Source organism: Pleurodeles waltl, chromosome 7 (genome assembly GCF_031143425.1).
Source record: "Pleurodeles waltl isolate 20211129_DDA chromosome 7, aPleWal1.hap1.20221129, whole genome shotgun sequence".
In the NCBI taxonomy this organism is placed as follows: domain Eukaryota; kingdom Metazoa; phylum Chordata; class Amphibia; order Caudata; family Salamandridae; genus Pleurodeles; species Pleurodeles waltl.
The window spans coordinates 1,297,694,509-1,297,766,597 of record NC_090446.1 but is presented as its reverse complement, the minus strand read 5'-3'; the positions used below and the strand labels follow the sequence as shown (position 1 = coordinate 1,297,766,597).

General features: G+C 45.8%; 1 protein-coding gene across 7 annotated transcripts; it reads right to left on the bottom strand.

The window, feature by feature from the left end:
• Positions 1–15,326: 15,326 nt before the first annotated feature.
• On the bottom strand, positions 15,327–51,274 carry LOC138246206 (transmembrane protein 11, mitochondrial-like). Of its 7 annotated transcripts, none has more exons than XR_011194244.1 (4): positions 51,143–51,274; positions 39,503–44,460; positions 36,819–36,934; positions 16,975–17,110 (listed from the first exon to the last, which is right to left on the bottom strand). XR_011194244.1 is itself a non-coding variant. In XM_069200562.1 (2 exons), exons 1-2 carry the CDS (start codon positions 51,172–51,174, stop codon positions 16,594–16,596), a joined length of 549 nt encoding a protein of 182 aa, XP_069056663.1. In that variant the 5' UTR covers positions 51,175–51,253; the 3' UTR covers positions 15,327–16,593. The 7 variants fall into 7 exon arrangements, 1 of the variants encoding a protein (XP_069056663.1); XR_011194247.1 differs by lacking the exon at positions 39,503–44,460 and adding an exon at positions 19,835–20,018; XR_011194248.1 differs by lacking the exon at positions 39,503–44,460 and adding an exon at positions 19,835–19,962.
• Positions 51,275–72,089: the final 20,815 nt, after the last annotated feature.

The window sequence follows — 72,089 nt, the reverse complement described above, 5'->3', positions numbered from 1 at the left end:
GCTCAAATGAGAGCCGGCTGCATATTGCTCGGCGATGGCGTGGAGGGGGGAAAAGAAGGAAAGGAAAAAACAAGGGGGGTGAGGAGGGACGAGAAAGCGAAGGGTGATGGAGGCGGGGGGGAAGAGGAGAGGGGGGGAGGGGAAAATTAGAAAGAGGAGGAGAGAGTGAATGAAAGAAGATGAAGGAAGATAGAGGAGGGGGGGGGAGAAAGGGATGCAGGGGATATATGAACAGGGGCCAGGGATAACAAGGAGGCGCTAGAGGGGTGGGAAAACAAGAAGAAAGACCAAAAGGGGGAGAGGGAAGAAAAAAGTGCAGAAAGGAGGAGACGGGGAGAGGAAAAAGACAAGAAAGAGGCAAAGGGGTGAAAAAGGGGAAGAGGGGAAACAGCAACGAAAAAATGAGAATAGAAAGAGAAAAAGACAAAGAAAAAAAGAAAAGAACAAATGGTAGAAGAGGCGAGGATGCCACCAAAGCCCAATTGTGAAAGTAAAAGACAGAAAGACAAAAACACAACAAAACACCAACAGACCACGGAGTCAAATTAAAAGGCAACAACCCACACATGGCAGAAGAGTAACGGAAAGGAAAAATAAATAAGAAGAAAGGGAAAATAGAACGAAAGAGAAGGTTACAGAGGGGAACTGAGGGGGAGTGGCGGTGGGGGGGGGGAAGCGAGGGGATTATGGAGAACAAGGGGGGACAAAAGGGAAAGAAGGGAAAAGGAGGGAAGGGGGAGGGACACAACAGGAGAGTGAGAAAGCATAGAGGCGAGAGTTAGGGGGAGGAAAAGGGGGAGAGGGGGCTAGGGAGGCCCAACTAAAGCGGAGAAAAGTGGAAGAACAATACTAGACAGGCAGAGGGAGAAGAGGGGGGAGGTAGAAAGGGTATGTAGAGGAGGAAAGTGCGAAAGGAGACAGGGATTATGGGGGGGTTAAGATTGAAGAGAAAACCAAGGTATCTCGTCATTTAGTCCAGCCGTGTCGGTGTGTAACCTCCATATCCAGCGTTGCTCAGCCCTAAACAGTTTTTCTGACATGTTAGGGGTCGAAGGAAGAAAATGTTCCAGGACCGTCCACGACATGTCATCCAGGGAGTGATTTTTTAGCAGGAAGTGGCTAGTGAGTTTTGTTGCCTCACGTTTGCACCTAATCGTGCTTCTATGCTCACAGATTCTGGTGTTAACTTTTCTTGTAGTCATCCCCACATATTTGAGTAGGCAGGGGCATTTGATTAGATAGACTACGTTCTTGCTGTTACAATTCGTAAGTGATTTCTGCACCCATGGTGTTTTCAGGTCAAGATTGATGGTGGTAGATCTGTGGGTGAAGCGGCAAACGCTGCAGTTGCCGCATGGATAGTGACCAGCGGGGGGAACCATCTGCCAAAGTGTAGTCAGTGTGGGACGAAGCTTCTCTTTAGGTCTTGTGTGGACCACCATGTCGCGTATATTGCTTGCTCTCTTATACGTGTGTAATGGTGGTTCAAAGGGTAAACCGCCTGATGTTAGAATTTTCCAATTGTCTCTTATAACCTTCTGGATTTCATTGGATAGGGGATTGAACGTGGTAACACATACGATCTTCTCCAAACTTGGTTTCAGTGCTCGGGTTGTAACAACTGGTCCCTATTATTATTGCGTGCTCTTTTTCGTGCCCTGCTGACCAGATAAGGAGGATAATCCTTGGTGTGTAACTTGGTAGTTACCTTGTCTGCATGCTTGCGGTAATTGGTCATGGAAGAGCAGTTTCGTCTTAACCGTAGGAACTGCCCGACCGGGAGGTTATCTCTTAGAGCTCGTGGGTGGAAGCTCTGGTATTGTAACAGGTTTTTGCAGTCTGTCGGTTTATAATACACTTCCGTGGCCAGACCGCCGTCATGTTCATAGATGAGTAAATCGAGAAAAGGTAGCTTGTTGTCACCTATGTTCATCGGGAAAGTTAAGAAAGGGTTGGCTCCGTTAAGCCAAACAGCGAACGCCAGGGCCTCTTCCTTATTGCCAGTCCATATCAGTAGTACATCATCGATGTATCGCTTCCAGAGTTTAATCTGGTCTCGGTAGGGACTGTCCTCATGCAGGACCACATGTCTTTCGAAGTGGTCGACGTATAGACATGCTAAACTTGGGGCGAATGTACTACCCATTGATGTGCCTTGTGTCTGCAAAAAGAAGCTATCTTCAAATTTGAAGTAGTTTCTGGTGAGAGCGAGATGTGCTAGGTCCAGTATGAAGCCAGGGGGGGGTTTGGGATTCATCCATATGTAGTTCCAGCAGATTGCTTATAACTTCCAGGGTAGCCTCTTGGGGGATGTTTGTGTAGAGTGATTCCACATCGAGGGTGATCAGGAGCTCCTTAGATTTGTCAAAGGCTATAGATTCCAGTAAAAGGAGGACATTGGTGGTGTCCTTGAGATAGGTCGGGATTCTTTTGACTAACGGTTGTAGGAAGAAATCCACGAACTTTGATAAAGGCTCTAGTACTGAGCCTATCCCGGAAACTATGGGTCTTCCGGGGGGAGGAATCTTTTCTTTATGTACTTTTGGTAAAATATAAAAATACGGGATTTTTGGATTGGTCTGTATCAGGAAAGTTGCCTCGTGATCTGTGATCCAATTGTTCTCCTTCCCTTTTGATACTAGGAAAGCGATTCCTTCTTGGATTTCAGTTGTCGGATCACGTGCCAGACGCTTGTAGTGTCTGGTATTGCCCAGAAGTCGCTCACACTCGTCTCTATACATTTTTTGTGAAAGGATCACCGTGGCCCCGCCTCTATCTGCTGGTTTTATGATGATATTTGGGTCGGCTGTAAGGCTCTTCAGTGACTATTTCGATTTTGCTCATGTTGTGGAATATTTTGTTGGGTGCCTCGTTAAGCCCATTGACCTTAAGGGATACTGATTTTTCAAAAGCCAGCACCTCAGGGGGCATTTGCCCTGCTGATAGACAGAAGGTAGACTTAGGGCGTAGTCCTGTATTCTGTGCGGGAGTCTCATATTTCTTCCCAAGGAAGAAGGTTTTTAGGCGGATCTTACGTAACAGACCCGCTAGTTCTGTTCTGGTTCTAAACAAATCAACTTTTGGGGTAGGCACGAAATTCAACCCTTTATTCAATGCTTGAGTTTCGGTTTGGCTTAGTGTCCGGTTGCTTAGGTTAATGATGCTGGCTGTATTCTCCGAGCCAAGTATCACTATGTCTTGCTTGTCCCTGGGATGGCCTCCCTGTGTGTAGGGTTTTCCGGGGCATCCTCTCTTGGGCGCCACTGCACCTCTTTTCTCCTCCCTCTGCCCCTCCCGTGACCTCTGTCTAAAAAAGGGGGTGGGGGATCGGAGAAGGACCATTGGGCGGGGTGCTGCAAGTAGGGTGCTTGGTACTGTGTAGGGGGGCAATACTGGTTAGGCCGGCCCCATTGTTGTTTAAAGTATGGGGGGCATGGAGGCGGTAAGGGTGGGTAGTTCCATCCACCCCGACGTTGCCCACGTCGTCCGCGGCGTTGTCGTGTATTCCCTGACGAGTTACTATCACTATCTGAGCTGATGTTACTGCCCGAGGACGTGTCAGATGTGTTAGTGGGTTTTTTTGCTACATAGTCAGGTTTAGTGTAGGGGTATATCCTATCTAGGGAAAACCGATTCAGGTCTTTTTGAAATTTTGCTATTTTTTGCTGAGTTAGGTATTCTTTATATTCATTCATATTCCTATTTACCTCCTCCAGTTTCTTTTTGAAGGAGAGAATACTCACACCTGACTTCAGGTTATTTTCACTGGTTTTTATCTGGATCAGTAGGGTTTCGGATAATCTAGTGGCAGTTTTTATAATTAGTATCAGCCAATCGCGTGTGCATTTCCATGCTATAAGCGACCAATCTTTACGAAACTCAAGATCGTCTAGGAATATGCGTTGCTCGTTAGTGACAAGTAATCCGTTCGGTGCAGAATTACTGCAGAGGTATTCAGTGAGGACAGCTCCGTGCAGTATAGTCTTAACCTGGGAGCGTTTCAATTCCACTAGGGTGTCCCAGTCCCCAAGTTGGGACAAACTTTTTGACAAAGCCGTGTCCCAGAGGAGCGAGGGGGCTGCGAGGATAGCAGATACTTCCTCGTCGTTGAAGGAGAGGCCTTCTGCCATGGTGTGACAGAAGAGGGGGAAAAAGGGGTTTTGTTTATAGTAAAACAACGAAGAGAAGGGGGGGGGGTTTGGGGAGAAGAGAGAACCTAAAGCACTGAGGGGCGCAGGCAAGACTAAAGGGCTTGCTAGGGGGAGGTAATAACTCTCACAGCTGAAAGGCTGCTCTACAATCACATTACACCAAGAGAGAGTATATGGGAGAAAAGGGGTTAGAGGAAGAACACAACCGTACTCGACTCTCAAAACAATACTAAATCACAAATTAGAGTACGGGGTTCTTGTAACGAAGGTAGGTCAATAGTGTACCAATTGTGACACTAGACCACCCGTAACCCTCAACTGGAGGTGAAATGTGGGTGCGCTATGGTGTGGTCTGGGAGGGGGATTTCCTTTACGGACTAGGTGGTCTCACACACTATATAGTGTCATGCTTCATCATATGACCACCTAGCCCCACCCAGGTAGGACAATGCCACCTGGGCGGACTCAACCTCACTGTTAAAGGAACAGGAGGGAGTGCGTAAATTAATTTTATTTCTGGAAAGGGGATCCAGCTATGCTAGGGAAATAAAAACACCTACTCAGATACCCGGGTGAATTTTTAATAGAGGGTTCCGTGTGGTGTGATTAAAAAGAACTGGGGAACCGGTGTGAGAGCAATGACTCACAAGGTCACCTATCTAAAAGAAGTAGCCGACATGTTTCTGCCCTTGAAATTGAGCTATGGAGGGTCTCTGGGCATTCATCAGGGCATTGGATCCCTGTTGCATATGCTTATTGGGCGCTGCATAAAGAAATCACTTTAAAAAAAGGGGTGAAAGAAGGGCCTACCTTTACCAAGGGAATACCTGGGGAGGACCTACAATAAATGGGATAAAAACAGACACTGCTCCAGCGTCGCTTTCCCCAGGACCAGCGACCTCTGAATCCTCAGAGGACTGCCCTGCTCTAGAAGGACCAAGAAACTCCCGAGGACAGCGGCTCTGTTCACCCAAGACTGCAACTTTGTTTCCAAAGAAGCAACTTCAAGACAACTGCGTATCCCGCCGGAAGCATGAGACTTGCAACTCTGCACCCGACGCCCCCGGCTCGACTTGTGGAGAAACAACACTTCAGGGAGGCTTCCCCGGCGACTACGAGACCGTGAGTAGCTAGAGTTGCCCCCCCCTAAGCCCTCACAGCGACGCCTGCAGAGGGAATCCCGAGGCTCCCCCTGACCGCGACTGCCTGACTCTCAGATCCCGACGCCTGGAAAAGACCCTGCACCCGCAGCCCCCAGGACATGAAGGATCGGAACTCCAGTGCAGGAGTGACCCCCAGGAGGCCCTCTCCCTTGCCCAGGTGGTGGCTACCCCGAGGAGCCCCCCCCTTGCCTGCATCGCTGAAGAGACCCCTTGGTCTCCCATTGATTTACATTGAAAACCCGACGTGTGTTTGCACACTGCACCCGGCCGCCCCCTTGCTGCTGAGGGTGTACTTTCTGTGCTAACTTGTGTCCCCCCGGTGCCCTACAAAACCCCCCTGGTCTGCCTTCCGAAGACGCGGGTACTTACCTGCTGGCAGACCGGAACCGGGGCACCCCCTTCTCCATTGAAGCCTATGCGTTTTGGGCACCACTTTGAACTCTGCACCTGACCGGCCCTGAGCTGCTGGTGTGGTAACTTTGGGGTTGCTCTGAACCCCCAACGGTGGGCTACCTTGGACCCAAACTTGAACCCCGTAGGTGGTTTACTTACCTGCAAGAACTAACAATTACTTACCTCCCCTAGGAACTGTGAAAATTGCACTGTCTAGTTTTAAAATAGCTATGTGTTTTATTTGAAAAGTATATATGCTATTGTGATTATTCAAAGTTCCTAAAGTACTTACCTGCAATACCTTTCATGCAAAGTATTACATGTAGAATTTGAACCTGTGGTTCTTAAAATAAACTAAGAAAATATATTTTTCTATACAAAAACCTATTGGCCTGGAATTGTCTCTGAGTGTGTGTTCCTCATTTATTGCCTGTGTGTATGTACAACAAATGCTTAACACTACTCCTTTGATAAGCCTACTGCTCGACCACACTACCACAAAATAGAGCATTAGTATTATCTCTTTTTGCCACTATCTTACCTCTAAGGGGAACCCTTGGACTCTGTGCATACTATTCCTTCCTTTGAAATAGTGCATACATAGCCAACTTCCTACAGTATCTGATTGTTCGAGATACTCTGTCCTTCCTCCACCACTTGTTGTGCCCTTTTTTGGAACTCTTTGGGCAAGTGTTCAATGAAATGTTGCATTTCGTCCCAATGAGCCCTATCATATCTCGCCAGCAATGCCTGTGAGTTGGCAATGCGCCATTGGTTGGCCGCTTGTGCTGCAACCCTTTTCCCCGCAGCGTCGAACTTGCGACTCTCCTTGTCTGGAGGTGGTGCGTCTCCTGAGGTGTGTGAGTTCACTCTCTTGCGAGCTGCCCCTACTACCACAGAGTCTGGTGTTAATTGCTGCGTGATGTATACAGGGTCTGTTGGTGGCGGCTTGTATTTCTTCTCCACCCTTGGAATCATGGCCCTGCCCTTCACAGACTCCTGAAACACCTGTTTGGAGTGTTTTAGCATTCCAGGTAGCATAGGGAGACTCTGGTACTGGCTACGTGTGGACAATAGTTTGTTAAATAAAAATTCATCCTCGATAGGCTCTGCATGCAGGGTGACATTATGAAACGCCGCTGCTCTTGACACCACCTGTGTGTAGGCTGTACTATCCTCAGGTGGTGACGGTCTCACTGGATAACAGTCTGGGCTGTTATCTGATACTGGCGCATCATAAAGATCCCATGCGTCGGGATCATCCTGACTCATTCCAGTATGGGTTGGAGACTTCATCAGTGGTGGAGTGGCTACCGGTGATGGTTGTGTTGAGCGTGGTGGAGATGGTGGCGGGGTTACTTGTCTTGCCACCTTTGCCTGTGGCTGCTTGTCTTTCTCTTGAAAGGCAAGTCTTCTTTTCATCCGAATTGGGGGAAGAGTACTTATCTTCCCTGTGTCTTTTTGGATGTGGAGCCTTCTTTGAGTGTAATCTGGCTCCATTGACTCTAGTTCTTGTCAGAACCTATGTCCTTGCATTTGTGAGGACAGTCCATGTTCCTCTGTGTAGGAACTTGATTTCAGTTCCGAGGCCGGATGTTTCGGTATGGAAACTTTTTCGGCAGTCTTTTTCGGCTCCGACGACACTTTTTTAATTTTCGGCGTTCCGGTCTCTCGATGCCGACTCGCTTTGGTGCCGCCCTCTCGGTGCCGAAATTGCTCTGACCCGCTGTCTCGGGGTCGAGTCTGCTCTGTGCCGGTATCTCGACCGGAGTCAGATGCCTTCGACACATGCGTGCCCTTTTTCGGTGCCGATGGTCGGTCACCTATTTTCTGGGTTAAGCCATGGCCTGCTGGCGGTGGCGTCCCCTGGGCTTTAGTGGTCTTTCCGTGAGTTTTGTGTGTCGACGTCTTACTCACGGTTTTTGGCGTCTGTTCAGGATCGACCTCATCTGAGTCCCAATCCTCGATGGAGAAGGTTTCTTCTTCCTCCTCCAAGTGTTTTTGTCCTGTCGGCGCCAACGCCATTTGTAGTCTTCTCGCTCTTCGGTCTCTTAATATCTTCCTCGACCGAAACGCTCGACAGGCTTCACAAGTATCTTCTTTGTGTTCTGGAGACAAACACAAGTTAGAGACCAGATGCTGATCTGTATAAGGATACTTGTTGTGACATTTGGGGCAGAAGCGGAATGGGGTCCGTTCCATTAGCCTTGAAGATGCACGTGGTCGGGCCGATCAGGCCCCACTGGGGGATCGAAAACCCCGAAGGGCCACCGGAGCTCTTCAAAATTTGGTGTCGATCTGTTGTAACTAACCTGATACCGAACGCAAACAATACCATCTAATTTTCCGAGATTCTAACTATCTTTCCAACCGAAACGCAGAGCGAAAAGGAACACATCCGAACCCGATGGCGGAAAGAAAACAATCTAAGATGGAGTCGACGCCCATGCACAATGGAGCCGAAAGGGGAGGAGTCCCTCGATCTCGTGACTCGAAAAGACTTCTTCGAAGAAAAACAACTTGTAACACTCCGAGCCCAACACTAGATGGCGGGATGTGCAAAGCATGTGTATCTGCAGCTTCACGTGCCATCGAACATATATATATATAGTTTACTCTTTTTATTTATAATTTTTTTTTAAACAGTTGGCGCTTGGACAATATGTAGACATGCAAATAGGTCTTTCCTGAGACATTTTGCCAACATAACTTCTCATGGGGTAAACCAAGCCCTTTTGAGTTTTTTTTTGTTTTTTAAATTGGGTTGATTGGAAAATTGAAGAATAAAGGATATCCTGAGGTGTTCAGCTTGGTAGATGTGATATTCTTTCTTAGAACAGTTATACCTTGTATATAAAAAAACGTCTATAGGGAAGATTATCAAATAAACTCTGTGGATGATAGCTTCTGTAATATAAGGCACTATTCCTGTCTGTTGATTTTCTAAAGAGTTATGCGCACAATGTTTTTTCTAGTGCTCTGACTTCAACATCAAGAAATGTGATTGATGTAGTGAATTTGTTCATGCTGAACTTGATGCCTTGTGTGCGATTGTTGAGCCATTGCAAAAACAGTCCAGGTCAAGTTCTTCTTCTGACCACATGCAGAATATATCATTGATGTAGCTGACCCACATGATTATGTGTGCACTGAAGGGGTTATTGTTATTTATGATATTCTACTCAAATTGTGCCATAAAGATGTTTGCCATCTGAGGTGCAAATGAATATCGTATTGTAGTCCCCTCGACTTGAAGTAGTCATTGAACTTAAAGAAATTCTTCTTTAGGGCCAGTCTAGCAATGTCAAAATGAAATCAGCATGAACCCTGTATATATTTGTGTAAATTGAGACCACATCTATTGTGTCCAACCACTGTATTTCAGAATCAAATGGCAAATGTTATATTTTTATTATGAAATCTGTTGCATCTCTGATATGTGAATGGACCTCAGGAACAAATCAATGTAAGAAAGTTTCAACATATTTCGAGATTGGCTCAAGCAAGGAATTTCATCTGGAAACTATTGGTCTGCTAGCTGGACAGTCTGAATCCTTATGAATATTTGACAGCAGAAAAAGAATGGGGATGCACACGTTCTTGTTACTTAGAAATTCAAATGTTTTAGGCCAATGATGCCCTCATCCACTACATCCTCAAGAAATCTTTAAAGAGGTTATTGAGTACTACTGGTAGAGTCTGATGGAATCTTCTGGTAAAATTGTTCATTAACGGCTTGCCAGAGCCTTCTGATATATATTTGTATTTGTCCCAGATGATGATGGCTTAACCGTTGTCTGTGGGCTTGATGACCTTAGTATTGTCATTCGTCAGGTCAGCAACAGCTCTCCGTTTTTTTCCAGATACATTATTTTTGCAAAACTCCTGTGTAGTCTCAAATTGGATAATGGTAGAAAGAAAGACACTTAGACTTCTCTTGGCATCACACTGGTCCCTGGACAAAACGTAGATTTGTTGTTACCCGGAGCAGTCAGTAATGGTAGCAAATTCTTTGTTGTGGGATGAAAAACCTCCAGGCAAATCTTTCAGTAAAAATCTAAAGCCTCACTTTTAAGTGATGAAATAAGTTTGAGTAGATGGGACAAATCAACGGCCTTTATTGAAGAGTAATAGTTGGTCACTGCTTAGAGATTTAGAAGAAAAGTTAACAATGGAAGTTGTCACTGTTTTTTTTTCAAAATGTTTATATTTAGTAGATAATGCAGACATTGCATAACAATAAAGATGGTAAAGAAAGTTCCAGCAACCATACCACATACTCTGTGACAAACCATACAGTGTAGGCAGTGTCAGGGCATCAATTGCCCCCCTCCGATGCAAAAGGTAAGGCTCCCCTCCCAACTTTTCTTGTGGGTCCTTCAACCCATCGCCAGTTCTCCATGCCTGGGTCTGTGGAAAGCACCATCAGGGTTCATAGCTTCAGTGCATATCGCAAAATGCCCTCCAGGGCATTCCCAGACTTTTTCAGTTGTGTATCGGAATGCGCAGTCTGCGTAGATGGTTTCTTCTGCCCTCATGCACAAGTCCATGTTCTGTAACCTGTCTTCCTGACCGCAGGGCTGTTCCACAGCCTCATTGTCCTTTTTGGCCATTATCAGGGTCACCTTGCAGAATAACAATGTGTAACTTGACAGGGTCTGCTCACCCTACAATCAATGGGGTCATGGCAATGCTTTCTTGTCTATCTCTGCTGCGCCATTTAATGCGCCCCTTCCTCCCCCCACGGTTTCTAACTCTCTGAACCAACTTTGTCCCTCTTAGCATTTTGCCACATAAACAGCAGCCTTCCCCTCCCCCTCACCTGTGTCCAACTTTGCACAGCCTGTGGTGATGTGCTCTTTATTGTGCCTTTGTTACATCCTCATATAGTCACTGGAACTCATAACTGGATAGATGTATCTGGTGCACAAGTAGTGTGGGGGTGGGGGGGGGGATTTCTGCGCATTGTGTTTTTCATGCATTAAGTTTGTCCTGTCCCTCTTTTTCCCTGTGGTGTTTGCGATCAGCTGCCCTCTCAATACCATTTTGTATGCTTCCCAAACCACTATCTTTGATGAGACTGACTAGGTATGGTCTTTAAAATACTGCTCTGTGGCCACAGAGATTAACCTCTTGGTATTCCAGTGAGTTAGCTCCCACAGGTCTAGTTTCCACTCCAAACATGGTTTAGGAGTTGGTGAGACAAAGTGTGTGATCTGATATCCCCCGGCACCAAGCACATGGTGTCTCTGAACCTGTACAGCCAGTATTAGACAGCCTGGACATCACACCCGAGTCTCCTGACATTTAAAAGTATTGCAGGACCCCAGGATGCTTCTCCCTCCATTAATCCACGAGGCCCCTGGCTGTGGGGGAAGGACAGCAGTCTTATCACCTACCCCCACGAGCCCCTATAAATTTGGTTGAGTTCTGCTCTCATAGTAAGGTTAAAGGAGAATTGTCGAGTCTTGTGGTCTGGTTAGCCATTCTCCTCGTTGTCCCAACACCTTAGTTTGCAGTCCAGAGGACAAGTAACATGAGGCCATTGCGAGTCGCTCTCCATCCCACCCACGAGTCAGCGCTGCTAAGCAGCTACCCAGGTCTGTCCATGTGTCTGTGACCATTAGGGTGAGTGATTTGCAAGCCAGGATGCAGCCCCCCCCCTCCCATGCCCTTACCCCTGCCCCCACTACTCCCTGGGAGCTGGTGGTAAAATCAGATTGCACCAGGGTCATCTATCATCCCCATTCGAGGAATCTGCAGCAGTTTCCCCATCAGGTGTTTCTCTTGCAAACAGAATAAGTTCTGGGTTATGCCTGTATGGAAACAGGAACACTACTTCTCTTTTCAACGTGTTTCCCAGCTTATTCACATTCCACAAAACAACTAAGAGATTTGTACCCTTCAGTACTGGTCTATTCAGCATCCTATGCGTGCTGGTTTGTAATATGGTGCATTACACCTCCCTCTCCCCTTTGACTTCTGTGTTTACTGGCTGCAGAGTCAGAAACTTCCCCCCTTCCACAGCCCCTTAAATAACTCCTCCCTGAGCTGCAAGTTTGAACATACCCACCACCCCAAGGCCTATGATGCCTGTTATCCACCCCTTCATAACAGCAAACCTGTTTGTATGCCTACCTCGGCTCCTTAACAACTCAAGCTCTAACAGGAACTCAACACTGTCTGACTTTTACGTAACATAAGGATGGCTCCTGTCTCTGATCGCTCCGAGTGAAGTGCTCCTTATGGTCTTGGTCACTCTTTAATCCAACTGAATATCCTGTGGGGCCCATGGTTTGAGAGATCCTATGTTCATTTCCTCTGCACGCTCCAGCCATTTTTGCCTCCCTGTGATCCAGACCGCTACTGTTCTCAAGCCTCCTCCCAATCCGGCCGCCACCATCCTCTAGTCACTTCCATGACTCATCCGGTATTTTGAAGAACCATCAGCCAGGACCTAGTGCTTGGCTCGGAATAAAATTATATTGCAAATTGTGTTTCCGGAGCTCCTGTTTTGACTTGCTGAAGGAGCTACTTTAGGCTTGCACTTTCTGGGTACAGTCTAGGAAGATCAAGATGGTATGCTTTTCAAATTGAAGGGAGCTGTGCAGGTACACCCCTGTAGGACAGCATCTCTGAAGTTCAAGATGAAGATGGGGCGAGGTCCCATTCCTGGTCACGTGGCACCATTTGCACCTGTTTTATTTCAAAGACTGGAGATAGGTTAATCGGCTTCACTGTGAAGCCTATGCTCTGCCCCATCTTGCTTTAGCTTCGCAGCAACGTGCCAAGTTTTCATTGGCTCTTGTATGTTGTAATGTGTATATATCTTTAATGTGGAATGTCAAGGAATTGTTCTAAGATGCTGGGGGAATTCTCTCTACGGTCAGTTGGCAGTTGACAATTGGCTGGAGAGTGAGCACTGATGGCATCAATACAACTACAATAAAGTCTATATTCAAATTATTACCAAGGGAAGGCCTCTTCATTTCCAACACAAGTCTGTCGACAGGTGCGCATCTCTGATGGTTGGTTAGTCTGTGTGTATCTTTATATATATATATATTTTTTTTACCTCTTCCTAAAAAGGCTAATTATTATTATTTTGGAGGAAAATTCTGGTTGAAGGTCCCTTCTCCTTGCTCGAAATCAGAAGAGGTCTCTCAGAAGGTAATAAACCTGTAGTTTGATTTAGCTTGGTAATGAGGTAGTGCAGGTTGTGCTTCGGACCTTGAATAGAAACCCTCTTCAAGGTAGCGATGCACAGTTTCAATGTTGAAGTTTACTTATCTTTTTCCACTTTCATGAATGTTTGGTAGTTGGTAAAATCTCTGCAGTCACTATTTTCCTTCTTAATCGTTTCTAATAATGCTTGGCTTTTAGTAAAAGATGTGTTGTCTTAGAAGAGGTTTTCCAAATAGAACCTGAAATCAATCTTACAATATCTCTCTCTCTATACACACATATATATATATATATATATATATATATACACACACACACACACAAACACATATATATATATATATATATATATATATATATATATATATATACACACACACATATATATTTGTTTCTTTTCTTTTTTTTTTTTTTACAGAAACCTTGGCCTGTTTCAATAGACAAGACGATTCAGTCACAGAAGAAAATAGTTTGTCTTGCAGATCACGCAATTGTCTTGATCAACATAAGTAGATACAAAATATCAAGCAAGGTATGTGTACCTATTTGGTTTTGTTAGAGTGTATTAACAATTTCATCCTCATCTGATTTTAAGGACCCTATTCCCTGATGAGGCTCCTTTCAACAGCGCCAGTTATTTAACATGGAGTCTTGGTACCTCTTTGATTTTGTTTACAAGAATTAGTAGTCATCAATGCGTTGCGAAAAAGTGTTTGCATTGGTCGTTCTATAGAAGTTGTCAATTTTGTCTGATACCACCTGTCCCTTGAGTGATACACAAAATCAGTTTGTTTTCAAGTCGTAGTACAATTTTGAAGATTAAGTAACCGACTGTAGCTCAGACACCCCCCCCCCCCCCCCCCACCCCACTGGTGAAAAAACAAAGTCTAGGTGCAGATCCACTGTGGTTTCTGGGTGTGTGAGTCCTTCTCCAAACAGAAACTTTTATCTTGAGAAGTATATGATAGTTAATGCTTCAAACTCAACACTAGATGGCAGGATAGTGTATACACCGGATGTTACTTTGAGAGCCAATCGATAGTCCACAGGTCAGGGTTGGACATCACCATCCTGGCAATTCACAGTTTGACAGCATTTTGAAAAAGAAGTGAGACTAGCAATACTATCTAAGAAGAGAGGATCTACCAGTAGGAATGTGTACCAAGGAACCAGGAAGAATACCACTCAGTATAGCAAACAAACCTATCAGTATGTGATATGGTAATAATAAGATTGCCTTGTACAACGTACTGCATTGTGACAGACTATCATACACCTGCTGCATGCAAATTATCCAGGAGTGATATCATTTTACAAAAAGTTACCTGAATAAATATAGACAGCACCTGGGGGATCGTGCATGCAGTAGTCATCGCTCAAAATGAACACTCATTGGTGGCAAAGCAAGTTCGAGGATATTGGAGATGTGATACTAGCTTGTAATAAGGTTACAGAAAAAATAAATTGAATGGAATTATTTCTTGCATTTTCCTCCTACACCTCCTGCCTAGTGAATCACTGCTTTAAAAAGTACTAAACTGAGCAGTAAGCTGTGTAAACCCAACAATGGCTGCTTTTACCTTGGTTTATTTGACAGCTTGATGAGGCCGTAAACTGAAATACTTTGAAAGCAGAGTGCAGATACCTGGAAAAGTGTGGAATATGGAGAAATAGTTGGCAATGTTAGGATGCTGCCATAGAATTATGAAGGCTGTGGCCTTGAAAAGACACATTCACCAGGGGAACAGTGCTAGAGCTCTCTTGGATAAGCTTGGGAACGAAATGCTGAGAAAACTATAGTTTGTGCGCAAAGGATCTGTCAAGACACAAAGCCATTATTAGGTTGGTAAGGGTGACAGGGGATACGGACTTGGAAAAATTAGAGCCAGGTTGTTCCCCTTCTATATTTGCTCCTGCATCAGCACATAGGCCCTCCAGCATCTAAGTTGTCCAATGTCCCTGAGGCCCATGATTATCAGGTACTCAAACCGGACCATATAATTCCAGGTTTTGAAACATCAGACCCAGAAACTGAGTTTTGATGGCGATGTATGTCTAGGTACTGTCTAATTTGGTGCAATATGCTTGTTCTACCAATCAGTATGTTCTTAATTTTTCAAAAATGGTTTGATCACAACTGAGAATAGCCTTCGAATTTCTTGTATGAACTTCTTCCATAAACAGCAGTCTAGAAACTCAAAAATTAATGTTGTATTCATCAATGTCCTTTTTATGAATAAACGCAAAATCTGAGGGTTGAAACTGGAAAAATTCTATAATGCAATACCAGCTAAGATAAAGAGATTTTCCCAAAGACTAATATCTTGCCATAAAAACCTTCCAAGAGTGCAGGGGCATTTATCATTATCACAGTAAATGTTGGTTTGGTCAACAAACTATGGGGAACGAGGGGGAGCAGTACTTTGTCACAGAATCAGAGAACTGAAATGTATTTATTTTATAGTCATCCAGCAAACCGTTTACATACCACGAAGGGGAAAAAGATTTTACATTTTTTAGCAAAGTCTGTTTTGCCGGAGATGAATGGAAAGCAAATTAATAGAAAATGTGTATTATCAGGCTAAGGACACAAAACATCTTGACAAAACCACCTGGGCTTGTAGATTAAGCTGCTATACACAGAATAAGGCTTCAATTTCAGTCTTCATTTATGAGAAAATCACCACAACCTCACTAGCCACTGCTCCCAAGTAACCTAAGGAATATGGGTAGAGGAACAGAAAATATATTTTGATGACATATGCAACTACAGATGGCCCATTCCTTTCTATATTACTACCTTAACACTAAGTTAAAGACATATATTATATTAACTTGTGGCATAGAAAAAATAAAAAGGGGCACTGCACAATTTTTCTTTCTCAACTGACAGACAGCCAAAAATGTGATCAAAGTCCTTAGGTACCCCTTGATCTGGGATACAGATATTCACCTCAACAGTAAAATATGGTCTTATTTGACCAGAGTAATGGGGCAGTGTGTGGCAAGATGCTTTTGTTTGGCCTGTGCCCGATTCCTGGTAACAAAGAAAACCTCCCCCTCTAAATCTGCTATGTACCATACTGCAATTCATCCCTTTTACAATAGTTATCTAAGTATTAGAATATTTCAGTTGAGTGGTTTTGTGACCGAAATTTCTTGCATGGGAAGGATCAGCTGACAGTTTGGATTTTTTATTTTTTTTATTTTAGAGAAGCATCTTTACTTCTGCTGTGACTGTTTTTCTTCCACAGGAAGCAAATAGGAAGGTATCGAAGAGTAAGATTTTCTAAACTGAATGGGAAATCTCTGCAATTCACAAACATCACTGAATTTGAAATCAGTACCAAAGGAGTCACTTCAAAGACTATTTTATCATTCTACTGCATGGTATAGATTTTGTTCTATGCACAGGGAGATTGCAACTTTGACCTTGATCGAATGCAGAAAAAACTACAAATCATTTTCGCAATGATAAGGGAGTTTCTGCCACTTTCTTTGTGCATCATTCATTTGAAGAGGCTAAATTCATTTGCATGAACAAATTAAGAGTTAGTTTGTCATTTTTAGATGTTTATGCAACTGGAGCTTCTAAAAGGACTTTGGCTTTGTCTGTTTCAGCTCTCTCTCTGGTGCTGGTTTATCTCCTTTGGCATAGTTAATCTTTTAAGTACTGTAGTGTCAGTTCTGTCCTGTGAACCTTAGTCCGTGCAAAGTTCAAACAGCTTCTGGGCACAGTACACGAGGGCTGTCATAGCAATGACATTGTGCAGCCGCTTACGCTGGGTGTCGTCCCTACGCACCAGAATTACCGGTGAAGTAGTCCTCAAGGCCCCTGGGGGAATGCGGGCTAGTTGCCGTCCACTTCGATCTACCTGGTACTTGCAGCATGGATCAAACTGCCAGGAGACTCCATACAGAGCAGCACATGCCACGCTAACTGCCCCAGCAGGCAGACCCAGGTAGTGAGAGAAGTCAGCTGGCAGGCCCAATGGAGAGAGGAGACAAATAGCACCAGTCAGCATGGAGGTACGGTGCAAACAGTTCCCCACAGCAATCCATCGGGCTGTTTCATCACCTAAACGGGCTGGCTCAATCACAATGTAGCGATACTGTTGCTCCAGTGCCGCTTCCAGTTGTGCCTCAAACTCGGCTTGTGTGAAGTCCCCATCATATATTTCATGGATCACAAAAAAATCCACGGGTGGCACTGGAGCTCTAAAAGCAAAGAGGAAAGAGATGTTATCAACACATGTACATTATCCCAAACAGTCCGGTTTTAGGGTGTATCTCTCCTTACAGTGCAGAGTCAATCAAGCATACTTAAGGGGAAAGATAACACAAATGGTAAAATCAGCTAGATAGCACAATAAATGTCTTGGGAACAAAACAGCCAAAAGGAAAGGGCAACCACAGAGAAACGAACAGATGCATTCCATACATTGTCCATAAAAATATGTACATTATGATTTTAGGAGATATTTCAGGTCTGGCTAAATACAGCCTAGGTGTCTGCCACAGCTTATGTAATCACAAACATAGAATTTAAAAGTACTTTGGGCAGTGGTGGTGGGGAAGAGAAGAGTGGTGAGGAAGTTGGGTCCACATCCATGTTTATCATCATCTTACAAACATTTTATTCAGCAGCAGTTGTGTTAGCCTGCCTAAGAAGCAACATCATTGCTCAGAACAGATACGTTAATGCATATCCTTTGTCAAATACAGTAGGAAAGGGCTTTGCAAACTACAATCCCTTGGCAAATATAATAGGAACGGATTTTACAGTGTGAATCTGACAAGTACAGTAGGATGGAGTTTTAAACTGATCTGACAGGTCATAGGAGGGGGTTTTACATTATGAACGCCACAGGTGTAACTTTAAGATACTTAACACAGATCTTCTTACACAGATCTTTAGCTTTTAAGGAGCAAGCGAGGTCTGGTTTTCATTGCGCACATTTGTAATTCTATGCAGCATGACACAGTATTCTACCTACTCCTAATATGCAGCTGCATTCAAATAGACTATGGAGTGGACTGCTGGGTAATGGCATAAACAGCTTAGTGTGCTCTTTGCCTCTCCCCCAAGGGTGAACGTCTTATGCAGTGTTTTATTGGGTGGGATCTATGCTGTGCTATGCTGGTTTGACTACAATGAGAGACATTCTCCGCTGCATGCAAGAGTATCTTTGCTTTGGCACATGAACAGCACAGTGTGCCTGTCTGGTGATAAACCAGCTAATCCTGACAAGCTAACTGACATTCTTGGAGGGTAGGGCCCTTTGCTGCACATATTCTGTGTGTGCATGCATGAAGGGAAGCTTGTGTGACTTTGGGTTTGGCACACTGGCAACGGCAGCAGAAAAGAAAGTGCTGCAGAATGGTTGGCTGGCGTGTTTCCAAACACTAATGACACCATGGCGTGGGTGCTGACGCACTGTTCAGTGGTGTGGTTTTCCGTATCACGTGAGATTCAGGGTAAATATTTTAATGCTTAAATACAAGGAAAGACCAGAAAATAATAACATTTCAAAAAGAAAAATGTTATTTTTATTCTGGACTGTTCGGAGCGGGTACCCTGCCACTATTTGGAGTTGTATTTTTCAAGTCAATAGATATGTGTTTGAAAGCATTTGTTAATAAAGTAGGATATTTTGTACTTTAAATCTTTTTAGTAAATTATAACTACTAACGCCATAATCCAGAGCCCAGTGTGGAAGTGTGATGTGGTAACTATGAGAAAAAAAAACAATTATAAAAGGACCCGAAATTCTACTTCCACGACCCGAGGTTTGGAGTCACAGACACACCACCCAACCCGCCGCTTCCCCAAGTTTCTGCCTGGGATATGTAGTGCTAAGCCAGACAAATCTACTAATATATGTGAGGTTGCAAGGTCTCAATTAAATAGCCTAGGCAGTGGTCCTAAGCCATTATAATGGTCTTTGGCTGCATTTGCAAGATGTGCATTGGCATTATGTTCCATACCCTCAAATAACTAGGGCAGGAGAGCCCTGTAATTCATATGCAAGGAAAACCAAAAGGCTCCCCCTAGAGGGTGCTGAAATTTTTGGTCCTTCGTCACAAAATGGCAATCTTCTTTACCCCTAGGACATGCCTTTTTATATAAAGCAAGCAAAAGAGTGTTGGTTTCTTCTTTTTTTTCCCCCAACCTAGCAAAGAATGACTGCCAGGCCACTAGTAATGCGAGGGTGATTTTTTGTTTTGTTTTTAACTTTCATTGACTGTAGGGGGAAGTTGAGGCTGTCTAGCAAGCTGATTATATTAGCTGGTCAGAGTCTGTGATCTATATGGCATATAGTATCAGTGGTGTCCACAACCTCTTTCCAATATGCCTGGAACCTTGAGAATGCCCATAGCAGGTGGAGCAGTGTGCCTCAAGACCACAACACCTCCAGCATAGGTTGGACCTATTAAGAGTTCAAGATCGCCAATTTAGAGCCTGTGAGATACCAATAGTGGCTCATAGCTACTGTATTTTCTTTAATGGATGTAACCTGGGTGGCAATGTCAACTGGGTACCCCTTATGTGTAATCTGGCAAAATCTTTATCAGGTATTTCCCATTTCAGTTCTTTCTCCCACCATAGTTTCCTTGGAGACCTACCACAACTGTTGATCTCCGATAACACCTTGTATTGTTGTAGCGATGTAAGCCCGTTGCCCCCATTCAGCAGAAAGATACATTTTTCAAAAGCAGTAAAATTGTGGGTTGAGGCATTTCTAATTGTTGGGTGCATCGTAAACTGCCTAATTTGCCATTACAGTATATTTTTAGTATGCCGTATTCCCTTTTAAGTGCATCAAAGTCCTTTATGCGTGCCTCATTAAATAGGTGTACTGTTCACTTGCAACAGGCTTCCGTACATGCTCTGAATACCGAAATATCTTGCCATAGTTGGAACATTAAGTATTTTCTTACTGGAGGTGAAGCAAGATGGGGCAGTGGCAAACCCCTTTTTCTGTGTCGTCTGATCCACTAGGGTTGCTCTTGTTACTGGAGAGGAGTACAGGTCCAAGCCCTCAGACTCTTTCTCCCAGATGTACATCCTAGAGATAGAATGGTCAATAAAGCACCAATTTCTCAGATTCTTTGGAGTTCCATTCTACGATGAACCACAGCAGAGAAGTCTTCTGTTATTAATTTTATTAGACTGGTAACTCACAAATTTAACAGCCAACAGTCAAGGCATGATAAAGAGGCTACAGTTAGCTAAATATATGCATCAATACTGCACAATTTACACCATATGATTGGGGATATAATCTTACGTTAGACAAGTTTTTCCCTGCACCCTTGAAAACAATGGTAAAGGCTGTGGATAAACCCTCAGTCCAAAGTAATTGTAACATTGTGACACGCCCAAACTGGATGCAGTAAGTCCGCTTCCAAGATCCCACAGCATTTGCACATTGAGCCCGGTTTTAATCCATAGCTGCACTCTTTTGTAAGGATGTATAGGCTTGCTTTAAAAACTTGATATTATTATTTTAACCACTGCTGATTTTGACATCATGTTACAAACATTATACAGTTTGTCACATCAACTACCAATATTTACTTATACTCTCCAGTATATGGAGGCATGGCCTTGCAACTGGAGCAGATGGTTCAGTAACAACATGGTAAAAAAAAACAAAAAAAAAAAACGTGCAAAGTAAAAGTTACAACACGATGGATGCATAGGAAACAATGCACAAAATGGTAGGTGGTGGCTGTTTGGTGCACATGACATGGGTATGATACAAGTCCTCTAGGCTATACAGCAGGTCCCATCTTTCCCCCAACCAGAAGTTTCATGTGCGCTTGCACTGGTATTGGAGGGCTTTATTCAATTTCTTTGTTGTACGTTCTCGTCCCAGATCTCCCTCTAAGTAGCTCCCTGTCGCTAGTAAGGCATTGCAGGGGTTATCGGTCAGTGCCTTGGCGAGCCACGTGACAAGTCGGCAACCACTCCACTACCCATTATGTGAAGGCTATGCACCAATGCGTGGTGTTCTGATTCTGAATCCATAGGACCGAGCATAGGACCTATTTCCTCTGTTTGCTGTCCCGCGAGCCATCTTATCAGCCATTGTAAATGTGCTGTCAAAAAATAGTGTTCAAAATTCAGCACCCCTAAGCCCCCTTTGTCCATCTGTAGTTGCAATGTATGTAAAGCTACCCTTCTCCTGCCCTCATTCCGTATGGAGCTGTCAAGAGCTGCATGTAGGGTAGGGCATGGAAAGTGGACCTTGGTAGGCAGGAAGATTATGAAAAAATTAAAACAACCGAGGCAACATCACCATTTTGGCAAGGGGTACTCGTATTGGTACAGATAATGTGCCCCAGAACTGCATTTGAGGGCAGAGGGAAGCGATAACGTGTGTGACATTGCTGTCTATTAAATCTTGGGTGTCATGATATATTTGGATGCCGAGATAATAGAAGCAGTGGGGTTCCCATGCAAAGTGTGGAAGCCTACCTATATAATCTGGGGTGGGCAATCCTGGCGCAAAGGGAAGAGAGAAGACTTAGCCCAGTTAACAGCTAGACCAGAGGCCTTGTGAAAATCCAATAAGATATGTGCAATTTCTGTGATCCCTTCACAGATATCACACACATATACGAGTACGTCATCTGCATATAGCAACACTATTTGTAGTTCATCATTTAACAGGCTCCCCCAGTGCACACCTCATCAGCATAGCCTATGGGCCAATGGTTCCATGATCAGCGCAAACAGAAATAGGGAAAGGGGACATCCCTGCTGGGTTCCCTGACTCACCAGCAGAGATTGCGATATTAGGCGTCCTATCTTTACAGAGACCGTGGGAGCAGTGTAGAGGAGACAAATAAGTCTCGCAAATGGTCCAATAAACTCAAATCTGGCCAATACAAAGACTAACTATGACCAGTCCACTGTGTTGAATGCTTTCGAGATCCAACACAAGCCAGGCCGCATGTGGCAAAGCCTCCCTCATAACCCTATGAAGCCACCAAATGTTGTCAGTGGTGGATCTCCTGGGCACAAAGTTGTTCTGGTCCTTGTGTACCACTTGCAGCAATCTCTCCATAAACCGAAGTGTTGCGATTTTACTGAGTATCTTATAGTCCTTCATTAATGTGGAGAGTGGTCGGTAAGATGTTGCCTCTAATGGGTCTGACTTAAAATAAATCATACGGAGTCATCTGCTCAATGAGAGCATCTCTGTCTGTGAACAACAAATCTCATTTGGAATCTCTTTCCTCCTCAGCTCCATCTTCCATTTGAACTTTGAGAGGCGTCTAGTGACTGGTATCTTATTTTTTGTGCATGATAAACAGCGGATATAAAGGTCCTTTGTGGGCATAGCAGGGTACTACCACATCTGTTTCTGATGGGAGCTTGGCAAGCCCTGCTCTGCGGGCACCCAGCAAACAATAGCTCAGTTGACAACTTTTGTTGAGTTGGTCCCAGGCCCCAGTCAAAAAGGCAATAGTTTCAATGGCTATTCTACATCAGCTAGACCTCATCCCAGATTATAATTGCAATAGTACTGGAGCAGAATTATCACTTTCCTCCTCACCATGTGGCAGGCAAGGTGTAGGACTGAACCAGTAACAGGCAAAGTGTGCCAGCGTACACAAAATATATAAATCAAGGACCGGAATGCCAAACCACAGAAGGGCAATATCATCATTTCTCAACCGACTCTGGGCTGCTTACCTGCCCATGCTAGTCAAAGTAATTGGGTTGAGAAATAAATACATTGCATGAGAATGACTCCACAAGTGATAAGAAGTGCTCTACAAATCTACTAATTGATTGACCATTTTCACAAGTGACAGGCGTTCCAAAGTCAGAGGGAGTGATATCCAGTGAGTCATCTGCTTTGTGAGCTTGGGTGTCATCACAGGCCTCTATTTTAAGAAGATACTTGGATGTGAGTTGTACAGTCAGTGAGCAGGAAAATCTGGGATTTACCCCAATTAATGGTAACTCCTGACAGATCACCAAAGTCTAGAAACTCCTGCATTACTGAGCTGAGGAAGTGTCTGGACTTTCTCAAGTAAAGGATAATATAATCTGCAGAACATCTTGGTCTGCCGCAGACGGTCCAAAAAGCAAAAATCAAAGCCTCCCCAGAAAGTCCATCCCGCTGAGGATGCCTTTGATCAACTCAAGAAGGCTTTTATGACCACAGATCTCCAACCCTTAAATGCAGGGAACACAGGCATTTCCCCACGAGGCCTAACCCCACTCCCCTATCTATGACATGGGGGATGGCTTCCCCTTCCAATTCAGATGGCTAATTGGACCCAACCTGCACATGTCACCCCAGTCCCCCACACCCATTCGATGGGGCCTGAAGAAACTTGCTGCCAGTTCATCCGACATGCTAGACCCTGAGGATATATGTGTCTTACATGCTCCTCCAAATGGGTCACAAAGTAGCGGCCTATGTGCCTGCCCCAATCTGCAAACCTCTTGATAAGGTCTGTAACAGATTGAGGCAGAATGTTTCCCTCCCTCTCTCAAAGGGAAGATCTTGCTTGCCCCTATTCCCCACCCCGTCTCCCTTGTCATTAAAGGCCCAAAATAACTACGGACCGTTCCTGGTGCTCCTTCTAGGACAAACTGGGTGACATAACAGGTTACCTAACATAAATTCCCAATTTTGTCAAAAGAATCCAAACAATCGACAGCCCTCATCTCCCTGATATTATATCAGGATGGGTGCAATGTGCCATCATACTCCTTGGCAAAGCCTCTGGAAGGGTTCTCTTTGGGGACCCCTTCGGAAATGAGCATTTGTCTCAACAGCTCCCTCAACAAGGACCAGGTTTGAATTTAAAAAAAAAATTGCCATTAGGGTTTTTCAGGGGCTGGTCAAGGAAGGGGGGAGCTCATCCGGCCTACCTTTCTACTGTGTTCCTCAAAGGGAACACTTTTTCAAGCAGGGTCAATGGCAGGACAGATCTGTATTTGGCAGCTTCTTCCCCCTCCTGGGGCATTTGGGAGATCACAGGGAAACCAAGGCAAATCATAAGGGCCAGTCACCACAGGGTGTTTTTCTATTAAGTACATTTACTTCACCTACCGCAAAAGAGGAGGAGATGGGCAGATTGGCAAAGTTCTTTCACAACGAAGAATTTTCTGGATTCACATGCTGTGCATTATTCCATCATCTAGTGGTTGGGTCCCCAAACATTCTTGTACTTGTTTTCTCCTCCCTTTTTTTGTGGGCATCAACCAACATTTGGTGGTAAGTTCATCCCTCATGTGATGTCAGACCACACCCCAGTAGTTCCTGTGCATGGTTGCCATCTGAAGATTATTTTTTTATTTTGTCTTCAGCTGCAAAACTACTCCTACTTGTAAGTAAGCATTTCTTTTTTCTGCATGAATCCTCTTCTGGATTCACATTCTCTGCATTAGATTACCTAGTGGTGTTTCATCCCTTTAGTTGGTTGGGTTTAAATGTGGATGCGTTGGTTGAAATGTGGATGTGTTGGCAAAAAGGTGTTGGAGTACACTCTGTCCCACCTGTGCCTCCTTGTTCATTTGGATGTCCACACAGTAGTGTTTTGTGAAGGTATGTGGAGACAACCAGGGTGCTGGTGTGCAGATTTTGTCAACGGGTATGTTTGATCGGAATGTAAGTGTTGTGCCCTTTTTAGCTTAAGCATGCAAGCGCTCTGACATGTTGTAATCTATTAGTGGGCTTTTAACCATGCCTACTGCACACCAATCACTATCACTTGCTCATGGGCTTGCCTTTCAAAAATCGTTTGTTATTAGTAAATACTTTCCGTTTGTCCCTCCATGGGGCAGTTTTTTTACCGCCTTGGCCATCATTGCACGTTTGCCGATACGTTTGACTGCGAGCAAACTTTTTTCCTTTTGTGTCTCTCCTTCGCGCTCGTGGCGGCTGTGGCGCTTTGAAATGCCTTGCTTATGTCAGCTGTTTTACTTTTCATTTTCAACTTATTGTGGCAAGAAAAGTCCAGTTAGGAATTTACAAAGCTAATAGCTTTAACTCGAGCAACCACGAGACCCACTACATTGCAAATGCTCGTTACTTGTTGAGTACGCCCTGGGGCGCACAGGTAATGCTGCACTTCCCGCTCTGTGCCGGCAGACTTGTATAATTTCCACTATCCATCTTGTGATTGTTTCCTTGGGCACTGGCAATCCCTTGCTTGGACAAAGGATACAAATAATTAGCTTCCCTTACGAAACTCCTTTTTTCCTGTAGATTTTATATTAATGCTGTCTGCATGTCCAGTGCGTGAAGGTCTCTTTCAGCCTGTATCTTTGGCTCTTGGAAGTAACTTGGCAGCTGTATGCTTTGGTTGTCATAAAACCTAGTCACTACGTTTGGAAGGAACTGTGGATTTGACCTGTTTACTACTTTGTCCTTTTGGATTTGCAGGAATGGTTCATGTGTTTTCAGCACTTGTAGCTTGCCAACTCTGCGCAGAGATTTTATCACTATTTGAAAGGATGTTTTAAGGATTAGCAAGTTTAGTTTTGTGCATACGCTCAAAGCCACTGTCAACAGTTGTGTTAGTAAGGTGTTTAGGTTTTACATCAGGGTCAGCACCATTCTTAGTGGTGTAGCCCTCTTAAAACCTTCCAAGAATCTTTTCACCACTGTATGTGTGAAGAGACTGCTTCCTGATGTACCTCTAGCATAGGATACTATTGGTGTTAGGTGTACCTTCAGCAACGGTTTAACAGGTGAGTGAGGTATGTTAGTACAGTTTCCTGCACTGTGCTTGTTTCAATCCTCTTGTTGTTTATGCACCAGTGAATGCATCTGTTCCACTTTCTGTGTAGCATTTTGGTGTGCTTGGTTTTCTGACCTCCCTAAGTATTTCAATCATCCTGGGATGCAGCTGTAGGTAATCGAAATCTAGGTATTCAAGAGCCATTCTGCTAGGTTGAGCGTGGCTGGTTCCAGATGGTATACTCTTCCATTTTACATTGATAGCAGGTCCTGCTCTGCTTTGATTGGGATCATGTGTCCGCAAAGTCTTGGCATTTTCCTGTTTCAACTCCCATTCAAGGGAGGTGCTGTCCTGTCTGTCCTGTATCTGCTTCCGTGTTTTGTTTCCCTGGTAGATGACCAGTCTGTATTGTGATTTGTCTTTGAATCGCCCACCTCTGTATCTCCTCCTGAGCTAGTCTGGACAGAGTGAAGGACTTTGTTCTACCCTCCTCCAGTTTTGGGAGGTAGAACATGGTTGTTGTGTTGTCCGTTTAGATCAGTACATTCTGTCCTATTATGTGGACTTGGAACATCTTCATCTCTAGATAGTTTGTGTTTCACTGCATCCGTGTTGTTTCATATTTCTCTGACTTTTAGGTTGCCTGTGTGCGCTCCACAACCCTTGTGGGATGTGTCTGTTATTATGGTTACTGTCAGGGCTGGTGTTTCGAATGGTCTCCCTATGTACAAATTTGTTGAGTTCCACCATTCTATTTCCCTTTGCTGTGACAACCACTAAATCCTCCCAGATCTCTGTGGTTTGTTACCATCCATTGCAGATCCATTCCTGAATGGGGTGCATAAGCAATCTCACATGTGATAAGAGTGGAATACATGATGCCCATCAGCTTCATGACAGTCCTCACTGTCAGAGTCTGACCCTCTGGTAAAGACAAATTTGCTCTGCTATTGCCTCTGCTCTCTTCTGGACTGGATATGCTTGTGCTGTCCTTGAGTTTATAGGCACTCCCAGGATCACTGTCACTTGTTCCAGTTGTTTTGAAGACTTATTGTGGTTTATTGTGAACTTGGGGAGTTGCAATCACTGTTTGCATGTCCTTGTGGTATTTGTTTCTTGATTGTACCTTTATTAGCCAACTGTCTAGATACGGGTAGACATGGATTCCTTGTCTACTTAGCTGGGCTGCTACTTCAGCTAGATACTTAGTGAATATTATTGGTGTGGATTTTATGGCAAAGGTTAGCACCCTGATCTTGTAATGCACCTTGTCTAGAACAAAATCGGAGATACTTCTTGTAACTTTAGTTAGTAGGTACGTGCACGTAGGCGTCCTTTAAATCTTGGGTGGCCATATAATCGCCTATCCTTAGGAGTGGTATTATTCCTTGCAGTGTTGTCACCTTGAAGTGCTTAGTTTGTATGAACTTGTTTAGCAATCGGAGGTCTAGGATTGGCCTTGCTGTTAAGTCTTGTTTTGGCACCAGAAAGTATGAGGAGTTAATCCCACTGCTTGCATTTCTTTGTGGGGTGGGTGGGGGTGAAGGGGGGAGAGAGAACCCTTTCTGTGGCCTTCCGGGGTATGTGTGGAGGTGTATTGATGAGTTCTATACAGTACACATGCGGTATTATGTTTGAACTGCAGTTGTCTGATGTAATTTTCCTCCATTCCCTGGGGAATCCCATTTTGTTCCACATAGGTTTTTTTTCGTTGAGGGTCTAGGTGGTGAACAAGTCACTTACCTGTTGATCCTCCCCCTCTGAGAGGTTGGCCTCTTCCTCTTGTTTTCCATCAAAAGGGCTGCCTCGTTGAGTGCTGCCATTGATCGTTTGCTTCGAGGTTTGGTGCGTGATGCTCACCCCTGACCCCTGTTTAACCTGAGGGTACAGACCCTAGTTTGGAAGACCAGTTGCAGGTTAGTATTCCCACACTGGTGGGAGAATAGTGCAGGACCACTTCTAAAGCAGCCTGGCAATTCTGGACTTGGGGGTGCCACTCCTAGAGGGAGGGTACAGAGCCCCAGAAGGGAAGACCAGTGGCAGGCTGTCACCCCTGAAATGGTGGAAGGGAGAGTGGTAAAAGGGTGCCAGGCACCTGGGGCTACTGCCCCGCACTCCCCACAGTCACAGTAGTTGGAGAGCCTTGAAAGGCCTAGATTCTGGCTCTCATCCCAGACAGCTGGCAGTGGCCACTGTGACTTGCTGTTCTTGTCGACAGAGTTGCATGGGGTGTGGGGGGGGGGGGGGGGGGGGGGGGGGGGGGGGGGGGGGGGGGGGGGGAGGCGGGCGTCAGGAGTCACACCCCGGGGATAGAGTAGACCACATCATGGTGTTGCCCATAGTGGTGCTACCTGCCCCCTGGGATACATCTGTGAACTAAGTAAGGTTAGGTGCTGCACAGATGGTATCCTAAGGAGAGGAGAAGGGTTCCCCAAGGGTTAGCTTAGTGGGCCCTAAGAGTATGGACAGAGGGATCCAACTCGAGTCAGGAAGGCATGGAACTGGAACATGCCACTGCTGTTGTGGGCCAGGGTCCCTGTTCTATCGCCCCAATCAGGGAAGTCCATCAAGGTATTGATTGGTCTCCCCTGGCTTTAGACAGGTGGGGGTTGTGTTGCACCTGGCCCTTTTTGCAAGGTCATCTCTAATCTTTTTGCCTCCTTCCTCCTAATTTTTCTGACATGTTTTTGTTGGCTTTAGGGCTCTGGGCACTTTACCACTGCTTAACAGTGTTAAAGTGCATATGCTCTTGGTGTAAAGTGTACTGTTGATTGGTTTATCCATGATTGCCATATTTGATTTACTGGTAAGTCCCTAGTAAAGTGCACTAGAGGTGTCAGGGGACTGTAAATCAAATGCTACTAGTGGGACTGATTGTGCCACCTACATAAGTAGCCCTGTAAACGTGGCTCAGACCTGCTACGACAGGGTCTGTGTGTCTGCAGTTTTAAACTGCCAATTCGACCTCGCAAGTGTACCCACTTGCCAGCCCAAACCTTCCCTTTTGGTACATGTGAGGCACCCCTAAAGTAGGCCCTAGGCAGCCCCATGGGCAGGGTGCAGTGTATTTAAAAGGTAGGACATGTACTGGTGGATGTCATATGTCCTAGCCATGAAATACTGCCAAATTCGGGTTTCACTGTTGCAAGGCCTATTTCCCTCATAGGTTAACATGGGGGCTGCCTTTAAATAACTTTAAAGCGCAGATTCCCTTTGAGGGTAGATACAATTATGAAGTTTGGGGTCTCTGAACTCACAATTTAAAAATACATCTTATAGTGAAGGTTTTTAGATTGTGAGTTTGAAAACGTGTAAGGAAATGCCTCCTTGGCATTGTTACCCCCTGACTTTTTGCCTTTGCTGATGCCAAGTTATGATTTGAAAGTGTGCTGAGGCCTGCTAACTAGGCCCCAGCATCAGTGTTCTTTCCCTAAACTGTACCTTTGTTTCCACAATTGGCACACCCTGGCATCCAGGTAAGTCCCTTGTAACTGGTACCCCTGTTACCAAGGGCCCTGATGCCAGGGAAGGTCTCTAAGGGCTGCAGCATGTCTTATGCCACCCTGGAGACCCCTCACTCAGCACAAACACACTGCTTGCCAGCTTGTGTGTGCTGGTGGGGAGAAAATGACTAAGTCGACATGGCACTCCCCTCAGGGTGCCATGCCAACCTCACACTGCCTATGGCATAGATAAGTCACCCCTCTAGCAGGCCTTACAGCCCTAAGGCAGGGTGTACTATACCATAGGTGAGGGCATAGGTGCATGAGCACTATGCCCCTACAGTGTCTAAACAAAACCTTAGACATTGTAAGTGCAGGGTAGCCATAAGAGTATATGGTCTGGGAGTCTATCATACACAAACTCCACAGCACCATAATGGCTACACTGAAAACTGGGAAGTTTGGTATCAAACTTCTCAGCACAATAAATGCACACTGATGCCAGTGTACATTTGTAGGAGGCTGGACTGGCTTGTAGTGAGTACCAAGGGGTACTTGCACCTTGCACCAGGCCCAGTTATCCCTTATTAGTGTATAGGGTGTCTAGCAGCTTAGGCTGATAGATAATGGTAGCTTAGCAGAGCAGCTTAGGCTGAACTAGGAGACGTGTGAAGCTACTACAGTACCACTTAGTGTCATATGCACAATATCATAAGAAAACACAATACACAGTTATATTAAAAATAAAGGTACTTTATTTTTATGACAATATGCCAAAGTATCTTAGAGTGTACCCTCAGTGAGAGGATAGGAAATATACACAAGATATATATACACAATAGCAAAAATATGCAGTATAGTCTTAGAAAACAGTGCAAACAATGTATAGTTACAATAGGATGCAATGGGGAAACATAGGGATAGGGGCAACACAAACCATATACTCCAAAAGTGGAATGCGAACCACGAATGGACCCCAAACCTATGTGACCTTGTAGAGGGTCGCTGGGACTATTAGAAAATAGTGAGAGTTAGAAAAATAACCCTCCCCAAGACCCTGAAAAGTGAGTGCAAAGTGCACTAAGGTTCCCCTAAGGACAAAGAAGTCGTGTTAGAGGAATAATGCAGGAAAGACACAAACCAACAATGCAACAACTGTGGATTTCCAATCTAGGGTACCTGTGGAACAAGGGGACCAAGTCCAAAAGTCACAAGCAAGTCGGAGATGGGCAGATGCCCAGGAAATGCCAGCTGCGGGTGCAAAGAAGCTTCTACTGGACAGAAGAAGCTGCGGTTTCTGCAGGAACGAAAAGGGCTAGAGACTTCCCCTTTGGTGGACGGTTCCCTCTCGCCGTGGAGAGTCGTGCAGAAGTGTTTTCCCGCCGAAAGAACGCCAACAAGCCTTGCTAGCTGCAAATCGTGCGGTTAGCGTTTTTGGACGCTGCTGTGGCCCTGGAGGGACCAGGAGGTTGCAAATTGGACCAGAAGAGAGAGGGGACGTCGAGCAAGACAAGGAGCCCTCTCAGCAGCAGGTAGCACCCGGAGAAGTGCCAGAAACAGGCACGACGAGGATGCGTGAAACGGTGCTCACCCGAAGTCGCACAAAGAAGTCCCACGTCGCCGGAGAACAACTTAGGAGGTAGTGCAATGCAGGTTAGAGTGCCGTGGACCCAGGCTGGACTGTGCACAAAGGATTTCCGCCGGAAGTGCACGGAGGCCGGAGTAGCTGCAAAAGTCGCGGTTCCCAGCAATGCAGTCTAGCGAGGTGAGGCAAGGACTTACCTCCACCAAACTTACACTGAAGAGTCACTGGACTGTGGGGGCCACTTGGACAGAGTTGCTGGATTCGAGGGACCTCGCTCGTCGTGCTGAGAGGAGACCCAAGGGACCGGTAATGCAGCTTTTTGGTGCCTGCGGTTGCAGGGGGAAGATTCCGTCGACCCACGGGAGATTTCTTCGGAGCTTCTGGTGCAGAGAGGAGGCAGACTACCCCCACAGCATGCACAAACAGGAAAACAGTCGAGAAGGCGGCAGGATCAGCGTTACAGAGTTGCAGTAGTCGTCTTAGCTACTTTGTTGCAGTTTTGCAGGCTTCCAGCGCGGTCAGCAGTCGATTCCTTATCAGAAGGTGAAGAGAGAGATGCAGAGGAACTCGGCTGAGCTCTTGCATTCGTTATCTAAAGTTTCCCCAGAGACAGAGACCCTAAATAGCCAGAAAAGAGGGTTTGGCTACCTAGGAGAGAGGATAGGCTAGCAACACCTGAAGGAGCCTATCAGGAGGAGTCTCTGACGTCACTTGGTGGCATTGGCCACTCAGAGCAGTCCAGTGTGCCAGCAGCACCTCTGTTTCCAAGATGGCAGAGGTCTGGAGCACACTGGAGGAGCTCTGGACACCTCCCAGGGGAGGTGCAGGTCAGGGGAGCGGTCACTCCCCTTTCCTTTGTCCAGTTTCGCGCCAGAGCAGGGCTAAGGGGTCCCCTGAACCGGTGTAGACTGGCTTATGCAGAATTGGGCACATCTGTGCCCAAGAAAGCATTTCCAGAGGCTGGGGGAGGCTACTCCTCCCCTGCCTTCACACCATTTTCCAAAGGGAGAGGGTGTCACACCCTCTCTCAGAGGAAGTTCTTTGTTCTGCCATCCTGGGCCAGGCCTGGCTGGACACCCCAGGAGGGCAGATGCCTGTCTGAGGGGTTGGCAGCAGCAGCAGCTGCAGTGAAACCCCAGGAAGGGCAGTTAGGCAGTACCAGGGTCTGTGCTACAGACCACTGGGATCATGGGATTGTGCCAACTATGCCAGGATGGCATAGAGGGGGCAATTCCATGATCATAGACATGTTACATGGCCATATTCGGAGTTACCATTGTGAAGCTACATATAGGTAGTGACCTATATGTAGTGCACGCGTGTAATGGTGTCCCCGCACTCACAAAGTTCAGGGAATTGGCTCTGAACAATGTGGGGGCACCTTGGCTAGTGCCAGGGTGCCCTCACACTAAGTAACTTTGCACCTAACCTTTACCAGGTAAAGGTTAGACATATAGGTGACTTATAAGTTACTTAAGTGCAGTGTAAAATGGCTGTGAAATAACGTGGACGTTATTTCACTCAGGGTGCAGTGGCAGGCCTGTGTAAGAATTGTCAGAGCTCCCTATGGGTGGCAAAAGAAATGCTGCAGCCCATAGGGATCTCCTGGAACCCCAATACCCTGGGTACCTCAGTACCATATACTAGGGAATTATAAGGATGTTCCAGTAAGCCAATGTAAATTGGTAAAAATGGTCACTAGCCTGTTAGTGACAATTTGGAAAGAAATGAGAGAGCATAGCCACTGAGGTTCTGGTTAGCAGAGCCTCAGTGAGACAGTTAGGCACTACACAGGGAACACACACATATAGGCCACAAACTTATGAGCACTGGGGTCCTGACTAGCAGGGTCCCAGTGACACATAACAAACATACTGAAAACATAGGGTTTTCACTATGAGCACTGGGCCCTGGCTGGCAGGATCCCAGTGAGACAGTGAAAACACCCTGACATACACTCACAAACAGGCCAAAAGTGGGGGTAACAAGGCTAGAAAGAGGCTACTTTCTCACAACATTTTATTGTGAAATACACCCAGAGGGCATCTTAGAGATGCCCCCTGAAAACATACCCGACTTCCAGTGTGGGCTGACTAGTTTTACCAGCCTGCCACACACCACACATGCTGCTGGCCACATGGGGAGAGTGCCTTTGTCACTCTGTGGTCAGTAACAAAGCCTGTACTGGGTGGAGGTGCTTCTCACCTCCCCCTGCAGGAACTTGAACACCTGGTGGTGAGCCTCAAAGGCTCACCCCCTTTGTTACAGCGCCCCAGGGCATTCCAGCTAGTGGAGATGCCTGCCCCCTCTGGCCACGGCCCAACTTTTGGCGGCAAGGCCGGAGGAGATAATGAGAAAAACAAGGAGGGGTCACTGGCCAGTCAGGACAACCCCTAAGGTGTCCTGAGCCGAGGTGACTGACTTTTAGAAATCCTCCATCTTGCAGATGGAGGATTCCCCCAATAGGATTAGGGATGTGCCCCCCTCCCCTCAGGGAGGAGGCACAAAGAGGGTGTAGCCACCCTCAGGGCTAGTAGCCATTGGCTACTAACCCCCAGACCTAAACACACCCCTAAATTGAGTAATTAGGGGCTCCCAGAACCTAGCACGATAGATTCCTGCAACCTGAAGATGAAGAAGGACTGCTGACCTGAAAGCCCTGCAGAGAAGACGGAGACACCAACTGCTTTGGCCCCAGCCCTACCGGCCTGTCTCCCCACTTCAAGAAAAACTGCAACAGCGACGCGTTCCACAGGGTCCAGCGACCTCTGAAGCCTCAGAGGACTACCCTGCATCTAAAAGGACCAAGAACTCCCAAGGACAGCGACTCTGCTCCAAAGAAGAAACATCTTTGCCACAAAGAAGCAACTTTTAAAGACAACACGTTTCACGCCGGAAGCGTAAGACTTTGCACTCTGCACCCGACGCCCCCGGCTCGACCTGCGGAGAAACAACACTACAGGGAGGACTCCCCGGCGACTGCAACCCTGTGAGTAGCCAGAGTTGACACCCCTGAGCCCCCCCAGCGATGCCTGCAGAGGGAATCCAGAGGCTCCCCCCGACCGCGACTGCCTGCTTCTAAGAACCCGACGCCTGGTAAAGACACTGCACCCGCAGCCCCCAGGACCTGAAGGATCCGACCTCCAGTGTAGAAGCGACCCCCAGGTGGCCCTCTCCCTTGCCCAGGTGGTGGCTACCCCGAGGAGCCCCCCCCTTGCCTGCCTGCTTCGTTGAAGAGACCCCTGGGTCTCCAATTGAACTCCATTGCAAACCCAACGCCTGTTTGCACTCTGCACCCGGCCGCCCCTGTGCCGCTGAGGGTGTACTTTTTGTGCTGACTTGTGTCCCCCCCGGTGCCCTACAAAACCCCAACTGGTCTGCCCTCTGAAGTCACAGAGGTACTTACCTGCTGGCAGACTGGAACCGGGGCACCCCCTTCTCCATTGAAGCCTATGCGTTTTGGGCACCACTTTGACCTCTGCACCTGACCGGCCCTGAGCTGCTGGTGTGGTAACTTTGGGGTTGCCCTAAACCCCTAACGGTGGGCTACCTTGGACCGAACTTTGAACCCTGTAGGTGGTTTACTTACCTGCAAAACTAAACAAACACTTACCTCCCCAGGAACTGTTGAAAATTGCACTGTCTAGTTTTAAAATAGCTTATTGCCATTTTTGTGAAAACTGTACATGCTATTTTGCTGATTCAAAGTTCCTAAGTTACCTAAGAGAAAAACCTTTCATTTGAAGTATTACTTGTAAATCTTGAACCTGTGGTTCTTAAAATAAACTAAGAAAATATATTTTTCTATACAAAAACCTATTAGCCTGGAATTGTCTTTGAGTGCGTGTTCCTCATTTATTGCCTGTGTGTGTACAACAAATGCTTAACACTACTCTCTGATAAGCCTACTGCTGGACCACACTACCACAAAATAGAGCATTAGAATTATCTCTTTTTGCCACTATCTTACCTCTAAGGGGAACCCTTGGACTCTGTGCATGCTATTTCTTACTTTGAAATAGTACATACAGAGCCAACTTCCTACAAAACGCCACTTTTAGAAAGTAGGCATCTTCTTGCTTAAACCATTCTGTGACTCTGCCTGTTTGTGCATTCCCCGTCTGGGTCAGTTTGACAGTTGGGCTGTTCACACCTCTCCTCTAGGCAGTGACACAAAGGGAGCTGGGATGTAGCCTGCATATCCTGATGAGCCATCTGAGTTAGAGTGGAGGGAGGAGTGGTCGCTTGCACCTCAAATGACTGTGCTTGCCCTCACACAATACAGTCTCCAACCTCCCTGGTGTGTGTCTGGGGCCTGGCCTGGCCAAGGAAGAATCTTGTAAACACCTGAGATTTTGCTTTGAAGTTTGCCAACTTCAAAGGCAGAACGGGGTATAAGAAGAAGACCCAAAACCCCATACTATTAGAATGTTTCAGGAATCAAGAGGAACCTCTGCCAAGGAGAAGAGCTGGAGGAGGAGTACTGTCCCTTTGCTGTGTTGCTTTGCTGGACTGGCCTGCAGGTGTTGCTTCTGCCTGAAAAGAGTGCAACGGGTAACCTTTGCTGTGTATCCTGCTTGAGAAAGTTCTCCAAGGACTTAGAGCAGAACTTGCCTCCTGCTGGAAGTCTCAGGAATACCAAAGACTTCAGTTTCCTCAACCTGCAGCACCGGGAACTGTAAGGAGAAACCACTGCGACGCCGCCAACAACGCCGCTGGCTTGCACCGTGACCTGCCGACGCCGCACAGAGTCACACTTCCCGGCATTGCACCGCGACCCTGGTCTCATTGAGCCCATAATCGGACGACTTCACCGTGCCTCTGCTCGCACTGCGATCTCTGGGCCCGCACTCCGGCATCGCCTGCTCACACCGCAGCATGGGTATCCCCGACGATGCTCCTGCTGACACCGGCACTGTACCGTGGCTTGTGGACACAGCTCGTGAGTTACACGAAGCACCGTCCCATCCAGCACCGCAGCCCCGGCCCACAGACGCCAGCACCATCAACTGCAGTGTCGTCACCAGGCATCCTGCCCGCATCGTGGCCTGTGGACACTGCTCGTGAGGGTCACGAAGCACCATCCCGTACCGCTGGCTTGGTCTACCAACATCGCTTCAGCATCGACGCTGATGCTGCCTGCACCATGACCTGGTGACATTGCATGTTGCACTGCCCCGCTTCACACCGCAGTCTTACCAACGCCGCTGGGCGTCGTCACTGAGCCACTGCCTGCACCATGACCTGTGGACACTGCACGTCGCATTGCCCCGCTTTGCACCACAGTCCCGATGCCATCCAAGCCAGCACTCCTGTCTTCATCGGCCCGGAGCTCGATCTGCAAGGCATTTGACTTCAAGGGCCCGACGACTCTGGAACCGACACCGCGATACTGCTCTCCGGAGCTCACCGCAAGGATCACGATGTCCTGCAAATCCAAGATACTGTTTGCAGGTCTTCCCGACACCGTAGCTGGCCCGCAACGCCACGGCTGGCCTGAACTGTTGGTTTTGTTGATCACGACACCATGACAGCCCAAGGTGGAGCTATCGACTTCAAGGAACTGTATTTTTGAGTAAACCTTGCAAAATTCATATCTGTAACACTGTATGTTGGATTTTTATCGTTTTGGTCTTGTTTTACACATATAAAAATTGGCTATTTTTCTAAAACTGGTGTGGTGTCCTTTTGTAGTGTTTTCACTTATTACTGTATGTTATGTGCAAATGCTTTACACATTGCTTCTGAGATAAGCCTGACTGCTCGTGCTAAGCTACCAAGGGAGCGAGCAGGGGTTATCTGAGCAGGTATCTCCTTTATCCTGACTAGAGTGAGGGTCCCTACTTGGACAGGGTGCAAACCGACTGCCAACTAGAGACCCCATTTCTAACAAATAATAATAATAATAATAATGATAATAATAATAATAATAATAATTGAGGATATGTCCGGTTACTAAGCAGATTAATGTATTCAAGATACTAGTTTTTCTATTTGATGTTCATTGTTTTGGAGAGTGGTGGGTGTTTAGTCCATTCTAGCAGAGATTGTGACAACAAAGAAAGGAGCCTTACCTAACAGAACCAAGCAAAAGTTACATTTGTTTCAGGTGATAGGTGACCCCCCCCAATCTATTGTTATAACTATTAATTCAGCAATAAAATAAGTATTTTTCTCTCACCTAGTTCCTTGACAGTGCTGCAGATGCGTGATTGTTTTGGGCTTCTTTTCATGGGGGTTGTGCTTGTTTTGGAAAGCAGACCAGGCAACAGTGGTCTAGACGCCTGGTCACCTATGCTGTAAACCAAAATTGGAATGGGGAGCACTGTAAGTGTTGAGGGAAGTCTCATGAACCTACAACATCTAAGTAAACTGATTAACGAGAAACTGGAATGTGGCAGCAGTGGAGAGACACAAAAGAGAAACACAGCCAGAAGAACCAGGATAAGTTGAAAGCAAGGTACTGAAAAGAGAGGCTGCGAGCGAAACAAGACAAGAAAATAGGATGAGAGGAAGCCAGGTGGCAAAGAGCTATAATATGAAAAGCGTGAAGCCAGCTAACTGTATAAAAGGCAAAGTCAGAGGATAGTTCTGATGGTACTCGGAAGACAAAAGGGCCATGGAGAGAAATGGACTACAAAAGGAAGAGCAATTGAGGACAGAGCATGGGAGGCAAGAAAATGAACACAAGCTGAGGATTAAGCATGTAATCAAGACACAAATTTGTGCAGCAGCTTAGTGTATGGGCTGAGGGGAATTGGGCCAACAGATTAACATGGAAGAAAAGGGGTAAGGAGACCAGGCAGGGCAGCCTAAATGCATGTAAAGGGCCAGTAGACCCAACTGTCGAGAAAAAAGGCACTAAGACCCACAAAGTTTCCACTCAACCTTGTGCTTTCTAACATACATTTTTAGGTACAGGCTTTTCCCCTTGGCAGAATTAATAAATACATACTTTGTATACTTTGTGATGGAGTATTGGTGTGGTCGAGATGTTCGAGGGAGCTCAAGTGTAACTGGCTGTCCCAATTCTATTACCTTTTAAGAAGTATGGTTGAGTTGGAATGATTCTGCCCCAATCTGCCTTTCTGGAGTCCTATCTGGGATTACTAATCTTTCAGCCATTGGCCTAACATATGACTGAATCTCAACTAGCCTCGTCTCTCTTTTGACTAATCTGTCATGTGAATAACTGTTAACCAGTCTTTTTGAGTTTTTACGGGGGATCCTGGCATAAGACTGACTATTCTTACACTTTTGTAAGCCTACCAATATCAGGCTGACATGCGAGAGATTCTGCCTCTAATGCTGCCCAGCTTTCAGGATGACTGCAGTGTTGTATAAAGAAAACTTCAGTCATTCCAGGCCTTTTAGCCAACTCTGCCTCCACAGACTTATAGTTCTGCTTTCGTCATTGTAAATATGGGCAAATTCCAAGCATAAGAAATGCTGCAAGCATAACAAGCCAGGACTGGCTGTGGTTCTCTCTTCTGACATGGTTAGCATATATGTAATTGATTGCTATCCAAGTCCTACCACTCTTTCAGGGGCAAATAAGTACGAGGAAGTAGCCAATGCAAAAATAAAAAAACAAAAACACATCTTAAGTTATTAACAAGGTAACGAAGACAATTATTTCCCAAGCATGGATTAGTAAACATATACACAAAATGACAGCTTTTCACACTAGTTCTCCATAGTTGCATCCATAGACACATTCAATTCCTGAGTGTATGTAGACAGACATACTGAAGAAGGCAGAACCAGGTCAGTGATAACTGGCTGTTTAAGTGTCCAGCTGAAAAATGTACATAAGTTCAAAGGAGCACTGTCACAATGTATTTGTTAATTCTCTCGCCATCTGGGCTGATTAAAGAGGTCAACCAACTCGACTCCAAGTAAGTTGACAATGCAAGTGGGCAACAACATTTTCTGGTAGGAAACAGAAGCTTGAAAGCAGGGCCTTGGGGGTGGGGGTGGGGGGGGGGGGGGGAAGAGGTGGAGGACCAATGCATAGCATAAGTGGAGAGAACCAATGTATAAAAACACATGGGACTAAGGTGTTGCAAGCAAGGAAGCAAGGATCTGGCAGCAGAAACATAACCACTTGAATAAAGAGGATAGCCTAGGAGTACAACTCAGGGTACATAACGAGGGCTTTAGGAATGACAAGGAAAACGTGTTCAAAAGAGGTAACAACACAGACAGGGTAGATGACAGAAGTGGCATTGTACCAAGATTCAATATAGTAGCCTACAAGAAGCCCCTCACACCACAATATACTCCCCAAAAATCACCCAACTGCAACCCTTTGAAAACCACACACCCCCTTCCATTCCTCAAATATTCCGGAGGCAGGTCCCTCTCTTTCATTGCTCGCCAGTGAATGGACCACAGCTGATTCAGCCAACCGCTGTGCATCGCAGACCTATGCTCGTTATCAACAAAAAAAGAGAGATATTTGGAAGCAATAATCTATTTGCAAGTCCACAAGAAGTTAAAGTACCCTTAAACAGTTACATGTACTGGTAAAAATAATTCCTGTGGTTTTTAAGATAAATCACGTCACTAACATATGTTCATCAACCATTATCTACCAACACTATCGTAACTACAGGAAGGTATTAATGCTCACTAGAACAAAATTAAGTCACACTGGTATTTTAACTATACCAAATAGTCTGACCCACCACAAGGGATCCCTGGAATGAGAAGCCTTGCAATTCACATCGGCTCTCTCTTTACCGATAGTCACTGTTTATTTCAAGTGACTCCCATTGCCAATCACTGTTTGTATGTTTCTGCTTAGATGTCTCTCTCAACTTATTTAACCTCCTTGTGTTGAAATGGGTCCATTACATGTACCTTGTTTACTTGTGTCATCTGTTAGTGTTTCAAGGGCAAATTTGTGACCGGGCAGGCAAAACCTAGCTATTCAAAGACAGAAGACCTCACATTAAAGACATGATACAACAAGTGAACAGGGTTCAATATTTCTCCAAGTTTGACATTAACAAGGGGTATTAACAATTAGGAACAGATGGACTGTGATGCCCTGATTACTTACCGGTAACCCTCATTACACTTAGTCCTAGTCTTCCTCGACCCAGTCCTTACGTCATGAAGTTATCCACTATCCAGACAAAAAACAAAACAGGAAACACTTCAGCCCCACCCACCAAGTCAGGCATAAAACCACCCACTAATAGGAGAACTTCCTGACATACCAACCCACAAAGGCCTGAAACCAGGTAGTTAGGAGGGAATCGGGACTGGGTCGAGGACAAGTAGGACTAAGAGTAATGAGGATTAGCGGTAAGTAATCAGGGCATTACCTTTACGTCCCTCGTCCTGGACCCAGTCCTTACGTCATGAGGCATACCAAAGCAAATCTCCATAAGAATGCCTTTTATGGAGACCAGGGAAGAGAAAAGAAGCACACATTACAAGCAGAAACTAAATGCAGCGCTTCAAGGAAGTGAAAGAAAACACAAAAACTATCAGAATGAAGGGTACACCATGCACCCACCTGCAGAACCCATGACCGAAACACCCAGCGGCCTGGTATGCACTGGTCAATCGATAGCATCTGATGATAGCTGAGTCCAAGGCCCAGGTACCCACCCCACACAGTGCAGCCAAAGAACCCCTGGGAAAGCCACCTAGGAGACAGAGAGACCTCTAGTGGACCAAGCCTGGATGGACACAAGCAAGGCAACCCCACCCCTCTATAGGCCAGGACAAAATTCTCCTCAAGCCAGCAGCAGAGACTCAACTTGGAGGCTTCCTCACCCTGACCAGCAAGCCCAAAAGCCACAAAAAGACAGTCTGAGGAGCCTAAATGGCTGTACGTGCCACATAAACAGCCAGGACACGAGAGAACCCCAAAGTGTGGAGCATAACCACTTTTGGAGAAGAGGGGAAAGCACAAAAGGCAGGGAGAAGCAGTGCCTGGGAAGAAAGGTAGCGGGAAGCAACCTCAGGACTGTAGAAGAATAGAGACCCTAAAGAGAACACCAAGAAGCAAAATGAGACCAATGCTAAGAAAGGAGGAAAGAGTAGATCGCCTCTGAGAACAGTGCACCAAAGACACAAGATGAGCAGGCAAACCATCCCTCAGCAGAGCACACCGGTCAACATCCAGACCGCAAGTGTTAGGGAAACTGGCAGAGAGGGACTCAGAGCCCTCAAGGGAGAGGGAACTCGTGGAAGCACATAGGAAGAACCGCAAGGCTCTGCAGCCACTGGAACCAGAATTTGTGGGGCCAGTAAGGAAGAACAGCCACTACCCAAGACCCCCAGCGTTATCAGGAGAATGAAAGGACAAGGGGGAAATGGAGGAAAAGCAGACAGCAGACCCTGAGGTCCAGGAACAGACAGAGAGCCCCCCCCAAGGCACCCTCCCCTGGGCTCCTAGAGCAGAACAGGGGAGGAAGGGAATTTCGCACTGAGTCAAACAGATCCAGGCAGGGACAGCCAAACCCCCTGCAAAGCAAGCCAAACACCAGAGGAGTGAGCCACATGACCAGGGAAGATGGGAACCACAGACTCGGAGAGTCCACAACCACATAGTCCATACCCCTAATATGCTGGGCACGAAGGTATTGTAAATGCGGTGTTGCTAACAGTGCAATTAAGCAAGCCACTGGAGGCAGAGATCGAAGGTGCGTACTGCCCTGATGGGTCAGGGAAGCCAGTGTCACTGTGTAGCCCGACCGAACTAACATACTGCGACCTAATAGGTGAGTCTGAAATGACACAGGGCTCAGGCCACCACAGACAACTCACTCCAATCGGATGAATGAAGTGCCACTGAGGAAAGCACACATGGGCTCAGTGTAGTACTCCAGCCAAAGAGGCTGGCATCCGCCCCCAGCACTACTGGAGGAGAGGGAAGCAACATCCCTCCTCCCCCACAACCCTCTCCCAAACACCACCCGCCCCTGTCAAAGTCTGCACCAATAAATAAATTGCTGGTTACAGGCAAGAGTTGGCATTTGGGAAGATAAAGAAGGAAACAAAGGTAGCTTAGCAAATGAAAGGTCTGTTCCAGACGTAGACAGAACACAATGAGGGATGGAGCCTGAAGATGGCTAGTCGATCAAACTAAGGGAATGTGGAAATCCCCTAAAGATGGAGAGAAAACACCAGCAGGGCCACAACAACAACACACACCTGGGGGGATGAACGAAGAACAAAGGCAGGACACAAAACTGCCAGTGGAGACCCAATACAGCAAACCCCAGAAACTGTTGCGAGTCCAGAGCAACCGGGACAGGAAAGCAGGCATCATGGAGAACCAATGAGGCCAGAACAGTGTCCATCAGAAACAATGGGATAATGCGTTGTAGAGTCTCAAAAGTGAACAGAAACTTCTGCACTGACTTGATCAGGCGCGTCAGATAGATCACGATCTGGAAAACCCCAGCCACCTTTGGCACCAGAAAGACGAGTGAACACACGTCAGAGCCCATCTGGGGAAGGGGAACAGGGACAACAGCCACCTTTACAAGGAGGGACAGGAGCCTGGAGAGCAACGCATGATCTTACATCGGACCTTGCGGCACATGGGTCATCACAGTTGCGGATGGGATCAGACAGTGAAGGAAACTGATCCAGTAACCCACCTCCAGAAAGTGCAGTACCCACTTGGCCGACGTGGAAAGGCACCAAGTGTCCTGAAACCAACAAAGCCCCCACCACCCACACCCATCACAGATGAAACCCAACAGGTTAGGGGTGGGGACATAAGCAAGACTGCTGAAAGTCAGGGCCAGTACTAGATTTCATCCAAAATATCCCAGGCAAACCGTAAGCACGGAACATCCGGCCCACTGCAGACTGCCTGCAGGTAGGCCGCCAAAGCACTGAGAGGCGGATGTCCAAAGGAAGGTCAGGACTTCAGAGGCTGCTGGAATGACAAATAAAGCCTATGCTCCTAAAAACACACTGAAACACCTCCACCAACTCATGCCCAAACAGACGTGACCCTGTAAAAGGAAGACGGGAGGCCATGGAGCAGTGGGCAGCATCTGAATACCAACCCTTCAAAAGAGGACACAATGGCCGCCACTGAAGCACCACAGGAAAGTATGGAGGCCCTCACAAAGGCAAACCAGCTAAAAAACAGACACCAGTTCCAAAGACTCCAGGAGATAAGTGCATGAACCAACCCCTGCATGGCAGAAAACTGGAAATGAAAGCCAGGCAATAGAGGCAAAGCCACACAAGCCCCATACACACCAGTCTGCAGAGCAGAAAGTGCCCCTGCATAGGCTGTCTGTACCGAAAAGACCCCATTATGCAGGATGTTTTCCCCAGCCAAGGAGGAGCTCCCCACCAGACTGGCCACCACAGAATCCCCATGCACGGAACGGGCAATAGAATCCCCACGTCATCTAAGGAGTAAAACCTGGCCAGAAAACAAGGCAGAAAAAACGATCAGGACCGACCCATTCCTGTAGGCACAACCAGAACAAACGGACGCAGTGGAATGGCCATACGAGGCAACTTCTAAAACTGTGGCAACAAAGAGTCCAGAGAGGCACCAGCACAGCATCCTCTGGGAAACCCATAGTGACACAAACAGGACCAAGCAATGGAGGCAACAGATCAATTGAAACACCCCCCCCCCCAAAACATATGACAACTGCTCCCAAGCATCAGCCCTTGAAACGTGCTGGTGCATAAAAAATGAATAGATGACACACCACTCTCTCCGCCGAGGAATGTTGAAGAAGCAGGCTCACACTGTGGGCTTCTATGGTAAACAGAGGCAGAACCATGAAATTGAGGCAGCAGCAAATGCGGGCAAGGCACCCACAGACCACTGGATCCTGCTGCTTGAACCAGGTGGGACCGCCCAGCAAACATAGCGCACGTCCGCACTCAGTACAGGACGCATGCCACCAAAAGTGAAGGGAAACCACCCAACCGGCTTTCCGCACAAGGGCAACTTTACTGCCCGCCGCCACCAGGAAGAAAACAAAAACGAGCTCCGACCATCCCATGAACACAGACGAAGCACAGCCAGTGCACAAGGTAACAGCAGGAAATCCATCCAGCAGGAAACACAAGCCGCTGTCACACCCAGCGCTGAGACGAACCTGATGACAGCACAGGACAGCATTGTTGGAGGCATGCGAACTGCCCTGCTGTCACATGCCACTCCCACGGAGGTCACAGGGTCCCCTGGAGCCCAGCCCTGCAACAAGATGGAGGCGAAAGCCCAGCAGTCACCTGATAGCTTCCAACATCCGGACAGGAAACAAAACAGGAAGTCCTCCTATTGGTGGGTGGTTTTATGCCTGACCAGAAAGGTGGGTGGGGCTGAAAGGCGTTTCCTGTTTTGATAGTGGATAACCTCATGATGTAAGGACTGGGTCAAGGGACGTAGACGTAATGTAAAGTGCCTCGGGTTTGGCGTTTCTTCTGCCACAGATGTCATTGAGAAATAAAAGTAACTCAAGGCATCCTGAATTACATTAATCACAGGCCTGAGCAGGCAGTCCTCATCTGATTCACTAACTCAAAGTAATGAGAAATTTCCTAGCTATCGAGAAGGAAAGTTTAAATTCTATTAAAGGACACGAAGGTGAGGATTATGCATGCATATCTTTCTTCAATCTTTATTTAATAGCAAGTTCAAAGTTCAACAAGTCCACGAAAAACTACAACACCCATGAGTCAACGTTCCCATGATAACCACTGTCCAATCATCGCTCCTTCCGACTATATGTATAAATATCCCTTGCCGCCTTTGTTTGCCCTCTACTTCACTGCCGACGAAGATCAGAATCCTCAGGTTGTTGCCGCCTCTGATCCTACGAGAGCAATATCACATATTAAACGAAAGAAAGATTCCTTTCAAAGAAAACTAAACAAGTGAAATAAGCATACCGTGGATAAACTGCATTTTCCTTCAAACCACATCAAATATATGAAATAATTACCAAATGAGCAATAAAGAAATCTAGAATTCTTAAACATCCAGTATAAACCTAGATACCACCTCGAAAGATGATGCTTCCAAACAGCTCCCGGGTGGGAGACACATTCCTTGGTTAGGGTGGGATAATCCCTGCCTCTGTGTCCTTAATAGAATTGAAAAACTTTCCTTCTCAATAGCTAGGAAATTTCTCATTCTATGTCAGGAACGGAGGCGAGGATTATGCAAGTTAAAGGCTTACTTACCCACAAAGAGGCTGCTTCATGAATAGTTTTGAAATATAATTTTTTTTAAGTAGATTCTGATGACCAATCTGCGGCATTCATGATGTCCTCCAGCCTGCTGCCTACCTGGGTGGCCTTGGAGGCCATTGCACCCCTGGTGGAGTGTGCCCCAAAAACCTGTACATTTATGCCCGCTTCCTTTAAAATCCATCTGGTAAATCTAGCTATGGAAGGAGAAGGAACTGCCTTAAAAGGCTTCTTTAGCAAAATCAACAATTGACGTTCTCCAGGTGGCCGAAATTCGTCCGTCACCTCCTCAGAAATTGAGGCATATTACCACGCACAGCTTCAGTGCGTGAGGAAAAGCTGGGTAGATTACCGACCTGAAATCACACTTGGTCCGCCTGGATACAGTGAAGGTCACCCCTTCAGGGGATAAAACCCTTGCCGAGACATCCAGGGCTCTGATGTCAGACACCCTTTTGCACAATATAAGGCATAGCAGTATAGCTAGTTTAGCCGACAACTCCTTCCGAGAGAGGTATTGGTTATCCTGCCATGAGAATAAGAGACACAGAACCTGATTGACGTCCCATAATTCAGAGTACCTGGTTTCCGGAGGTCTGGATATTCTGATACCCTTAAGCAATTTGCACACCCAAGGATGCTCTCCCACTGGTCGATTCTGCAGTGGGGGATGACCCGCCGATAATTGCTGATCTAAAGGAGTTTATGGAGCAATAAGATAAACCAGTCTCCACTAGTTCAGCAAGAAAGTTTATGATGTCCGTAACTTGGGCCCCCATGGGTTCGATATGTTTTTCCAAACACCAACGAGCCCATTGATGCCTGCGGACCTGTACCGCTTACATGTTCCCGGAGCCCATGCCTGTCTGATGAATTTCTCAGTGTCCTGTGAAAGTCTGCAGTCCTTCCAGCGAGCCCGGAAATCTTCCAAGCACCAGAGAGAGGTGGCCCTGAAGGACCAGAGGGTGAAAATGCCCTGTGGGGGCCAAGAGAGTTGATGGAGAGTTTGGGAGAAGAATTGGGAAATCACAAGAGTGCCAGCAGGGATGGAAACCACACCTGGGACCTCCAAAGTGGGTTTATCAGAACCACTGTAGCCCCCTGACGAAGTACCTGGGCTGACACCCTCGGGATCCGTAGGAAAGAGAGAGGGGGGGACACATACCCCTCTCCCCCAGTCCTGCAAAAAAGCATCCACTGCCGCCGCACCTGGGTCCGAGCGGCAACTGAAGTAAATCGGTAATTGGGCGTTCCATCTGGACGCAAAGAGAGATCCACAGAGTACAGACCCCAGCGTTTCATGAGTGCCTGAAAAACCACTCTGTCCAGCAACCAATTGCTGGAGTCCCCCAGAAACCTGGAGTTCCAGTCCGCCAGAGTATTCTGGGAACACGGAAGGTACTCCGCCATCACTGAAATCTGATGGCGGAGGCAAAAATGCCAAAAATCCTTCGCCACTTCCTTTAGGGCCCTCGAACGCGTGCCCACTAGGCGATTTATGTACTGCACTGCTGACATGTTGTCCATCCTCAGAAGACCACCACAGGAGACTTTGTCCCGAGTCAGAGACCTGACTGCAAAGGAACCCGCCAGGAGCTCCAGACAACTGATGTGCAGACTGAGTTCCTGTGAGGTTCACCGTCCCCCGAACGAGAAATCCCTGCATCAGGCTCCCCAACTGTAACGGCTGGCGTCCGACTCTATGATGAGGTCTGGCGAGGCTCCAAAAATGGCCCTGCCAATCCATGCCTCCATGTGGTCCAGCCACCATTGGAGTTCTGTTCTTGCCTCCTGAGTAAGGGAGATGAGCTTGGAATAAGTTAGACCACTGTGAAGATGATGCGCCTTCAGACGTTGGAGAGCCCGGTAGTGAAAAGGGCCTGGAAAAATGGCCTAAATCGAGGATGAGCGAAGTCCCACTACCCTGGCTAATTGTCTGAATGAGATTCTGTTGCATCTCATGACCTTCGTCGGTTCCTTCTTGATCTTGGAAATCTTCGAGCCTGGGAGGCTGAGGGAAGCTGACTGGGAATCTCCGAGAAACCCCAGAAAAAAGTCATTGACTGCAATGGCAGAAGATCCCATTTCTGCTGGTTTATCACAAACCCCAAATCCTGGAGGAGTGCAATAGGCGTGGTCGCGTTGGATAGAAGTTGCGACCGGGATTGATCCATGAGGAGGATATCGCTGAGGTAAATGATTAGGCGAATCCAATGGGACCAAAGGTATTCCACCACTGGTTTGAGCAGTTTGCCGAAGATAGGCCAAAAGGGAGGGACGTGAACTCGAACACTTGCCCCCTCCAAAGAAATTGGAGAAATCTGCAATGGGTGGAAAAAATTGGGACCGTCAGGTAAGCATCCTTGAGGTCCAGACGAGTTATCCAGTCCCCCTGCAGCAGAAGATCCCTGAGCATATGAATGCCCTCCATCTTGAAGTGCCTGTAGACCACCCACTCGTTGAATGTTCTGAGGTTGATAACCGGGCGAAACCTTGTCCTTTTTCTCTACCAGAAAGAGATTGTTCACGAAACCCCAGGGGTGAAGGGCAGATTTGCATATGGCCTCCTTCCGAAGGTCGTGCACTTCCAAGTCTATCAGAGCAGAATCTGTTTCCGAAAAGGTCAAGGGTCTCGTAAGACATTCCTGTAGCGGTGTTCCCCAGAATTCTATGTGGAACCCTGTCCTTGTCTGTAACACCCAGGAATCAGAAGTTACATGTGCCCATTTGTGCCTGAATAAACGTAATCTCCCTCCGATAATTTGAGGGAAAGAAAGTGTAATCCTTACTGGAAGGGCCTCCTGGGGCGTTCGCTCCTCCGCGGGCGTTCCTGTTTGTTCTGCCTTTCCCTCTAGCCCGATTGGGGAAGAAGGCGCCTTGGCGACTGCCTGGCCATCCATTGTCTCTGTAGCCATAGGAGTTGGGGCCTTGCTGATAGAGGCGGCCAGAGGAGCGGCCCCTGCCTCGTCCGGCCCCTCCAAAAACCTTCTCATGGAAGATTTTTTGATAGAAAATTACGCCTTGTCCAGCGCCGAAAATGTGGCGACAAATTTGCCCAGTTCTTTGACGGACGGGTTGCCAAATAAATTACCCTGGCTGACCGCCCCTGCCTCTGAGTTGGACAATTCCCCCAGTTTAGGGGCTATTTTAATAAGTAAAATAACAGTGCCTCTCACCCGAGATGGCGCAGTTAACGTTGCCCAGGAGGCAAACTGCCCTCTGGGCCCATCCGGCCATGACATCCGTCAGCAGGGGTGTCTCGGTGTGTCTGACATGTTCGGCCAACTGAATTATTTCTTTTAGGGGTCCTAACACGTCTAGCAGCTTGTCTTGGCAAGCTCTCCAGGCCCGGTCAATACCTTTCTTAGGATCCTTGGTGTACTTTGCAAAAAAAAGGTACACATTTTCAGATCTATGTCCGGAGTCGCTGCAACTTTATGTGGTAAAGTAGGGCGTTTGCACTCAGCCTTGAGGCGGGCCCGAACCTCCTTTTCAAGAGGTTGTCGAATCTTGCTGGCCACATATTCGCCCACCTTCTGCTCTGGTCGCCACTCCGAGTATCTGGGGTGATAGATGCCCTCGGGTTCGAACATATCCGAACTGGAGTCTTCTGCCTCCTGCCGATCTGGCGTGGTGGGCCCAGGGCGCCAGGGGATACCAGAGTCCTGGTCCTCCGCAGAGGAGGAATCCCCATCAGAGTCTCCATCGACTTGTTTGGGTGACCCCCCCTATCAGGGTCCAATATGTTGTGAACTGCGTCACCAGTCACTCCAGGCTGAGATCCCTCCCAGCAGGGTGGGCGCTTAGGCGTGGGCGCACTCTTATAAAAAAGCCTCAGCAAGGCACTCAAAGCTTTCTAGGTGCCCTGCGTCAGGCTTGCGCGATTTCTTGGGAGTTGAAACTGTCGCAGTCTTAGGTCCAGCCCCCGTCTCCCCAATCATGCCAGTCCCCTTAGACACTTTTTCCGCCAGCTGTGCCACACTCTTTAATAGGGGCCAGGGCCTGGGCTATAGCCTGAGAAAGCAAAACATCCACCTCAGGGGGTAGAGTGCTCTGTGAAGGGCCCTCTCCCGGGGACATGGCGGGGAAAAAAATCATGGCCCTGCGTGGACTGCATCGTGGGACTCGAGAGGAATAAAGTTGCAACAGACAAAAACACCCTGTAAAATAAGTAGGGCAGCCCCTTCACGTATCTGTCGCAAACAAGCAAAATAAGGGACCTAATGGTCTCCTAACGCGCTCCCAAGATTGCGCGTGGTTCCCAAAGGGATTAAGTCCTACTGCAAAGCGGTGTTCAGCTTACTGCAAAGCGGTGTATTGTGGGGGTTGGAGGGGTTAATGAGCCTAGACTCAAGAAAAACCCCTATTGCGCAGAATTTCTAATGATCGAGCGCAATCGCAACTTGAAACACTAGAAATGCGCAGTAAAACACAGAGCAGAGCAAAAGAGCACCCTCAGGTGGAGCCGACGCGTAACGAATCAGCGCTTGGGCAACACACCCAGCTGCGTGTAGTGAGCGTTGTTAGCAACAGCTCACGTAGAGCAAACAGTGCTCTACCCAATGCCGTAGACAAAAGCAACAGACAATCACATTTGTTTTCAAAGATATACTCAAGAGGCAGTAAAGGCAACTTAACTGACACTGGAGCAGTGAAGAAAGAGGGCGAACGAAGGCGGCAAGGGATATTTATACATATAGTCAGAAGCAACGATGATTGGACAGTGGTTAGGGAGTGTTGACTCATGGGTGTTGTAGTTTTTCGTAGACTTGTTGAACTTTGAACTTGCTGTTAAATAGAGTGAAGAAAGGTATGCACGCATAATCCTCGCCTCCGGTCCCGACATAGAATTCAAAAGCAGTAACCCGTTGACCTTTTTTTAGTCCCATGGGACAAAGCTATAGCCTATTGGTGCTAAAGACTACAACTTCACATTTCCTTTGGTGTTGGCCCTAATGTACCATCTCAGATCACGTTGTAAGGCCAGTAATGAACACCTTTCTTGTATGTGCTCATGTAAAGTGCTCCAATACTCCGTTCGAGCGTTCGCGCTAAATAAAACTGCAAGAAAACCATGCAGGTTGCCAAATTAACATGTAAACCACAGTCTTATTTACTCTGCCAAACAATAGGCGAACATTTTGGCACAACTCACTGCATCACAGGGAAATCCCCAGCAGAGGTCATATTTAGAATGACGATAAGGACGCATATTTCCCGAGGTACGGGTCTTACGTCTCCTGCATTACACAGCTAAGTGGTAGCTAGAAAAGGGTGGGGGGGGCAGAGAGTAAAATAATAGATGGACAGAAAGCAGTCATCGACACCAGTCCTCTGTGCAGGAGTCCATCATTGGCACAAAAAAGGGTTCACACAAAGATGGCGCATAATTCAATCTTGAGCCACATGGAGGGCAAAGATTAAGGACTTTTGTTCGTAGACGTATCCTGTCACCTGCAAAATATCAGAGGGCCTAAAAGATTCGTTACATAGATGATCTACCGATTAGATGTAAATTATAAAATAATAATTAACGGAGAAACGTAGAATCGCCACTTCAGATTCATGCGTCCCCAAAGAACAGGAGCGTCCTAATTCTATCTGCATTCTGCATCACACAAACAGGGAGAAGAGGTATGATAAGACTCACTCGGGGAACAGGCACGGGCTGGAGAAATTCTGGCACCACTCGGGGTCTATGTAATCTTGGCGCCAGACTTCAGTGTTTCGCATAACTCACTCCAGTCCAAGAAGTAACACGAGTAGAAAATATAAGCGATCGTTAAAAATCATATTACATGGATGCTTCGTACACATACCAACATTAGTGCGTGTGCTGGAAGCAAAACGTATTTTCATATTAAAAAAAAAAAAAAAAAAAACATTTTGTCATGCAGTTCTACTAAAGTCTGCCCCAATTCGGCAACAGTTAACGATATATAAAAATTAACCAAATATAAGAATATCCATCATAATGCAGTTTTAGTTTCGTTGTTCGCATGGGGCAGAAACTACTGGGTATCGTTTGAGCAAAACGTAGCAACAGCAGCACTTCTGCAAATGAAATACTAATACTTTTAACAATTACATTTATATTAAATATGTATATTTACAGAAATCATTTTATAACAAAACAGTACCTGCCGGTGAGGATTACATCATGTTTTATTTATCTGAGAACGAAAGTATTTAAATTAAGTGCCTACATACATTAAGGATTTAACATAGTTATATATCGAATGACTCCTGCCAGCGACCTGGATAACATTGTCAAAGAAAACAGAAATCAACACTGGGGACACATACCCTGACCTCTCAGTTCCCTCCAGCGCCGCCATCTTGCCTCTCTGACCTCCTCTTCCTGCCGCAACGTACAAGCTACGCCATGCGTTCCCATGGAGACGATCAGAAAAGCCAAACTACCATGAAGTATTGAACATAAACGACGGACAAACAGTTAGAAGCGCCTGTCACACCAACTGAAGTCTCACAAGTGTGGCAGACATTTTTGGAGATGTTAGTTTTCCATCTCGCATAATTCAGTGTAGTTAGATAACACAGAGTTGTAAACTAAATACTATTGGTAGTCCTAGAAGTAGGCTGTAAAACAATCAGTGAAGCAGTTGGTATGTTTGTTATGGGGAATATAACAGAATAATTGTTAAATCGTTTTTTCTTAAGCTATCTTCCAGTCTGGCTAGACGACACTGTTATCAGATTCATACATGCCAACATATTATAAAAGGTAAGAGGAAGATTAAAAATAAATAAATCGGGGAGAATCTTTTTCCCCTATTGCATTCTATTGAAGGAAGGGCAATGTAGATTTTCCGAGTTTTAATGACGGAAAGTGTTAATTTTATTAAAGACACGGAGGTGAGTATTATGCGTTCTTTTCTTGCTTTAATTTTGACAGCAGCAAGTGAAAAACTACAAATCCCATGAGTGCAGAAGAAATCTGCCAATGGGAAGCATTCTGAAGTACATAAACGATAACCAATGAACATGGGTGTATGGAATTATGACGTAACTGGACTGTAAGCAGCCCTCTTTTCTTGCGCTAAAACATTTCAGCTAGTACGAAATAAAGGAACAATAGAAGCCAAAATGAGAACAGCCATAATAAACGATAATAACTCTGAGCAAAAGTTCATAAGTCCAGGAAACTGATGGTGAAGAGAAGCACAATGATGATCCGCCAGGCAGAGAAGAGGGTAAGGAGATATGGAAGACGTTGAAGGGATATCCACGTCATGACTGTAGAGTTTAGGTAGCAGGTTGGACAGACGATGTTGACACTAAGAGGGTGGGAAAGAAAAAATAAACAATAGTTACTACATAAGGGTGGGATAATACTCGCCTCCGTGTCTTTAATAAAATTAAGACTTTCCGTCATTAAAACTAGGAAAATCTACATTTTATGACAAGACCGGAGGCTCCTATTATGCGAGTTTAAAGCAAATTGATGACATTTGAAGACACATTATCTACTGGTTTACAATAGAATACTATAAAAACATTGTCATTAGACCAATCTGCAGATCTAAGAATGTCCTCAAGGCGGGAACCCGTCCAAAAAGCTTTGGACGCCATCGCACCTCTGGAAGAGTGAGCCCCAAAAATAGAAGTGTCAATACCGGCCAAGGACATAATCCATTTAACCCAGCGAGCCAAAGTGGGTGACGACACCGGTTTATGAGGTTTCCTGAAGGAGATAAGCAATTGATGTGTTGAGGACGTTCTTAGATGAGCAGTCATAAGTTCATAAGCTTTTAAACATTGTGCAACACATAATTTAGGATGATCAGGAAAATATGGATAAAAAACTGACTGTAAATTTGTTTTAGTTCTACGAGACACAGTAAAAGTTACACCAGACGGAGTAAACTGTCTTGCGGATATATCTAAGGCTTTGACAACAGAAACTCGTTTGATAGAAACAAGACACAATAACATGGTGAGTTTAGCAGACAACATCTTCAAAGAAAGGGAGGAATTATCAGGCCATGAGAGGAAAAAATGTAGAATAACATTAACATCCCATAAAAATCTGTATTTAGGTAATGGAGGATTGGCAAACTTTACTCCCTTCAAAAGACGACAAATAAGTGGGTGTTCGCCCACAGGCTTTCCGTTGACGAAGTTGTGATGAGAAGAAATGGCTGATCTGTATAGATTAATAGTACGATATGCTTTGCCCTTACTGGCTTCAGCGGTGAGGAAATTTACTATAAAGGAGACATCTGTTGAAAAGGAATCAATGTGTTTTCCCAAACACCAGCTGTGCCATAAAGCCCAATCTGATTTGTAAGCTTTCGATGTTCCAGGAGCCCAGGATTGTCTGATGTATTCTGAAGCTTGTGCCGAAATGAGAGGGAAACTTCGGGAACCCCAGAAATTTTCCATGCAGAAAGGGACAGGACGTTGTCGAGGATGAGGTTGTGGGGACGTTGCATGGGATCTAAAAGGAGGTCCGGGAAAGAGGGAATGAGAAAGGGAAAGTCTGTAGTTAATTCCAGAAGGGTTGGAAACCAAATCTGAGATTGCCAGAAAGGTGCAATGAGAATTAGAGTAGCTTGCTGACGTCGGACTTGGGCTAACACCCTGCTGATCATGACGAAGGGAGGAAAAGCGTATGAGAGGAACTTGGACCAATCTTGGAGGAATGCATCCGAAGCCAGGGCCAAAGGATCCGGACGCCAACTGAAAAATTGGGGAAGTTGTGAGTTGAGACGGGACGCGAACAAGTCGATCGTCATGGGTCCCCATTTGTTTTTAAGGAAACGAAAGATCGAGGGATGTAACATCCAATCGCTCGAGTCGTGGAGATGACGTGAGTGCCAATCGGCGACCGAGTTGAGAGTTCCCGGAAGGTATTCTGCATGAACCGAAATTTGGTTTGTAAGGCAAAATTCCCAAAAGCTCTTTGCTAATTCTGCTAGAGGTTTGGATCTTGTTCCTCCAAGATGGTTTATGTAGTGGACCGCAGAAATATTGTCCATTCTGAGAAGAATAGCGCAAAAGACCCTGTTTTTTGCAAGGCTTCTGATTGCAAAGGAGCCTGCAAGCATCTCTAAACAGTTGATATGCAATTTGGACTCCTCTAACGACCATAAACCTCCAGTCGAGATTGAGCCACAGCGGGCCCCCCAGCCACTTAGGCTTGCATCTGACTCTAATACAAGATCTGGGGCTGATGGAAAAATAGCTCTCCCGTTCCAAGCATCTAAATGGTCTGTCCACCACTGAAGCTCTGTACGGGAATCGTAATCTAGAGGAATAACATCCGCGTAAGAAAGCCCTTTGCGGAGATGCTGAATTTTTAGACGTTGAAGAGCCCGGTAATGCAAGGGACCTGGAAATATGGCCTGTATGGAAGAGGATAGGAGCCCGACGATACGAGCGAGAGATCTTAGGGAGATAAATGAATGGCATAAAACTTGAAGAATCTCTGACTTTATAGACTTTATTTTTGCAGAGGGGAGAAATAGATTGGCCGAAACTGAGTTTATGAGAAAACCTAAGAATTCTATGTTTTGGGAAGGGAGAAGAAGAGACTTTTCCCTGTTGATAATGAATCCCAAGTCCGATAGGAGAGAACATGTTAGATTGAGGTGCGTATTGAGCAAGTGTGGAGATTGACTCATGATGAGAATATCGTCTAGGTAAATGAGGAGCCTCACACCCTGAGCTCTGAGATGAGCCACCACTGGCTTTAAGAGTTTGGTGAAGCACCATGGAGCTGAGGACAGACCGAAAGGAAGAGATGTAAAGTGAAAGAATTGATCGAGCCATTGGAATTGGAGAAACTTTCTGTGATCTGGATGTATCGGGACGACTAAGTAAGCGTCTTGTAGGTCCAGGCGAACCATCCAATCGTTCTTCAATAGTGAGTCTCTGAGATGGAGAATCGTTTCCATCTTGAAGTGGCGATAAACCACAAACTGATTGAAAAACTTGAGGTTGATAACCGGTCGCATCTTCTTGTTCTTCTTTTGAACCAGGAAAATGGAGCTGATGAAACCTGTGGGATCTGGATGAGTGAGAGCAATAGCTTGTTTCTGGAGAAGGGACTGAACCTCTGAAGAAATAAGAGCGGACATGTCTGTAGAAAAATGAGGAAGCGGAGGGGGGGGGGTATTGTATTGGAATTGAATAAAACTCTATCATATAACCCTGAACTGTGTTTAACACCCAAGGATCTGAGGTGATCAATAGCCAATTTGGAAGAAAATGACGAATCCAGCCGCCCACGGGAACATGAGAAAGAAAAAGATTTACCTGTTTGATTGGTATTTCTGGTATTCTTGAATCCTCTGGATCGAAATCCTCTGGATCTTTGCGGGTAAAACTGAGGTCTAAATTCTTGGTATCCTGCGTTGAAGTTGCCACGGGAACCTTGATTGTAGTAGGAGCGGCCGGCAAAGCGGCTCCTTCCTCTGCCGGCCCTGACAAAAACCCGCTGATGAAATACTTTCTTTAAAGACTGTTGAGCCTTATCAAGCGATGTGAAGGTAGCGACGTATTTGCCTATTTCTTTAATAAAATTCTCGCCGAATAAACAACCTTCTGTTTTAGCCTGGGGTTGGAGAGAGGCGAGATGAACCAATTTGGAATCTAGTTTAAGGAGAATGCCCTTGCGTCTTTCCTGAGAAATAGCGGAATTAGCGTTTCCCAGAAGACAGAACGATCTCTGGACCCATAACGACAGTTCTTCGGGATCAATAAAAGACCCATCAATCCTGGCGGATTCAGCCATGTCAAAAATCCAGGTAAGAGGACCAATAACATCTAGAAGTTTATCCTGGCAGGAGGACCAGGCTTTGTCGATTCCTTTTCTAGGATCTTTGCCAAATTTTGAAAAGAATGTTAGAATGGGTTGATCTAAAACAGGGGTAGTGGAAGACTTGTGCACCAAAACGGGATGGGGGCACTCGGATCTGAGCTTAGCTCGAGTTTGTTTATCCAATGAGCTAAATAACTTGGCTGAAACATAATCTCCGACATGAGTTGCTGGATACCATTCCGTGGAATTAGGATGTAAAATAAAGGAGGGGTCAAACATAGGTACGCCTTCGCAATCTAAAAGAGGGTTGGAGGTGTCTGGGGTAGAGGAGGAGAATTTAGTTTTTTTGGGAATGGGCGAAGAACCCACGTCATCAAGGCCAGATGGGTCCACATCTGAATCTGTATCAGGTACATCGTCATCGGTATCAGGAATAGAGGAAATTATTAAAGGGGGTATGACATGTTTAGCTTTAGCCTTACGTTTAAGTGATGTACCATCAGACGTATTATTCTCCTTACTTGGAGTCTTTTGAGGAGCTGCGTCCTCTGCCATGGGTAAGGAAACCTCACCAGTCTTTAGCGCCAATTTTTGAACACTTTTTGACTTGGGGGAAAGGCGCTGTCTGCAAACCCCTGCAGACTGGGTAGATAAAGTCTTATTTAACATTTTTAACATTGAACCTTCTAAATTTTTTGTTAATTTGTTCATAGAAGTATTTACAGCTTGTTGTACGGAGTTTTGAATAAACATATTAATATCTTGTTTAATGGCAGACACTTCCTCCTGGTCAACCTGAGGAGAAGGGGAACTGCCAGACTCCATTTGTGCCAGAAAAGTGAAATATTAGCAAAAAGACGAACAAACTTCTTAAAATACCCCTTAAGGGTTAATGGGAAGAGAGGGGGAGTATAACTAATGAATAAGCCCCGCCCCGGGGTGTGGGCAAAGACGTTTCCGAGAGGCAAACAGCGAGAGGAGACAAAAGGAAAAAACCGGGCCGGTAAGAAAAAGCGAAATTATTATTTGTAGTAAATACGGAGGAAAGGGCGTCGACATTAGAACTCCTCTCTCCTCAAACGCGAGCCGAAATAACGGCTGAACGCTTGAGGAGCGGGAGAAACGTTGAGAAAAGCGTCGCGCGCACGAAGGGAGCGCGAAGCAGGAGGAAATAAATTGTTTTAGAAACGTGCGGCAACTTGCCGACTGTTCAGGAAGTGTCGGTGACACAATGAATGCATTAACGCGCCAAACCACGCTGCAATATAAATAACAACATTTTATAACACACAAATAATACGGAATAGTGAAAAATTATGACTTAACTGGCTTGTGAGCAGCAAGAAAAGAGGGCTGCTTACAGTCCAGTTACGTCATAATGCCATACACCCATGTTCATTGGTTATCGTTTATGTACTTCAGAATGCTTCCCATTGGCAGATTTCTTCTGCACTCATGGGATTTGTAGTTTTTCACTTGCTGCTGTCAAAATTAAAGCAAGAAAAGAATGTATAATAGGAGCCTCCGGTCTTGTCATAAAATTTCAAGCGGGGACGGCCAAAATAAAGCCTGAACTAGGTCTGTCATATATGCAGTTTTGCGACCTCATGTAAACTATCAGTTTCATTAGGAAGATTTTTGTTGTTTTGCTATTAACTTTGGGGCAGTTGGCAAATCTTTAGGAAACATTCCCCCCCCCAAAAAAGAGGTCATCTACCTCAGCTTCCTCCTGGAAAGTTTCAGGGTGAGCTGTCAAGGAGGGGTCGAGAAAAAAACACAGGTGGGGTTTCTAAAATACGTTTTTCTCATACAATTTCCCATAGGAATTTTAAAAAGCATAAAGAATAACCATCTGAACCCTTTTGTTTTGCAACTCACAATTTGCGTTCCGTGTGCAAATTGCGAGCCACAAAACACGATGTACAACAGTGTGAACCACACTGTTTGCGATTCTCAAATGGGTCGCAAGGGACCTGCCTCATTAATATTCATTAGGCACATCGCGATATGCAACCCATTTGTGAATGGCCATACTCACAGGGATGGTGGCCTTCTGGGCTCAGCAGACCACCATGTCTTTGACTGCTTTTCAATAAAGCAGTTTTTTTTTAAATGCAGCCTGTTTTCCTTAAAGAAAAACGAGATACATTTCAAAAAGAAAAATGAAAAGTTTATTTTCATTATTTTAGAGTAGACAGCCTGCTCTGAAAAAATATATATTTGCATGCATTCACAAAGGGAAAGAGGTCCCATGGGGACCCCGTTCTGTTTGCAAATGGGCTAGCACTAATTTTAAATTGGTGTTAACTGGGATTGTTTTGTGACCTCATTCACGGTCACAAAACAATCATACATACCACTGTGACTCGCAAAATAGGGATGGTACATTGTGCCTGGCTATTTTGTGGTCGCAAACAGTGATTTTTGCCTTTTGCGACTGCAAAAGGTGTCGTACATCGGGTCGTACATCGCGCCCATAGTTACACCAAATTTAACAGAAAGTTAGATCTTTACTCAGTACTTTACTGATTTGGTGTAAAGAACTCTGAAACACGGTCCCCAATGAAATGCACTGGAGTGAAAGCCTGTTTTTGATTCCTAAAAATGAGCACATATAAAGGGTGATAACAGATTTTAGTCACAATATGAAGTCATTTGTTGATGGTACCATACTAATTTTAGAAATTGTGGTGTATTGTAACATATATACCAATAGACCCGATTCAGGAGGGAGACTCCTGAATTGCTTTATTTTGACTATCTCCCGCCTGAAATTGACTCTGCTTCAATAGAAGTCAATGTGGGAAATACATTCTCTCGATTGATTTTTAAAATTCTTCCCACTTTCCTCTTCTAAAATGTTTGCATGTATGTTCTAAGATGATTTTACCCTGTGTAAAATGTTGATCCTCTGCTGGTATACAATGAAGCATGTTTGAAAGAAAACTTTTTTCTCTGGTGTTTCTCCCATGTTTTTCCCATAGGGGTTATGGTTAGTGCTCTAGAAGCTAACACTAAAGCATAGTGTAGGAGGCTGGCCTGGCTTATAGTGGGTACCTTATGGTACTTACACCCTGTGCCAGGTCCAGTTATCTCTTATTAGTAGAATAGAGGTGTTTCTAGCAGCTTAGGCTGATAGAAGGTAGCTATGGCAAAGCAGCTTAGGCTGAACTAGGAGACATGCAAAGCTCCTACCATACTACTTATATCATAAGAAAGCACAATACTCAGAGTTACTAAAAATAAAGGTACTTTATTTTTATGACAATATGCCACAAGTATCTCAGTGAGTACCCTCAGTAAGAAGGTAAGTAATATACACAAGTTAAATGTACACAAACCCAAAACAGGTAAGTAAGAGTAAGAAAAGTAACGCAAACAGTGTAGAATTACAATAGGTTGCAATAGGCAAACATAGGTCTATGGGCAACACAAACCATATACTCCAAAAGTGGAATGCGAATCACGATTGGACCCCAGACCTATGGGAGCTTGTAGAGGGTCGTTGGGACTGTAAGAAAACAGTCAGGGTGTCCAAGATACCCCACCCCAAGACCCTGAAAAGTAGGAGTAAAGTGCACCTGCTTCCCCAAAAGAGCACAATAGTTGTGATAGGGGGATTCTGCTAGAACCACAAACATCAGCAAAGCACTGAAGACGGATTCCTGGACCTGAGGACCTGCAAGGCAAGGGGAGCAAGTCCAAGAGTCGCAATAGTGTCCGGGGGGGGCAGGAGCCCAGGAAACCCCGGATGAAGGTGCAAGGAAGCTGCCTCTGGATGGAAGAAGCTTGGATTTCTGCAACAACGAAGAGGACTAGGAACTTCTCCTTTGGATGGAAGATGTCCCACGTCGCGACGAAGGTTGCAGAAGTGTTCCCACGCAGAAATGCTGCAAACCAGCCTTGCTAGCTGCAAAGGTCGCGGTAGAGGTTTTTGGGTGCTGCTGGGGACCAGGAAGGACCAGGATGTCGCCCCTTGGAGGAGGAAACAGAGGGGGTGCTCAGCAACTCAGAGAGCCCCCACATAAGCAGCCAGCACCCGCAGAAGTACCCGAACAGGCACTTAGAAGATTTGTGAACCAGAGTCCACGCAGAGTTACAAAGGAGGGTCCCACGACGTCGGAGGCCAACTCAGAGGGTTGAGCACTGCAGAACGGAGTGCTGGGGACCCAGGCTAGGCTGTGCACAAAGGAAATCCTGGAAGAGTGCACAGGAGCTGGAGCAGCTGCAAATCAGTGCAGTACACAGGTTTGCAGTCTAGCGTGGGGAGGCAAGGACTTACATCCACCAAACTTGGACTGAAGGATCACTGGACTGTGGGAGTCACTTGGATAGAGTTCCTGTGTTCCAGGGACCACGCTCGTCAGGATGAGAGGGGACCCAGAGGACCGGTGATGCAGTCTTTTGGTGCCTGCGTTAGCAGGGGGAATATTCCATCAACCCACAGGAGATTTCTTCTTGGCTTCCAGTGCAGGGTGAAGGCAGGTGACCCCCAGAGCATGCACCACCAGGAAGCAGTCGAGAAAGCCGGCAGGATGAGGCGTTACAATGTTGCTGGTAGTCGTCTTGCTACTTTGTTGCTGTTTTGCAGGCGTCCTGGAGCAGTCAGCGGTCGATCCTTGGCAGAAGTCGAAGAGGGAAGTGCAGAGGAACTCTGGTGAGCTCTTGCATTCGTTATCTGAAGAATTCCCCAGAGGAGAGACCCTAAATAGCCAGAAAAGGAGGTTTGGCTACCAAGAAAGGAGGATTGGCTACCAAGAGAGGTAAGAGCCTATCAGAGGGGGTCTCTGAAGTCACCTGCTGGCACTGGCCACTCAGAGCAGTCCAGTGTGCTCCCAACACCTCTGTTTCCAAGATGGCAGAAGTCTGGGACACACTGGAGGAGCTCTGGGCACCTCCCCTGGGAGGTACTGGTCAGGGGAGTGGTCACTCCCCTTTCCTTTGTCCAGTTTCGCGCCAGAGCAGGGCTGGGGAATCCCTGAACAGGTGTAGACTGGCTTATGCAGAGATGACCACCATCTGTGCCCATCAAAGCATTTCCAGAGGCTGGGGGAGGCTACTCCTCCCCAGCCCTTCACACCTATTTCCAAAGGGAGAGGGTGTAACACCCTCTCTCAGAGGAAATCATTTGTTCTGCCTTCCTGGGCCAGGGCTGCCTGGACCCCAGGAGGGAAGAATCCTGTCTGAGGGGTTGGCAGCAGCAGCAGCTGCAGTGGAAACCCCAGAAAGGCAGTTTGGCAGTACCCGGGTTCTGTGCTAGAGACCCGGGGGATCACAGAATTGTCCCCCCAATACCAGAATGGTATTGGGGGGACAATTCCATGATCTTAGACATGTTACATGGCCATCATCGGAGTTACCATTGTGACGCTATACATAGGTAGTGAGCTATGTATAGTGCACACGTGTAATGGTGTCCCCGCACTCACAAAGTCCGGGAAATTTGCCCTGAACGATGTGGGAGCACCTTGGCTAGTGGCAGGGTGCCCACACACTAAGTAACTTGGCACCCAACCTTCACCAGGTGAAGGTTATACATATAGGTGACTTATAAGTTTCTTATGTGCAGTGAAAAATGGCTGCGAAATAACGTGGACATTATTTCACTCAGGCTGCAGTGGCAGGCATGTGTAAGAATTGTCTGAGCTCCCTATGGGTGGCAAAATAAATGCTGCAGCCCATAGGGATCTCCTGGAACCCCAATACCCTGGGTACCTAAGTACCATATACAAGGGAATTATATGGGTGTACCAGTGTGCCAATGAGAATTGGTAAACTTAGTCACTAGCCTGCAGTGACAAACGTAGAAAGCAGAGAGAGCATAAACACTGAGGTTCTGGTTAGCAGAGCCTCAGTGATACAGGGCACATACAATGAGCACTGGGGTCCTGCCTGGCAGGATCCCAGTGACACAAGGGCTAAAACAACATACATACAGTGAAATATGGGGGTAACATGCCGGGCAAGATGGTACTTTCCTACACATAGTATCTGTAAATTCACACTATTTTTCTCATCAATGTGGGAATAAAGTCTGACATATCTAGTAAAACATGTACTACCTCTCACAACCTCCCCAGCTTGGAGCTTGCACAAGAACAAGCCGTACATGGAGCTCGTAGACAAAGTCTTTATTCATCAGTGTACAACGTTCAACTAACTTCTCATTATCCCATATTCGTTAATAACCTCACCTTAATACCTCCAAAATGATTATGTAATTTTTTCATTGAGTCCGCCTAGGGCCTCAGAGTCCTAGTGCTCACATTCCTAAGACACTGCACTACCAAAAGAATCAGCAGCCTGCCAGTTGATTCCCCTTTGTTCTACTGCAGCCTCCCACAGTATTCTGATAATCAACTAGAGCTCTAACATTACACATTTCTCGATTATTCTCTATAACCCCTGGGCAGACTCTTAGCCGTCACTTCCTGTCGGGACAAAACTTTTAGCTTCCACAGCCTATTCCTAGCCCCATATGTATCATTAGTGTTTCCTGAAAGTGTCCTAAAGTGAAGGACGTGAATGCAAATTGTTACAAATGTCCATGTCAGAGTGAATCAGGTGAAATTATGTAAACAAAAATCCAGATAGATGACATGGTGATAAAAGGCTTATCAATTTCTCCCCGAAACCTTTTCAAGTAGAGAGGCTATTAAAGAGAGTGGTAGAACTGAGGAACGAGAAAGTGTGGAACAGAAGAAAGGAAAGTGAAAGAAGACTGCATGTAGGGTTGCATATTGCTCTGTCTTGTCCTGATGGGGTAAGACAAAAAACACCTTAACAGTTCACAAATGATTATGTAATTCTTACGTCAAGTCCGCCCAGGGCCACAGGGTCCTAGTTCTCACCGTCCAAAGACACTACACTACCAATAGAAGCAGCAGCCTGCCAATTGATTCCCCATTGTTCTAATCAGACTCCCACAGTATTCTGATAAACAACTAGGGGCCAGATGTAGCAAACGTTTGCGACTCGCAAACGGTCCGATTCGCAATTTGCGACAGTGCAAAATCGGAAATGGGATGCAAAAAGCCCATTTCCGACTCGCAAAAAGTGATGGGACCCGTTTGCGAGTCGCATCCGTTGCGACCCGCAAATTGCAAGTCGCAATTTGCGAGTCGCAAACTTTATGCAATTGCAACTCGCAAATTGCGACTAGTTGCAAAAAGCCCAGTTTGCAAGTCGCATTTACCACTAACTCAGAGCAGGTGGTAACCATTACCAAAGTATAAAAGGGGACCCAGAAGGCATCTGGCTTACTCAAGATGGCGGAGATATACCTGATAGCAGTGAGGAGGAGAGTCTACGCAGCCCAGCAGAGGAGGAGGAGGGGCCACAGACAGGAGAAGATATATAGAACCAGGCAGACTCTTTTTCAGCAAACTGAAGAGGAGATCTATGACAAATACCGCCTTAGCAGCGCAGCCATTCTAGAATTAATAGATTTACTGAAACCACAGCTAGAACACAAGACTCTGTGTGGCTGCGCCATCCCTACGCATGTGCAAGTGCTATGCGCACTGCACCTCTTGGCCTCAGGGAGCTATCAGGGGGTCATTGCCGTGGCAGGTGGGGTATCCCAAAGTGCAGTGTCAAGGTTCCTCAGGGCATTCCTAGATGCCTTAGTCACGCACATGTCTCACTTCATATACTTACCAAGGAATGAGGCAGAAATTAACAGCACCAAGCTGGACTTTTACCGCATTGTCCTCTTTCCTCATGTCATAGGGTGTGTAGATAGGACACACATTCAAATATGCCCCCCTGCTAATCTGGAACACATTTTCCGCAACAGGAAGTGTACCCACTCACTCAACATACAGGTTGTTTGTGATGCCCATTATGTCATCACGGACGTCGTAGCTAAGTTTCCTGGCAGTACCCATGACTCATACATTTTTAGGCATAGTGGGATACATCAACGCCTGGAACGTGGGGAATTTGGAGACGGTTACCTCCTAGGTAGAGCCACAGACACTTGCAGACATACACACAGGTCACTGTGCACGACAATCTGGACTTCCTGACCGTGTACTTTTGTGCCCAACAGGTCACAGTGCATATGCTCTCAGGCCTTGGATCATGATTCCGTTTTTAACACCCAGAACTGAATCGGAGAGGCAATACAACAGTGCGCATAAGAGGACCAGGAACCTGATCGAGCGCACCTTCGGACTGCTGAAGGCAAGATTCAGATGCCTCCACCGCAGTGGAGGCGCCCTCCAATACACCCCCATTACCGCTTTCAAAATTGTGGTCGCATGCGCCATCCTCCACAACATAGCCACCCGACGTGGGCTACCTCTCACCCCTGCAGACCCAGATCCTGATGATGAAGAGCAAGAACGACCACATCGCCATCATGGGGATAGGAGTCTAGCTAATCAAGGCAGACTGAGACGGGACCACATTGCAACGCAATATTTTAGACGGTACGTGTCAACTCCCACCATACTCACCTATTAACCATTTGTTAAGTGGAACAAAAATAACTGTTTTATTAATGTCATGAAGAAACTATATACAAGTTGAAATTGTCCATGGGCAGGAAAATGCCAACCAGTCATGTGGCACATTAACGCCATGTGCCACATGAATCTGTCCTGGCTGTTATCTATGATCTCCTGCCCCTCCTGCCAGCCTGGCTGGTCCCTGCTGCGTCCATGGTGCTGTGTCTACCACTCCTCAGCACCCTACTGTGAGTGGCAGAGACACTGCTCACTGTTGAGCCCTCCTCCCAGGTGTATTTGTTAACTTCCTGGCTGTGATGCCATCATCATGTGCCAGGAAGTGTTTCCAGAGTGTTCTGGTATGCTTTCTGGAGTGTTCTGCTGCATCTGCAAGCAATTTTGAAGGTATTCGCAATTTGCGACACCCACTCGCTAATTGCGAGTTCGGTTTTGCACACTCGCAAACAGCGACCTCGCAAACTGCGGACTCGCACACAGCGTTGCGAGTCCGGCTGCGAGTCGCAAAATCGGATCGCTTTTTTTTCTGGCATTCCAATTTGCGACTCGCATTTTGCGAGTCGCATCAACTCGCAAAATGCGAGTCGCAATTTTTATTTTTGCTACATCTGGCCCCTAGATCTCTAACTTTCCTATTTATGAAAAAAGTGTGGTATACCTGAAACTACCCTGACTAAATCAAAGCTGTGCAACATAAAATATTTCATTTAGAAATTAACAAAATGAGAGGGCTCACTTTGTCAAATAAATGATGGTAAGTGTTCTAGAAAGATAAAATGAGAGTGCTTTTTATGACATGACAATTAGACACAGATGGTTTTTAATGTAGTGCCTATTTTTATGTTCTTTACCCAACTGATCAACTGATTATTTGTTGCACAAGTCACTTAAGGGTTTTGCACACTGCTTTCTTTGGGCTACAATTGGGATACCTATGAGGGTTTTTGTTTTTGGGCTACATTTGGTTTCTTTTTTCCCTTAAGCACCCATCTTGGGAGACTTTATTTTAATCAAACTTCTTGATTTAATTTACAGCAGTATCCTCTAGAGGAAGTGCTTTCAGTTGTACAGCTGTGATTCCATCAAGATGGCCAGTAATCAGGTCTTGCAGTTAGACCACATTTCCTTTCTGATCGAAGAAAAAGATGATTCTTTTACACTAAACAAATTTGCTAAAAACATAGGACAGCAACAAGTACATCCTTTAGAACACACCCTCTTCCCACTCTTCTTGTACACTGATAAGACATTCAGGCCCTCACTACGACTTTGGCGGTCTTTCGAAAAGTTCGCCAAAGCCGCAGGCGCCACTATACCACCAGTGCTGGCAGTTTCGGTGGCTCCCTATTTTGACATTTCCACTGGCCCAGCAGAAGAGTCACATCAACATTGCAGCCGGCTCATAATAAAGCCGGCGGCAATGTTGAAGTGCAGCGGGTGCAGCAGCACCTGTCGCGCATTTCACTGCCCGAAATTCGGGCAATGAAATGATTGGGCTGTGCCTGGGGGCCCCTGCACTGCCCATGCATGGGCAATGCAGGCGCCCCCAGGGGCACCCCGAGTCCCCCTTACCGCCAGCCTTTCTATGGCAGTGTTTACCGCCATGGACAGGCTGGCGGTTGGGGACTCATAATCCCCAGGGCAGCGCTGCCCTGGGGATTATGACCGCCTGGCGGTCAAGTGAAGGGGCCGGCGGTATGGCCGTGGCTAATGTGCCACAGTCACAATACACAGGTGGAACACGCCAGCCTGTTAGCGGCATTACCGCCAGTGTACCGCCAGCCGGCAGGGTCATAATAAGGCCCTAAGTGCCACAATAAGCATGACCCACTTGTTCATGTGGTGAAAAGCAAATGGGAAGCACCTTACCTGGAAAATCCTTTAAGTTCCCCAAGGTTACTGTAGTTTATTAAAATAGATATATAAGCAACGAGAACTCTGAATTGTTCCCAACATGAAAGCAATTAGGGATGTTAGAAGGTCATATTGCAGCTTTGTAAAAGGAGACTCATGGTGCCTAAGGATTCTCATAGTCCCAGGGTTGAGGTGAGCTGGCAGTATCTAAAACATAGTGCAGGTGGAGAGGATCTTATGGAGACCAACAGTGGGAGTTTATTGCAGAAATGTGGAGCTCACAAAGACACATTTGCTGTTGGCTGTTCAACTGACTCAATCTTACTTGGAATTCCCAGGCCACCACCAAGTGTGTATTATAGAACTCCAAGATACAAACAAATGCAAACCATCTACAGTGCAGTTAAAAGATCTTTTTCCACTTTGCCTTCTAGACATGTTCTCAGATTACTTGCCTGAAGTAGCAGTCAGTAATTAGCTCTCGTCCCCTCACCATTGAATGTATTCTAAATTATGTTAACAATCAATGAAAAACGAGCTCGCTACAATAGTCTATTACCTATTTGAGATGTCCTTCACACATCTGTGCAGGAGAAACCTTTTAGGTGTTTGTAAAGAGCCCTCATCCACTAACACCAGCTAGTGGCATGCTTTATCATCAGGTTCCCACCCGAGATGCTTAATGCATCCAGGTGTGCTACCACGCCTTATTACAGCAAAGTGGGTTTTGTTTGTGAATCTCAAATGAGGAAAAAGTGCTTTTCAAATTGCCTCCAGTTTACCAACCAGTGAAGGTGTTTTTAATAATGATGACCTTGGGCAAGTTTTAATAACAATGGTTGATATGCTCTGAGATAGTGATGATTTCTCACATTCTTGGTCTACATGTTTCAGCCATTTTATTTCAGTGCGTAATGGATCATTATGGTTTTCTTCAGGACCAGTGCCGCATATGCGCTAAGGCATGCATTGTTATAATGACAGCTTATAACTTACGATTGTCTGTATCACTCCTCTTACATTTCTGTTGTACATATAAAATGAGAATGATGCCATGTTTATACAGTAGAAAATGAGTCGGGTTGAGGATGCAATTGAAATCTCCTCATATAATCATTTGGCCCTAGGCAGTATGTGTTAACTTCAGAAGAAAATCCTTTATTCCTCCTTTCCTTTCTTCACTTCATTTAGGGCGCAGACTGGATACACAGATAACAGCAGACTCCCTAGTCTGCCTCCTATTCCCAACTGTGAAGGAGGACATTTTTCTTGGTACCTTGTCTGAGGGAAAGCAGTATAACATATATCTGCTCTTCTTATTACCATATGTAATAATAGAAATGCAGCGATGTGCTACATTAAATATGCAGCATACCTCTCAATTTACAAATATCAAATACAATTTATTAATTACAAATGAATATTCACATCAAAAAGGGGAAAGCATTAATTACAAAGCAAAGGGTGTAAAATCACAAAATCATTAAATCGCACTTTCCTGTTATAACACTCAGGTCATAACAAAGAGTCCAAATAGTGATAGGAGGAATCATGGGGATCACCCAATAATAACGCCCACCTTATGGAAAAAAAATCCTTAAAGCCAGGGATTTATAATTTCTTATTATTAATCTATTGTTGTAATCGTAGTATCGAAGTTTCGGTCTCCAAAAGCTAAAGGAATGCATGAGACCATCCTCAAGATGAAGTGACGTATTATGGCATAGATGCTTTCTATATCCGTAGTAACCATTTACTCTTGTGTCGAATAAAACTTTTCACCTTCAAGGTGAGTAATCACTACTCTGCTGTCTTCAGTATGTGATTTGTTTAGGGGGAAAATATTTTATAAAGAGATCAAGATATTCAACCAAAGGTTAGGTTGTGGAATCACAGTCAGCTACAATAGAACGACCAGGAGGTTTATCAATGCTCTTATGTATGTTCAGTAAAGTGTATAGAGCTGGGATGGAATAGTCTGGTTTGTTAAGCTATGCATATTTTGTACAACTAAGCCAAGGCTCATTCAAACCTTGTGTAGTAAGCTCAAGAATTATTTTACAAATAGACATCGTGGGATCACCGTGAAGTCTTTTATATTGTGTTTCATTACTGAGTTGTTGCATGATTTCCATGTCATACTCACATTTATTCTGCAGCACTATACTGCCACCTTTCTCAGTTGGTTTTATAATAACATTGTCCAAGTTGAACAGATGTTTGAGACCAATAAATCGGTTCTCCAAAAAGTTGAAAAAATATTTCTGTTTTCTAAAGAGTGCTTGTATTTCTGAGAGTGCTACATTTTATAAACTGATAATGACTTTCAACATTAAATTAGTTGGTGGGAAAAAAAACTAGATGGGCAATGTAGTCCAGTTGTGTCATTGGTTCTTTCAAAATTATGTAGTAGAAAAATATTTGAGTCTGATAAATCTAAAAAAACAATAAAGTTCCACTTGGGTCATGAAAGGATAAGTTTTACAGGCCAGCACTTAATATTTAAATTTCAATGGAACTTAAAGTATGTATTGACAAATTATTAATAGGTACTGGGGCAATATGATGATTGTTGTTATCAATAATGTTGTTATTTACCATTTTTAGGGTCGAGCCTGCACTAGCATGCGCTTGCGCATGTGTATCACTTGCGAGACACTTTAGTAGTTTGAAAAGGGCTCGGAGCCCCGTCCATGTCACGTCAGTGTCTTTCATTGGTTCGTGGGCTTGCCTTTTAAAATCTGCTTGCTTTCATTATTGGAAGGCATGCAATACGTCATGCCTTTTCCAGTGGTTAGCCCACCTCGAGCGCAGCAACCAAGTACTGAAACCATACGAGGCTCCGGTCCGTCGGGTTTCTGGACTACTTTTTATCTTTTTTCGCAGCGCGATCTCGCTTGGCAGAAGTCAAGCCCTTTGCATGACATCGACCCTGTTACATAGCTAATTTCACTTTTGCCGGTTACGTAGATAATTGCACTTCTGCTGATAGGTTTCACTACGGGTGAACTGTAGCAGCGTGATCGCGCTCTTTTTTTCCATTTAAATTGGCAAGAAAAGTCCTGTTGGGAGTTTACAACTGCTAATAGCTCTAACTCGGAGAAATGGGAGACCCGTTGCATTGCAAATGCTTGTTAGTCGTGGTTCCGGGTCTGTCATTGACCCAGAGTGTTTTGGTTCCTGTATCATCCTTGTCTGTTCCTCTCTCCCTCATCTTCATTGTGGTCGTTTCCTTGGACCTTGTCTTAAAAAAGATTGGTTAGAGAAAGAAGATGTTGTGCTGTAGCCCAAAGCAGTGTTATCACTATCAGAATCAGATGCAGCTTCAGAAAATGTGATGGATCTAGGTGGTGCTTTGTTAGGGGATCCCCCAGAACAATGATTGTACAAATCTTTTTGTAAGTATGGATAAGTGTGTTCTTTATTGTACCTTCTGATATCTTTATGTACTATATCTGTCTTTTTCTGTGTATTGAAAGTTTGAAAGTCCCTATTGTGGCTTGTAATTTTTAGAATGAAAAAGAACAGATGATAGACGGACTCCTGAACAATGCAAACATTCACCCCCAGTCACAAAGATCTGGGTTTAATCCATCGTTTTTTTGCTCACCACGCCACCCCAGTTTGGACCCAGCCATATGCAAATCAGTCTTGACCCTGTTCCTCATAGGTACAGTCCAGCCCGAACTGCCAAGCCAGATCCTCCCTGGACCGGAAACAAGCATCTTAGGACTGGTTTCAGGGTATCACCCTTCATCACCTAGGCTAGCTTGCATCCAGTGGTGCAGTGAGCACAGGACCCACGTCTGGGCATACCCTTCCCACTTGTGGCGACAAAAACAAAAAGAACAGATGATGGGCAGAATGCTGAACAATGCAAACATTCACCCCCAGTCACAAAGATCTAGGTTTAATCCATAGTTTTTTTGCTCACCACGCAACCTCAGTTTGGACCCAGCCATATGCAAATCAGTCTCGACCCTGTTCCTCATGGGAACAGTCCAGCCCCAACTGCCAAGCCAGGTCCTCCCTGGACCGGAAACAAGCATTCTAGGACCGGTTTCAGGGTATCACCCTTCATCAGCTAGGCTAGCTTAAATCCAGTGGCGCAGTGAGCCTGGGACCCACGTCTAGGCATACCCTTCCCACTTGGGGTGACAAATGCAAAAAGAACAGATGATGGACGGAATGATGAACAATGCAAACATTCACCCCCCAGTCACAAAGATCTGGGTTTAATCCATCGGATTTTTGCTCACCACGCCACCCCAGTTTGGACCCAGGCATATGCAAATCAGTCTTGACCCTGTTCCTCCTGGGAACAGTCCAGCCTGAACTGCCAAGCCATGTCCTCCCTGGACCAGAAACAAGCATACTAGGACCGGTTTCAGGGTATCACCCTTTATCAGTTAGGTTAGCTTGAATCCAGTGGCGCAGTGAGCACGGGACCCACGTCTGGGCATACCCTTCCCACTTGGGCCGGCAAATGCAAAAAGAACAGATGCTGGACGGAATGCTGAACAATGCAAACATTCAATCCCAGTCAAAGATCTGGGTTGTAATTTTTCTAAGCACTCTTTAGCATTAGGTAATGACATATCCTCCAGTAATTTCTTCTTTAGTTCTGCAATCTCTTCCTTGATTTTCTTAATATGTTTCAGAGATGCCTCAATGCTTAAAACTATTGAACTCCAAGAGCATTTATTTGATACAAAACTAAAGCTGGTTTTGAATTCCTTGTCATCTATGAAAATGGTGGGAATATTTTATATTTAGGCCAGCACTTATTACTTCAGTTTTAACAACCGACTCCCCAGTCTGCCTTGAATTCCCACCCATCGTCCATCCTTGACCGCCTGCCTAGTTGCTAGCTCAAAAATCAGCCCCCCTCTCAGGAGTATAGCTGTGCCCTTCATTTTAGTAGTGCTAGTTGCACAGAACTGCATCAGGAACCAGTAAGAGTGCAAGCAGAGCACACCGCTGGCCACTAGGTTAATTTCTTGGAGGAGGGCCAGATCTACATCTTTCGTTTTAAGCCACTGTAAGAGGCCCTCCATTTAATTGGGGAGTTATGCCCCATGACATTTAATGTAACTAATGTGAATTTAATTGTAACAAACTAGAAAGTTTTTCATGAAGATGTGTGCTGCAGAGGGGTTGCGACGGTGGCCCCTGTGAATACAGTTGTTCTAAGTAAATAGTCCTCAGCTAAAGCAATAGGACATTGTGCAACCATGTTGTGTATTTGTGTGAGCTGTGTTACATACACTGAGAGACATTCAGAACAATCAGAGGAAAAAAACATATGAACTAAACATAATACATTTTGTGACACACTACTTTTCACTTTTTTTGTGGAGAAGGCACCTCATATTAAGGTCTCGGCTACAGCTTTGAGACCTATTAATTCCTATACATTACTGTAGGAAATTCGCTTTTTCTGCATGATGAAACTGGATTTTTCACCTTTTGCTGGACAGTATATTTTTACACTTTCCCCCTGCCACCCAGTAGTACAGTGCCTGTGGTCACCCTTTAAGCCATGGTTACATTTGTTTATTCTTGATAGGTACATTTAACTTGCCTGTAATTCCAGTACATGGTGTAAAAAGTACACCCAGGGGCCAGGAGTTAAATGCCACTTGTGGCTAAAGCACTTATTGTGCCAGCGACTTTTGTGGCAGTGCAAACATGGCTTCAGGCCCTGTATAGCCTGACTGTTGCAAAGTGAATCTGCAGTGCCACCTGTTAAAATAGCCCTTTTTGACAGTTACAAACCTCCCTTTTAAATATTAGTAAATCGGCCATATGTAGGCCTTGTAGATCACAAGGCAGGGTGCACGGTATTTAAAAGTGAGAGATGTAGAAATTAATCTTACTCTTTCCTTCAGTGACATGGTCCCACACACTATTTTCACCTTGGCAGACTTAGTTGTCCTATGTATAAAACCAGAGCGCAGATTAAAATACAAATACTGTATCTCTGTAATGGGACCAGCTAAAAAAATAATTAAATTAAAGTATTATTAAATATCCAATTCAATTGTGAAATTGGATTTGTTTTATAAATATTTTGGAAAATGAACTTTTAGAAAGTTACCCTGTACCTGCTTGAACTGTCAGAAGGCTAATTAGCATAAGC

Coding starts and splice junctions, on each gene's coding strand:
- LOC138246206 (XM_069200562.1), bottom strand. CDS start 51,174: ATGGCGGCGCTGGAGGGAACTGAGAGGTCAGG. Junction 17,111..51,142: donor GAGGGAACTGAGAGGTCAGG/GTATGTGTCCCC, acceptor CTTTGCTTTTAG/AGCTCCAGTGCCACCCGTGG.